This window comes from Nansenia antarctica, assembly GCF_963989245.1.
Source record: "Nansenia antarctica genome assembly, chromosome: 3".
In the NCBI taxonomy this organism is placed as follows: Eukaryota; Metazoa; Chordata; class Actinopteri; order Argentiniformes; family Microstomatidae; genus Nansenia; species Nansenia antarctica.
The window spans coordinates 34,826,098-34,898,186 of record NC_137688.1 but is presented as its reverse complement, the minus strand read 5'-3'; the positions used below and the strand labels follow the sequence as shown (position 1 = coordinate 34,898,186).

The window sequence follows — 72,089 nt, the reverse complement described above, 5'->3', positions numbered from 1 at the left end:
ACCCTAGTCGTCTATCTGTACAGTATAGTATAGTGGATAGTGTACATAGCCTTTATTTATGTAAACCAGCTCCTTCCCTTCTTGTGATTTTTTTAAAAGTTTCTTTTTTTCTTTTTTTCTTTTTCTTTCCTAACACCAGGGGAGCCACCCCTCCTAAATGTCGTTGTTTGGTACCTGTACTGTAGCAATGACAATAAAGACCATTCATTCATTCAGGTAAATACCCTTTCCTTTGCACTGTATCTATCAAACAGCAGCACATACTGTATGTCCTGAACAAATTCCTCCCAGAGGACCACAAAGTAAATTTTATCTTTCTCTTAGCAGCCAACCTCAGCACAGGAAATGCCTGCCAAAGAGTCAAGACAACGTTTGGGAGCTTCTGGACACTCGCGTTGGTTGGTTGCAAAACATAGTCAATTGTAGAAGATCACATGAAAAAGCTGACAATTTGACAACACATTTTTGTTGTGGTCCCCTGCAGGTGCAGCACATAATGTCCAGAGCCCCACAGCAGATGCCACAGTGGAGGTGCAGTGGAACCCGAGTGGCCCCTACCTCCCCAGAGGGGAGGACCCACTGAAGTACTGGGCCACACATGGAACTGTATATGTGAACTTTTATGAGCTAGCCAAGAAATACCTCCATATGCCAGCAACCTCTGTGTCCTGCGTAAGGGTTTTCTCCAAAGCAGGGGACATTGTGAGCAAGAAGAGGAGCTGTCTCAGTCCCAGCACAGTGGAGCTAAGTCTTTTCCTGAATAGAAATCTGTAATCTGCCGCACACAACCATGTCCCTCCCATACCTTGCCTGTTCATGTACACAAGCAATCAGTGGTGTGCCGTCAGGGCCAGCAAGGCCTTCTCTGCTGGCCTAAACATCATCAGAATATACATTTTATTTTAATATATTTTTTCCACAAATATGTATTAATGATTCCCCATAGTCTATTCTCTTCATTTCATAGCTTTCCTCTTGGTTGCGCTGCTTCCAGTCTCCGATTGAGATTTGGAGGGCTGGCCTTTATGTTAGAGCTTTTATCCAATCAAAATGTGTTGCTAGGGGGCTCCAAAATCTGCCTGCCTGCACAATAATCGGTGCCGCGAATTCGACCTGTAACTTAACGTTGGAACGAGAAAACCTGTGGCGTACCTAGTAAACCTACGTAGATGCGAGCAAAAGCAACAACGGCGCCTGCTGTAAGGCTCAATGATGTCAGCACCCAGCACGTCTTTTGATTGGATACGCACTATTGATACGCACTATTGATATTCACTATTGAGATGCGTAACTATGCCGGTAGATGTGAAACTTTTGAAAGTGCGCAGGGAAACGGAGCTCCACAACGAAAGCTTTCGTTGACTGATCGATAATACTGATCGATTGTGTCCTGTTTTTGGGTAAACAATAACTTTCATTTAGGGGACACGATGAAAGCACCGAGTCCACAAACAGAGGAAACTACGTTGAGCTTCTTTCTTTTCTGGCTGAAAACAACCCAGATTTACATTACCACCTGTCCACAAACAAAGTGTTTACTGGGACGTCAGGCAAAATACAAAACGACCTGATTTTTGCTATTGCTGAAGTGATGGGAGAAGAGATCAAAATGGAGATTAAAAAGGCACCCTTTGTCGCTATTATGGTGGACGAGACGACAGACGTGGGTAATGTAGCGATCTTAAAGATGTTAGTTTAACACTCTTCATTGTAAATGCGGATTTATTGATTAAAAATGCTTCGGAAATATTAATATAACTCTGTTGTACTTGTCTGACTATGTTAAGGTGATGCAACGCCCGGTTATACTGTGTTTCTGTCTAGTTTCTAGAGCCATGGCGTCATAACGATGGTATTAAGAGGTAGAATAATTCAGGTAGGAATGTGTCGGACATCACTGAAGGCCTAGGTGTGAAATGCACCGCCCGCCACTGCAAGCAATCAATATTTTATTGTTCACATAAGCACATCTCTGTCCAGTTCCCACAATATAGCCTTGTTTTGCACTATTTCCATTTTCCACGAGCAAATCCCAACACTGTGGCCCCTGTTATGACATGTTGACCATTTATATCTGCCCCAATTGTCACACAGCCATGTCCCACACATGCCTAAATGTCGTTCAGATTTGTATCTTTACCTATCAGAAAAGTACACAACATTTGTAAGTATTCGTTGTCATTCATGCCAATCAGAATTACCTCATATTGACTACAGACACATTTATGACAGGTCATCAATTCAAACGAGCTAAACTTTCTACTAGGCTATAGTGTACTAGACAAACCGATATTTAAGACCGCATATATGGCCACATACACATCTACACAGTTTGTCACAGCACCTTTATTGAACAAGACATGAAAGATGACAGTGGGCTTATTGTATTTTACCCCAAATTCCTGACTTGTGTGCGGCCGTACCACCTTGTCAAGCCTGATCTCGTCAGATCTCAGAAGCTAAGCAGGGCTGGGCCTGGTTAGTAACCTGGATGGGAGTCCAAAAAAAGGGTGAAAGGCTGGTTGCCGTGGCACATATATGTGGCTTGGGGTTGGCATGTTCCCCCCATGTCCACTAGGGTCTCCTTCACCCCACATGGAAAGACATGCCAAAGTGAACACCCGTCCCTGACCACGACGGTGAAGAACGCTACTTGGTCCCCGGGGCGCCGGGCGTCGGTTCAAGCCGCGCCAAAAGGGCGACCGCTGCCCCTGGCTGCCAGTGGAGGAATGGCAGCCCGGATGGGTTACAAAGGCAGAGGACAATTTCCACCTGGCGACCCGCCGAAGATAGTGCATGTGCTTGTGTTTGTGTGTGTGTTCACCTAAAACTTGCATGTGTGTGATCAGAGTGTAAAACTGCCGTGTGTGGCCATTAAAAGACCATCAAGGTCCGATTTCTCTTCTTGTCAATCAGTCGATACAGCCGCCATACCACGAATCACCAGCAGATGTCAGTATTGGAGCTGCTGTATCGACTGCATCGATAGAGCGACACTTTTTCCGACACAATGTGTTGAATGTGTCAATGCGTCGGAAAGCTTTGTTTCCCCCATCACTAGTAATCCGTAGTGTGAGTGTGTGTATGTGTGAATGCAGGATGTTGGAGTGTGTAAAATGATAAAGAACTGCCACAACATAACAAAAGGTCCGTGTGGAGAGAGGTCTCCCAGATGAATGAGGAGTGCATGGTCTTATAACCAGCAGGTGTGGGCCATCATGCTTCTCCTGCGACATAAAGCAGACCCACAGCCAACAGCCCGTATAGACCATCACACCCGACCCCATAAGGGACCCAAAACCAGTCCCCAAAACAACCAAAATATAAAAAATAAATGAACAACAAATGGAACAAAACAAATATCCAGTGCACTACATATTGTAGTGACCCCACAGAGTACCGGGTATATTGATTGACCATGCACAGCTGCCCCGCATTCCCCTATCAGGCGGATGGCCCAGGGAAGCGAACTGCAGGCTCGTTAGACCCACATGCCACACCTGTGCCTCCTCCAAGGGACTCACAGATAAGGAGGAGCCACTTCTCTGTTTCACTGAACAGAATAAAAAGGACAGGAGAGACCAGACATTTTAGGAACTAATCGAGACATCTTCTGGATCAACAAAGCTACAGTACAGCTGCCATTCAGTAGAACTGACAAGGTAGGTTCTCTAACATGACAGCCATTTTGTCCATTAATGCCATACAATTGCAATTGAAGAGAAATCATTCAAGGAGAATGCAAACCCATTTATAGTGTATGCATGCACATTGAAACCCTATTGTAATATTTGTTGTGAACAATGCTGTTCTTGTGTTGTGAACAGATGGAGAGACTCTTTGTGGTGCTGGTCATGTTCGCCATGTGCTGGGCCGAGCCTCAAGGTGAGACATCTGACCATCCTGTTGATTTACTTTGAACATGAACGCTCATTTGACATACAATCAGTATTCATATGGCAATGCACACATACCTGGAAGAACATATCATTTACATTTGTGTGTGCACTTGAAATCTCTTCAGACAGTACTAACATTACAATGCCAAATGTACTTTGAATGGTTTGTTTTGATTTGATGGACTAAATCCTGTTTGTCTGACCAGACCTCACAGGTAAAATGTTTACATTTACACAAGCGACGAACACTGCAAACGTGAAGCTGACACCAATAGGAGAGACCCCTGGCTCTGTGACATTATGTCTCAGGTAATGTAGTGTTCAATACTACTTTCGTCAAGTTAAGACAACTCAAAACACTTTGACTGACGTTGACCATGCGTCTGTATGGTGAATCCATGGTTATATTGAATATTTCTGGTTCTAACTCTATATTTATGAACCTCTTCCTGAAGGTATTTCACAGACCTGCGACGAGACTCTGGTCTGTTCTCCATGTCCTCCACAACATACTTCAACAACCTGCTGCTGTTCAAGGGAGCTGAGGTTGGGGACCTGCGACTGGCGGTCATGGATAAAATTGTCAAATTTAACGGGGTGCAAGATGAGCTCAACGTGTGGATGTCAGTGTGTGGGACCTGGGACTCCACCAATGGGCTCAATCAGCTGTGGACCAATGGGAAGCCCAGCACGCGGAAGCAGGGCTACACAGGGGGTAGGAAGTTTGATGGTGTTCCCATCATCATTCTGGGTCAGGCCCAAGACTCTTATGGGGAAGGCTTTCATAAGGACCAGTCATTTGTTGGGCAGATCACTGATGTGCATGTGTGGAACTACCTCCTGTCTCCTTGTGAGATTCAGCACTTCACAGACAATGTTAACTACAGCCCAGGCAATGTGATTAACTGGAGGGCACTGACTTACACTGTGACTGGGAAGGAGGTGTTTGTAGACGACAAGCAGGAGACAACAGGGTGTTAGGTGAGAACTGTTTCTACTACTTCTGTGGTGTTTAATCTACTGATCACTCAAATCGCTGAATGTGACAATACCTCATGACTTTTTCCCCCCACAACTTGTTGAATGTATTCTAGCTGAAATTGATACAGTACGTATGCCAATGTTTTATTCCCCATGGAATCTAATAAAAGTAGTTAAGCACTACACTGTTATTTCTTTATTGGAGCAAAGAATTGTTTACCTTTTATTTGTTAACCTTTTATTAGTCTCATAGAATCCTGATTCAGTGAGTGCCATGCTTGCTCATATTGAACACACTGCATGTTAGATAGCCTACACTTTGGGAGCACAGTAGTTAATGCAGCTTATTTTACGAAACGCCTTACAGTCGAGGCTGTCCATAGTTTCAACCAACTCATAGCAAAACATACAAAGATTTTTTGGGAAAAACACAACATAATACAGGATTCAACTGGGTTTCAGAACCTCTGACCAGCTGCTCCTCCTCTACAGCAGATCCACCCCCTCTTTACCTGTGTGCCCTGGAGTTAATGTTACTCATGTTACTCTCTTGTATGTATAACAATAAACTTGAAAATTCTTTCAGGACATGACGAACTGCGTCTCTATTAAACCTCTTCTTTAACCACAGGAACAACCTTTAAACCTCTTCTTTAACCACAGGAACAACCATTACACTTTTTTCTTTTTTTAAAAATTTATTTTTCAGATTTTATCCCTTTCTTCACCCAATTTGGTAGCCAATTGAACCCAACCTAGCATCCAATTATCCCCTGCCTATTGCATAGGATCCGCCGCACGACCCCGTGGCCGGCAGTCCCAGAGGAGGCCGCCAGGCAGACTAGCTGACTGGCTCCTCGAGCCCAGCACCGTTATTCCGGCACCTAGGGGGCGGTGTTGCGCGACGGATCCTTGTCCGGAAATACTCCTATACCCGCCCTCGGGAGCGGCCGCCCAATATGTCGCTCCCCGTGTGTGCCCCAGCCATATCCGGATCTGGCTAGCTGGGATTCGAACCCAGTCCCCGGTGGGCAGCATGCACTAGTGGCCAGTGCTTAGACCGCTACACCACTATAACTGCTCCAGTTTGGTATTCTTCTGATAGACAGACAAGCAACCCACGATTCTAATACTGATGTTCTTTATTTTGTGTGCACACCGTACACACAAACACCGTGAAAAACTGTGAAGTGAAACAAACACCAATTACACATTGAAACCAGCCAGCACGGCGTTCCGACATCACATACATGTGAGAAATTACTTCAAATCAAAATGCACAGTAAAACAGTGACAAACAAAACAACAACATACCGTGTGCGCCTTCTATTCAGAACCTCTGGTGTAGCTAGAATAGTTAAATACCGTCTTAAACATCAAACTTCTCTTCATGAGTGACGGAAAACCCTTACACGTTCAGCCTCCGTCAATATATATACATCCCGTCTCATCGCGAGACCACGGTACGTGAACAGCGAGGTGACGTCAACACGTACACGTTTAGATAAACAAAATAAACACATACGTCAACACGTACAAGTTTAGATAAACAACATAAACAATAATTGTACAACAATAACATATACATTTATATAAAGAATCTTTTTACAGTAAGAAAATAAGAACATTATAATTACATCTTTACTATGACAGTTACACTGCCACCAAAATTACAAAGATTTTCTTAACCAAAATGTTTTACCTTATCAATAAATCCTGTAATTTTCCTATAAAATGGAAATTAACTTTCAAATAACCAACCCATTATTTCTAAATGTTTACGGCTTCCGTTTTGTTACTATTTCAATGATAGTTTAGGAACTCTCCACTAGTACCACTAATTTTTGAACTGGACGCTCAAGAAAAGATGGTTGCGTCAAGCGTTCACCTTTCTTTCCTAAGTTACTTTGGCCTACTTTTTAACCTTTCGCACCAGACCATCTTCATCTTCACTTGTCTTAACAATTCTGGCTAGCTTCCACTAATTTCTGGGAACATTGTTAACACAGTGTTAAGAGAATCATGAAGCACTGTGATATATTTTCTTATGTGCAGTCACATTTTGGACATAATTCAGTTGGCAGGAAGTTCTCTTATTAAGCACGTCTGATTGTGTCCTTTCACCCGCTCCTTCACTGCTTGCTCTTTTGCTTCTCTGCTTTGTTTTATTTTTATTTTTTATTTAATTTTTTCGTTTCTGCCTGCCTAGCTGTCTGAAGTGCAGCCTCTTGGGGTTTAGTCCGTAGGCCGTCAGCCTCTGTCCTCTGAACTCTCGGCCCCCCATCTTCACCCTGAAGGGCCCTGGCATGAGGCGTCCTCCGGACTGCCTGTGTTTCTTCTTGGGCCATTTTGGCCTTTCAGTCCTAGGCTTGGCCGTTGCTGTTGTCTCCTTGACGACGGTTTCGGCTGTCTCCTTGACGACGGTTTCTGCTGTCTCCTTGACGACGGTCACCGTCTTCTTCTCCTCCTCCAGTTTCATCTTCTTCTTGGGGACCAGGAAGTCATCCTCGCCCTCCTCTCCGGCCTGTCTCAGGGCCTGGACCACAGGGCCTTCAGCAGAGTCTAATGAGGTGGCCAGGCTGGGTCCAGCCTCACTGTTCTTGCCTTCTGCCTGGTCTTTGTCCTCCTCGGAATAAAAGGAGCTCAAGATTTCTTTCTTTTTGCTTTGATTTCTGGCTATAACGACCTGCTTGTTGTTCGGAAGCTGAGGACGCTCTCTGAAGGGTAGGGGCATTTCCAAATCCCTTGAGCTTGTGCGAGGTGTTTTTGATCCTACTATGCTCCAGCCTAAATCCGTCTTGACTGCGTATGGATCGTAGTCTTCCCCTGATATCACTTGTTTTGGTTTCAGGGCCCTTGCACAGTCATAGCCAATTAGGAGTCCTACAGGACAGTTCAACAGATCTGGCATATCTTCTGCTATGCTGAGAAGGTGCGTCCACTCTTTCGCACTTTCACGAGTGGGTATACTATTTTGCTCCACTGGTATGTATTCTTGAGTGTATGCGGGTGGTAGCTTGATGCACTCTTGTGACATGTACCCTCTCACTTTCAGCCCAACCACTCTTTGACAGTTCACTATTGAACCCCTGTCAGTCATTGTTGACAACTTCAATTTGATTGGTTCTGTGTCTGCTTGTATCTTTTCACAGACCTCTTGGTCAATAAATGTATTACTGCTCTGTGTGTCCAGTAATGCATACACTAAGGTTTCAGGGCTGTTTTTGCCGCACAAGAGAGCCACACCGGAACAATCATTGAAGTGCGATCACTGTTGTCCACTCCCACGCTGCATAAGGCAGTGGAAGTACTTTCCTTTGGTGGACGTGCTTCTGGTCTTTCTCCTTGTACATGTTCTTCATGAAGCGGAGAGGGATGGCTCCGCTTGCAAATATTGCAAGTAGCTCTTTTTCTACAGTTTTTGGAGACATGGCCAACTCTGAGACATCCGAAGCACATATTGTTGTCGAGGATAAACCTTTTCTTTTCCTCCAGAGGCATTGCTGCAAACGTTTCACATTTATATATGAAGTGGTTTTCTTGACAGCAAATGCATTCTAATCGCCCATTGCTTTCAGTGGCCGAAGGGCTGGTTTTGAAACCTGTGTTACTTTCTGCTCCACTTGAGTACCTTGAAGTGGCATTTGGTTTTTGTGACACCTTTGTTGACGTCGCCATGGAGCTGGCTTTGTGACGCTTCTGTTCCCTCTGTTCTGGTTTTTCATCTGCCTGCTTTAATGCATGAAGGGAGGAAACTGGATTGCATGCAATGCGTGCCTCATCTGCCACAAAGTCCGAAAACTCCTTGAAACCTGGATATGGCTTTCCTTCATCCAGTGCTCTAGTGACGTAACGGTTCCAGCGGCTTGTTGCCCAGTCAGGAAGTTTCAGTAGTAACTTCTGGTTTTCTTCACAGTCGTCTAAAACCTTTAGACCTTGTACATGGGGCATTGCATTCTTGCAGGAGATGAGGAAGTCACTAAACTCCCTTAGTTTAAGCGAGTCTCTTGGACCAATCTTTGGCCAACTACTCAGCTTTCCCCGGAATGCTCTTTGGACCACGAAGGAGTGGCCATAGCGCTTGTTCAAGGCATCCCAAGCCTGTGGGTATGCTTCCGCATCAGTTCTATAGAATGTTCCTTCTAACACACTAAGTGCTTCCCCACCTATGTATTTTTTCAAATAGAACATCCTATATGCTGGGTTTGTACAGCTTGTTTCGATTAAAGCCTTGAAGCCATTACTCCATTCAATGAATTTAAGTGGGTCTCCTGTGAACATGAACGGCTCTGGTGCTGGAAGTCTAGTCATTGCCAGGGATTCTTTTAATGCATGAAGCATCGAGGCTTCATTCTCCTTTGGCTCTGGGTTGCTTTCATAGCAAGGAGGGACTGAAGCACTTTGGGAAACTTGAGCACATGGAGTGCTGTCATGCTGTATTGGAAGCTGACTTGTTGGAGGCCAAGTGGTTATTACTTTAATATTTCCTATTTCAGCATTACCTTTTGATTCCTCTTCAGCATACACATTGTATTCAGCCTCCATGGCTTCAAGGTCCCTTTGATCTTCCAGCATCTTCAACCTCACTTGCTGGGCTAGCACCTCCTTCTTTGACCTCTCTTGCTGGGCTAGCACCTCCATCTTTGACCTCTCTTGCAGGGCTAGCACCTCCATCTTTGACCTCTCTTGCAGGGCTAGCACCTCCATCTTCTGAGTGGAGACGTCTCTTTCCCTGTTTATTTCAGCGCGTTTTGCTGCCAAACGTGCCGCTACATCTGTCTTCTTCTCTGAGACATGACTTCCTTGATGACTACTCTGCCTATCTCTTGACACAGTTGATCCATAAATTGACCTAGCATCTTCTCTTTGTAGTAACTGTTGTAGAGCCTTTTTTGCATCCACTGCATCAAACTTCTTAATATCAGCTTCTGTATAACGCTTTTCAAGGTGTGCAGTTATTTCAGTAGTAACTGAGGTGCAGCTATCTATTTTCCTTTTTATATCTTGAGTTGGAATGGCCAGAGCACGTAAAATCTCATATACTTGTTTTAGTTCTGACTCATATTTGACTACGGCTGTGATCATTTCACTTAACTCAATTTTAGAGCGTTCTTCCTTTAGTTTAGATCTCACGAGTTGAACCTCTGCTTTGAAGTTTACATATGAGCGCATAAACTTTCTTTCTTTGTTTGCTATCTCATTCTTTTTTAACTCAAGCATTTTCTCTGTTGGGCGTCTTTCCCTTTCTGATCGCCTCAGCTCTGATTCAGATTCAGATGATAGCTCCTGGAGCCCTTCTTTATTTGTTTCTAAATCTGCATCAATTTCCCTTATGCGATCTTTAATTGGTTGTATTTCTGAGTCGTCGATTTCGGTATCTAATCTCTCCTCTAATTGTGCCTTTTCAATTTCTAGAGACAGCATTATTTGCTCTAGTGTACACATTTCTGATATACTCTGGTCCATTTTAGCTTAACTACTTTGAAACTATATTATTTCAATCCCAAATGACAAGGCAAACTATAGAACCATTAGGGAAATGCACAATATCAATTATCAAACAAGTTACACATTTCTCTGATCAACTTACAGAATTATCAATATGCAATAATTACATTTTCTACATGTATTATTAGTATGACATCAAATATAGAAGAGACTTTGTTTCCAAACTCAAAGATACATTCTTTCTGACCTGGTATCCCAAAGGTGTAATGAATTGTCCCAGGGTATTGAAATGTCCAAGGGAAATGTCCAAGGGTGTTGAAATACTGCCACCTTGTGGCTGTCCTCGGCAATGGCAGTCTTTTATTCTTCAAATGACGCAAACAGTCACGTCAACGAACGCTGGGAACCCTGGGATATGTATGCAGGTCTTCCACGTGGAATGCGGCGATGGAGTCTTTCATGGCGCAGGTGTTGCTCTATCCTGGCAGGAACGCTGGCGAGCCTCGGTGCTCAGTCCATGGCTGTTGAGATGATTCTTTCACTCTTCCTAGGTTTGGCCACGTTTTCACTCCATGCCATATACGACGTTACGTTTTTCACTATAACTGCTCCAGTTTGGTATTCTTCTGATAGACAGACAAGCAACCCACGATTCTAATACTGATGTTCTTTATTTTGTGTGCACACCGTACACACAAACACCGTGAAAAACTGTGAAGTGAAACAAACACCAATTACACATTGAAACCAGCCAGCACGGCGTTCCGACATCACATACATGTGAGAAATTACTTCAAATCAAAATGCACAGTAAAACAGTGACAAACAAAACAACAACATACCGTGTGCGCCTTCTATTCAGAACCTCTGGTGTAGCTAGAATAGTTAAATACCGTCTTAAACATCAAACTTCTCTTCATGAGTGACGGAAAACCCTTACACGTTCAGCCTCCGTCAATATATATACATCCCGTCTCATCGCGAGACCACGGTACGTGAACAGCGAGGTGACGTCAACACGTACACGTTTAGATAAACAAAATAAACACATACATCAACACGTACAAGTTTAGATAAACAACATAAACAATAATTGTACAACAATAACATATACATTTATATAAAGAATATTTTTACAGTAAGAAAATAAGAACATTATAATTACATCTTTACTATGACAGTTACAACCACCGTGGGGCCCATTACACTTTTTAACCACAAACAACCATTAAACCTCTTCTTTAACCACAGGAACGACCGTTAAACCTCTTCTTTAACCACAGGATCAACCTTTAAACCTTTTCTTTAACCACAGAAGACCACTGTAGCTGTAGTGTTGTCTGCTGTGATCTGACAGCTATTCCTGTACTGGGCGCCTGTCAAACGACAACCGAACTACCGGTGTGGGACTAAATTTTCCGTTGTTTAATTGATTAAAAATGAATTATATGTAAAAACATATGAATTTCATTGGCTCTTCCGACTGTCAGTCGTTGTGTGGTGGCGGGCCTGTTGGATCAGAGGTTGTAGTTTTCCTGTTCTCATCACAGCATAGTTACCGTTACTATTTTAGATGGCAGTGACCATGGTCGGGAACCAGTCCCATGCACAGGAGGCAGTCAAGAGGCTGACAGCTGAGTGTGCAACAGCAATTCAAAGCACACAGAACGCACCTTCAACCTCACAGTTGACCTCGCGGTGTACATAACATCTGTTTACATTGCGCCTAGCGCGGATGGTAGCCTAGCATTGGCGCGGCTATATGACGTCATCAGTGGTCAACAAAGCACAGATCCACAGGCAATTCACATTATAGCAGGAGATTTCAATCATGTCGAACTGAAGGCAGTACTACCCAAGTTCTATCAGCATGTGAAATGTGCAACAAGAGGAGAAAAAACACTGGACAAGGTATACACCAACATCAAACGTGCTTACAAGGCTAGTCCGCTAGCTCATCTAGGCATGTCTGACCATGTGTCAATCCTCCTGATCCCAGCATACACTACCATGGGGAAAAGTGCTCCCATCACCACTAAGACTGTCAGAACCTGGCCAGAAGGGTCCGCTCCACTGCAGATCTGCCTAAATGACACCCCATGGCAGGAATATGAGCATGAGGACCTGGAACAGTACACGTCGTCAGTTCTGAACCACATAGTGAACTGCACCAACTCAGTCACCGTGGACAAACGGGTCCGGGTCTACCCCAACACGAAGCCATGGATGACTGGGAAGGTCCAAAAACTGATCAACGAGAGGGACAACGCCTTCTTCGCAGGGAAGAGCACACCGCTGTACAGCACCACCAGGGCTAACCTAAAGCGCGGAATCAAAGCGGCCAAGGCAGACCACAGAGAGAAGATTGAGGAATGCCTCCTGAGCAACGACTCCAGGCGGATGTGGCAGGGGGTTCAGCACATGACAAACTTCAGAGCCAACAGGCTCACAGCCGCAGAGGACGACCCCCTGCTGGCGGGAAAGCTGAACACCTTCTACGCCCGGTTCGACGAGGGGCGAACGGAGGTAACCACAACACAAACACCACTCTCTCCAGCTCTCAGCAGCCTCACCCTCACAGAGCATGAAGTGAGACACGTGCTGAAGGCGGTGGACCCCAGGAAAGCCTCGGGGCCGGATGGCGTCCTGGGACGGGTGCTGAGGGACTGCGCCGTCCAGCTGGCCGGGGTTTTCACCAACATCTTCAACCAGTCCCTGTCCCAGGCCACCATCCCACCCTGCCTGAAAACCTCAACTATCATCCCAGTCCCGAAGAAAAGCACGGTGAGCTGCCTAAACGACTACCGCCCGGTGGCACTCACACCAATCATCATGAAGTGCTTCGAGAAACTAGTCCGGGCCCACATACTCACACGCCTCCCGCCCAACCTGGATCCATACCAGTTCGCCTACAGAGCCCACAGGTCCACAGAGGACGCCATCGCGACGACTCTCCATGCCACTCTATCCCACCTGGAGAGGGGAGGGGTTTTTTAAGCTACTATTTTGGAGAGGGGGGGGGGGGTTTAAGCTACTATTTTGACCCTGTCTTGGCCAGGTCTCTCTTGTAAAAGAGGTTTTAATCTCAATGTGACTTCCTGGTAAAATAAAGGTTAAAAAAAATAAAAAAACAGCTACGCGAGACTGCTCTTTGTGGACTTCAGCTCCGCCTTCAACACCATCCTTCCAGACAGGCTAGTGACCAAACTACTAGACCTGGGTCTATCACACTCTATATGTGCATGGATCAAGGACTTCCTGACCGACCGCCCCCAGAGGGTGCGGGTGGGCCCCCACACCTCCACAGCCCTCAGACTCAGCACTGGGTCCCCCCAGGGCTGCGTGCTAAGCCCCATCCTCTACAACCTCTACACCTACGACTTCACCCCCGTCCACCCCAGCAACTCCATCGTAAAGTTTGCAGACGACACCACCGTGGTGGGATGCATCTCGGGGGGGGACGAGGCGGCGTACAGGGATGAGGTAGAGCAACTGAGCAAGCTGTGCAAGGTTAACAACCTGCTGCTGAACAAGTCAAAGACCCAGGAAATCATCGTAGACTTCATGAGGAAAAAGTCCGAGATCCAGCCCCTGCTCATCGACGGAGAGAGCGTGGAGAGAGTCTCAACCCTCCGATTCCTGGGGATGCACATGCGGGATGACCTGACCTGGAAGGACAACACAAAAGCCACCATCAAGAAGGCACAACAGCGGCTATACACCCTGAGAGTCCTCAGGAAGGAACACAGCAAGCAGGAGATACTGGTGACCTTCTACCGCGGCGCAGTGGAGAGCATCCTCACCTACGGTGAGGACAGGATGGTTGACTGCTGCACTGACTATTTGACATGGTGCAGGGACATGATTGTTCCGACGAGGACGGTGCGTTGCTTTCCAAACAATAAACCATGGATTACCTCTAACATCAAGCTACTACTGAACCAAAAAAAGGCTGCCTATAGAGAGGGGGACAGAGACAAGCGCAGGCTGATACAACAAGAGCTGAAGAGGAGTATGAAACAGGCCAAGGTGGACTATAAGAACAAGGTGGAGAGGAAGCTGCAACACAGCAACACCAGAGAGGTGTGGAAGGGGATGAAGACCATCACCGGCTACAAACGGAAGAACAGTCAGGCAGCGGTCCCAGACTTGGCTAAGGCCAATGAGCTCAACCACTTTTTTAACAGGTTTGACTCAGCGGCCGGTGCCTACTCTGTCCCTGCTGCCCCTCCCACTACCTCTCCCGCTTCATCAGCCTCCCCCACATCCCACAGCTACAGGCTCGGCAGCACGGCTGGGCCTCCTTCCCCTCCCCTCCCCCCTCCCTCCCCCCCCCCCTCCCCTCCCCTCCCCTTCCCCTCCTCTCCCCCCCTCTCCCACCAAGCCCCCCCCCCTTGTCCCTCACAGTGGAGGAGGTAAGGGCGGAGCTGAAGAGGCTGCACCCTGGAAAGGCGGCGGGTCCTGATGGGGTGTGCTCGCGGCTGCTGAAGGTCTGTGCAGACCAACTGGCTGAGCCCCTCCAGAAGCTCTTCAACCTGAGTTTACAGTCAGGGACGGTGCCGGTTCTGTGGAAAACATCATGTCTCGTGCCAGTACCCAAAACTGGGCGCCCGGCCGAGCTCAACGACTACAGACCGGTTGCCCTCACTTCACATAGTATGAAGACACTGGAGCGGCTGTTTCTGAGACATCTGAGACCACAGACTGAACATGCACGTGATCCCCTGCAGTTCGGGTACCAGGAAAAAGTTGGTGTGGATGACGCTGTCCTCTACCTCCTCCATCGTGCTTACTCCTACCTGGATGAGCCGGGAAGTCAGGTGAGGATAATGTTCTTTGACTTTTCAAGTGCCTTTAACACCATCCAGCCTCTTCTACTCCGAGAGAAGCTCTCAGGTATGGGGGTTGATCCCTCCACTACATCCTGGATCATGGACTACCTCACTGGACGGCCACAGTCAGTCAGGCTGGGGAACTGTGTCTCGGACACAGTAGTGAGCAACACCGGGGCTCCGCAGGGAACTGTGCTGGCTCCCTTCCTGTTCACCCTGTACACATCAGACTTCAAACACAACTCTGAGTCCTGCCACGTACAGAAGTACTCTGACGATACAGCCATAGTGGCGTGCGTGAGGGATGGACGGGAGGGGGAGTACAGGGATCTGATAGGAGCCTTCAGCGTCTGGAGCGAGAGGAATGGTCTGCTCCTCAACCAAACCAAGACCAAGGAGCTAGTTATAGACTTCCGTAGGTCTAAGCCACCTCGGTTGCCCATTAACATCCGGGGCGAGGATATCGAGGTGGTGAAGACCTACAAGTACCTGGGGGTGCATCTGGACGACAAACTGGACTGGTCCACCAACACAGAGGCACTTTATAAGAAGGGTCAGAGCAGGCTGTACTTCTTAAGAAGACTTAGGTCTTTTGAAGTGTGTGGAGAGATGCTGGCCATGTTTTACCAGTCTGTCATGGCCAGCATTCTCTTCTACGCTGCAGTCTGCTGGGGGGGAAACATCACCAAGAGGGATACCGGACGGCTGGACAAGCTCGTAAAAAAGGCGGGTTCAGTGGTGGGAAGGAGCCTGGACTCTCTGGGGACGGTGGTGGAGAGAAGGACTAGGAGTAAGCTGCTGTCCATCAGGGACAACCCCAACCACCCCCTCCATCATGTCCTCGCTGGGCAAACCAGCAGCCGCCGCAGAGGGCGGTTCATTACGATCCGCTCCCGGACGGAGCGATATAAAAAATCATTTATCCCGGCTGCACTAAGACTGTTCAATGGCAACTAAAGTAGCAGTCGGGGTCAAGGCTCCTGAATCTGTATTTATTATTTATTTTAATCACCATCATCACTTTTTTAGTATTTTAATATAAATAACTATAGCCATCCTTTTAATCCACTTTTATATCAGATCTCACTGTTTTTTATATACTGTACATGGCTGGCCCAGTGTTGTTGTCTGTCCTTTATGTTGTGTTGTGTTGTTATGTGTGGTTTTTAGTGGAGTGGCGCGGCAAAATGAATTTCCCCACGGGGATAAATAAAGTATTTATCTATCTATCTACGGCATCTGCAACTGGTTCACCAGCTGCACAACCGCGGAGAGAAATGCGCTACAGAGAGTCGTGAGAACAGCACAGAAGATCACCGGCGCCCCCCTCCCCTCTCTGGAAGAGCTGTACAACACACGCTGTCTCAGGAAGGCCTCCAAGATCTCCAGGGACCCGACCCACCCTGGGTACGAACACTTTACCAGGCTGCCCTCGAAAAGGCGGTTCAGGACCTTGGCCGCAAGGACAAACAGACTGAAGAACAGCTTCTACCACAGGGCCGTCCAGGCCCTGAACACAGCAAAGACCTAGGTTCTGGGCCCTGGACAGTCTGGACGGATTGATGGCAGCTGCTGGACTGAAAAAATCAGGTGTAGTGCAGAGGCACAAATATGTACATTTCAAGCCTGCAAACTGCGACACTTTAAATAAATGTGCAATAACACTATTGTGCAATATGACAACCCTAGTCGTCTATCTGTACTGTATAGTATAGTGGATAGTGTACATAGCCTTTATTTATGTAAACCAGCTCCTTCCCTTCTTGTGATTTTTTTAAAAGTTTCTTTTTTTCTTTTTCTTTCCTAACACCAGGGGAGCCACCCCTCCTAAATGTCGTTGTTTGGTACCTGTACTGTAGCAATGACAATAAAGACCATTCATTCATTCAGGTAAATACCCTTTCCTTTGCACTGTATCTATTAAACAGCAGCACATACTGTATGTCCTGAACAAATTCCTCCCAGAGGACCACAAAGTTAATTTTATCTTTCTCTTAGCAGCCAACCTCAGCACAGGAAATGCCTGCCAAAGAGTCAAGACAACGTTTGGGAGCTTCTGGACACTCGCGTTGGTTGGTTGCAAAACATAGTCAATTGTAGAAGATCACATGAAAAAGCTGACAATTTGACAACACATTTTTGTTGTGGTCCCCTGCAGGTGCAGCACATAATGTCCAGAGCCCCACAGCAGATGCCACAGTGGAGGTGCAGTGGAACCCGAGTGGCCCCTACCTCCCCAGAGGGGAGGACCCACTGAAGTACTGGGCCACACATGGAACTGTATATGTGAACTTTTATGAGCTAGCCAAGAAATACCTCCATATGCCAGCAACCTCTGTGTCCTGCGTAAGGGTTTTCTCCAAAGCAGGGGACATTGTGAGCAAGAAGAGGAGCTGTCTCAGTCCCAGCACAAGTCTTTTCCTGAATAGAAATCTGTAATCTGCCCCACACAACCATGTCCCTCCCATACCTTGCCTGTTCATGTACACAAGCAATCAGTGGTGTGCCGTCAGGGCCAGCAAGGCCTTCTCTGCTGGCCTAAACATCATCAGAATATACATTTTATTTTAATATATTTTTTCCACAAATATGTATTAATGATTCCCCATAGTCTATTCTCTTCATTTCATAGCTTTCCTCTTGGTTGCGCTGCTTCCAGTCTCCGATTGAGATTTGGAGGGCTGGCCTTGATGTTAGAGCTTTTATCCAATCAAAATGTGTTGCTAGGGGGCTCCAAAATCTGCCTGCCTGCACAATAATCGGTGCCGCGAATTCGACCTGTAACTTAACGTTGGAATGAGAAAACCTGTGGCATACCTAGTAAACCTACGTAGATGCGAGCAAAAGCAACAACGGCGCCTGCTGTAAGGCTCAATGATGTCAGCACCCAGCACGTCTTTTGATTGGATACGCACTATTGATACGCACTATTGATATTCACTATTGAGATGCGTAACTATGCCGGTAGATGTGAAACTTTTGAAAGTGCGCAGGGAAACGGAGCTCCACAACGAAAGCTTTCGTTGACTGATCGATAATACTGATCGATTGTGTCCTGTTTTTGGGTAAACAATAACTTTCATTTAGGGGACACGATGAAAGCACCGAGTCCACAAACAGAGGAAACTACGTTGAGCTTCTTTCTTTTCTGGCTGAAAACAACCCAGATTTACATTACCACCTGTCCACAAACAAAGTGTTTACTGGGACGTCAGGCAAAATACAAAACGACCTGATTTTTGCTATTGCTGAAGTGATGGGAGAAGAGATCAAAATGGAGATTAAAAAGGCACCCTTTGTCGCTATTATGGTGGACGAGACGACAGACGTGGGTAATGTAGCGATCTTAAAGATGTTAGTTTAACACTCTTCATTGTAAATGCGGATTTATTGATTAAAAATGCTTCGGAAATATTAATATAACTCTGTTGTACTTGTCTGACTATGTTAAGGTGATGCAACGCCCGGTTATACTGTGTTTCTGTCTAGTTTCTAGAGCCATGGCGTCATAACGATGGTATTAAGAGGTAGAATAATTCAGGTAGGAATGTGTCGGACATCACTGAAGGCCTAGGTGTGAAATGCACCGCCCGCCACTGCAAGCAATCAATATTTTATTGTTCACATAAGCACATCTCTGTCCAGTTCCCACAATATAGCCTTGTTTTGCACTATTTCCATTTTCCACGAGCAAATCCCAACACTGTGGCCCCTGTTATGACATGTTGACCATTTATATCTGCCCCAATTGTCACACAGCCATGTCCCACACATGCCTAAATGTCGTTCAGATTTGTATCTTTACCTATCAGAAAAGTACACAACATTTGTAATTATTCGTTGTCATTCATGCCAATCAGAATTACCTCATATTGACTACAGACACATTTATGACAGGTCATCAATTCAAACGAGCTAAACTTTCTACTAGGCTTTAGTGTACTAGACAAACCGATATTTAAGACCGCATATATGGCCACATACACATCTACACAGTTTGTCACAGCACCTTTATTGAACAAGACATGAAAGATGACAGTGGGCTTATTGTATTTTACCCCAAATTCCTGACTTGTGTGCGGCCGTACCACCTTGTCAAGCCTGATCTCGTCAGATCTCAGAAGCTAAGCAGGGCTGGGCCTGGTTAGTAACCTGGATGGGAGTCCAAAAAAAGGGTGAAAGCCTGGTTGCCGTGGCACATATATGTGGCTTGGGGTTGGCATGTTCCCCCCATGTCCACTAGGGTCTCCTTCACCCCACATGGAAAGACATGCCAAAGTGAACACCCGTCCCTGACCACGACGGTGAAGAACGCTACTTGGTCCCCGGGGCGCCGGGCGTCGGTTCAAGCCGCGCCAAAAGGGCGACCGCTGCCCCTGGCTGCCAGTGGAGGAATGGCAGCCCGGATGGGTTACAAAGGCAGAGGACAATTTCCACCTGGCGACCCGCCGAAGATAGTGCATGTGTGTGTGTTCACCTAAAACTTGCATGTGTGTGATCAGAGTGTAAAACTGCCGTGTGTGGCCATTAAAAGACCATCAAGGTCCGATTTCTCTTCTTGTCAATCAGTCGATTCAGCCGCCATACCACGAATCACCAGCAGATGTCAGTATTGGAGCTGCTGTATCGACTGCATCGATAGAGCGACACTTTTTCCGACACAATGTGTTGAATGTGTCAATGCGTCGGAAAGCTTTGTTTCCCCCATCACTAGTAATCCGTAGTGTGAGTGTGTGTATGTGTGAATGCAGGATGTTGGAGTGTGTAAAATGATAAAGAACTGCCACAACATAACAAAAGGTCCGTGTGGAGAGAGGTCTCCCAGATGAATGAGGAGTGCATGGTCTTATAACCAGCAGGTGTGGGCCATCATGCTTCTCCTGCGACATAAAGCAGACCCACAGCCAACAGCCCGTATAGACCATCACACTCGACCCCATAAGGGACCCAAAACCAGTCCCCAAAACAACCAAAATATAAAAAATAAATGAACAACAAATGGAACAAAACAAATATCCAGTGCACTACATATTGTAGTGACCCCACAGAGTACCGGGTATATTGATTGACCATGCACAGCTGCCCCGCATTCCCCTATCAGGCGGATGGCCCAGGGAAGCGAACTGCAGGCTCGTTAGACCCACATGCCACACCTGTGCCTCCTCCAAGGGACTCACAGATAAGGAGGAGCCACTTCTCTGTTTCACTGAACAGAATAAAAAGGACAGGAGAGACCAGACATTTTAGGAACTAATCGAGACATCTTCTGGATCAACAAAGCTACAGTACAGCTGCCATTCAGTAGAACTGACAAGGTAGGTTCTCTAACATGACAGCCATTTTGTCCATTAATGCCATACAATTGCAATTGAAGAGAAATCATTCAAGGAGAATGCAAACCCATTTATAGTGTATGCATGCACATTGAAACCCTATTGTAATATTTGTTGTGAACAATGCTGTTCTTGTGTTGTGAACAGATGGAGAGACTCTTTGTGGTGCTGGTCATGTTCGCCATGTGCTGGGCCGAGCCTCAAGGTGAGACATCTGACCATCCTGTTGATTTACTTTGAACATGAACGCTCATTTGACATACAATCAGTATTCATATGGCAATGCACACATACCTGGAAGAACATATCATTTACATTTGTGTGTGCACTTGAAATCTCTTCAGACAGTACTAACATTACAATGCCAAATGTACTTTGAATGGTTTGTTTTGATTTGATGGACTAAATCCTGTTTGTCTGACCAGACCTCACAGGTAAAATGTTTACATTTACACAAGCGACGAACACTGCAAACGTGAAGCTGACACCAATAGGAGAGACCCCTGGCTCTGTGACATTATGTCTCAGGTAATGTAGTGTTCAATACTACTTTCGTCAAGTTAAGACAACTCAAAACACTTTGACTGACGTTGACCATGCGTCTGTATGGTGAATCCATGGTTATATTGAATATTTCTGGTTCTAACTCTATATTTATGAACCTCTTCCTGAAGGTATTTCACAGACCTGCGACGAGACTCTGGTCTGTTCTCCATGTCCTCCACAACATGGTTCGACAACCTGCTGCTGTTCAAGGGAGCTGAGGTTGGGGACCTGCGACTGGCGGTCATGGATAAAATTGTCAAATTTAACGGGGTGCAAGATGAGCTCAACGTGTGGATGTCAGTGTGTGGGACCTGGGACTCCACCAATGGGCTCAATCAGCTGTGGACCAATGGGAAGCCCAGCACGCGGAAGCAGGGCTACACAGGGGGTAGGAAGTTTGATGGTGTTCCCATCATCATTCTGGGTCAGGCCCAAGACTCTTATGGGGAAGGCTTTCATAAGGACCAGTCATTTGTTGGGCAGATCACTGATGTGCATGTGTGGAACTACCTCCTGTCTCCTTGTGAGATTCAGCACTTCACAGATAATGTTAACTACAGCCCAGGCAATGTGATTAACTGGAGGGCACTGACTTACACTGTGACTGGGAAGGAGGTGGTTGTAGACAACAAGCAGGTATCCTGTCAGGAGACAACAGAGTGTTAGGTGAGAACTGTTTCTACTACTTCTGTGGTGTTTAATCTACTGATCACTCAAATCGCTGAATGTGACAATACCTCATGGTTTTCCCCCCCACAACTTGTTGAATGTATTCTAGCTGAAATTGAGTCAATTGATGCAGTACTTACGCCAATGTTTTATTCCCCACTGAATCTAATAAAAGTAGTTAAGCAGAACACTGTTATTTCTTTATTGGAGTACAAAATTGTTTACCTTTTATTTGTTAACCTTTTATTAGTCTGAGTCTCATAGAATCCTGATTCAGTGAGTGCCATGCTTGCTCATATTGAACACACTGCATGTTAGATAGCCTCTACACTTTGGGAGCACAGTAGTTAATGCAGCTTATTTTACGAAACGCCTTACAGTCGAGGCTGTCCATAGTTTCAACCAACTCAAATAGCAAAACATACAAAGATTTTTTTTTGAAAAACACAACATAATAAAGGATTCAACTGGGTTTCAGAACCTCTATGACCAGCTGCTCCTCCTCTACAGCAGATCCACCCCCTCTTTACCTGTGTGCCCTGGAGTTAATGTTACTCATGTTACACTCTTGTATGTATAATGGCATATAACAAACTTAATTCTTTCAGCACATGATGAACTGCGTCTCTATTAAATCTCTTTAACCACAGGAACAACCGTTAAACCTTTTAGTTAACCACATAAACAACCATTAAACCACAGGAACAACCATTAAACCTCTTTAACCACAGGAACAACCTTTAAACCTTTTCTTTAACCACAGAAGACCACCGTAGCTGTAGTGTTGTCTGCTGTGATCTGACAGCTATTCCTGTACTGGGTGCCTGTCAAACGACAACCGAACTACCGGTGTGGGACTAAGTTTTCCGTTGTTTAATTGATTAAAAATGAATTATGTGTAAAAACATATGAATTTCATTGGCTCTTCCGACTGTCAGTCGTTGTGTGGTGGCGGGCCTGTTGGATCAGAGGTTGTAGTTTTCCTGTTCTCACGTGATTCATCACAGCATAGTTACCGTTACTATTTCAGATGGCAGTGACCATGGTCGGGAACCAGTCCCATGCACAGGAGGCAGTCAAGAGGCTGACAGCTGAGTGTGCAACAGCAATTCAAAGCACACAGAATGCACCTTCAACCTCACAGGTAAATACCCTTTCCTTTGCACTGTATCTATTTAAACAGCAGCACATACTGTATGTCCTGAACAAATTCCTCCCAGAGGACCACAAAGTTAATGCCGAAGAGTCAAGACAACTTTTGGGAGCTTCTGGACACTCGCGTTGGTTGGTTGCAAAACATAGTCAATTGTAGAAGATCACATGAAAAAGCTCACAATTTGACAACACATTTTTGTTGTGGTCCCCTGCAGGTGCAGCACATAATGTCCAGAGCCCCACAGCAGATGCCACAGTGGAGGTGCAGTGGTACCTGTGTGGCCCCTACCTCCCCAGACGGGAGGACCCACTGAAGTACTGGGCCACACATGGAACTGTATATGTGAACTTTTATGAGCTAGCCAAGAAATACCTCCATATGCCAGCAACCTCTGTGTCCTGCGAAAGGGTTTTCTCCAAAGCAGGGGACATTGTGAGCAAGAAGAGGAGCTGTCTCAGTCCCAGCACAGTGGAGCTAAGTATTTTCCTGAATAGAAATCTATAATCTGCCCCACACAACCATGTCCCTCCCAGGATTTTAGGAGGAAGAGAAGGACCCCAGCCCCCATCACCATCAAGGGGGTGGAAGTCGAGAGGGTGGACTCCTACAGGTACCTGGGAGTACAAATTAATAACAAACTGGACTGGACCGACAACACCGAGGCTCTTCTCAGGAAAGGGCAGAGCAGACTGTTTTTCCTGAGAAGGCTGAGGTCTTTCGGCGTCTGCAACAAGCTGCTCCGAATGTTTTACCAGTCGGTGGTCGCCAGCGTTCTGTTCTTCGCCGTGGCCTGCTGGGGTGGAAACATCTGTGCCAGGGATGCTGCGAAGCTGAACAAACTGGTGAAGAAGGCCAGCTCTGTGGTGGGGACCGGGCTGGACAGCCTAGAGGTGGTGGCAGAACAGAGGATGGGGAAAAAACTGGCGGCCATGCTGGCCAATCCCTCCCACCCGATGTACTGCGAGCTGGCGGGGATGAGGAGCAAGTTCAGCCACAGATTTGTTCTCCCCCGTCAAAGTACAAAAAGATTTGGACAGTCCTTTATTCCAGCTGCACTCCGACTCTACAACCAGGCCCTGCAGGGTGGGGGAGACCTGGAGCTGAGAGGCCGTTAAGACTGCTACTTGGACTATACATGCACTTGAGCACTTTATCTTGCACTGTTTACTTATTGAGCCTGCACTGTTTTGTTTATTTATTTATTGAATGTTTTCTGTCTGCCCTACTAAGCTGTTTGTCAACAAAATTTCCCCATTGGGGACAATAAAGGTTTTCATTCATTCATACCTTGCTTGTTCATGTACACAAGCAATCAATATTTTATTGTTCACATAAGCACATCTCTGTCCAGTTTCCACAATATAGCCTTGTTTTGCACTCTTTCCCTTTTCCACGAGCACATCCCAACACTGTGGCCCCTGTTATTACATGTTGACCATTTATATCTGCCCCAATTGTCACACAGCCATGTCCCACACATGCCTAAATGTCGTTCAGATTTTTATCTTTACATATCAGAAAAGTACACAACATTTGCAATTATTCCTTGTCATTCATGCCAATCATAATTACGTCATATTGACTACAGACACATTTATGACAGGTCATCAATTCAAACGAGCTAAACTTTCTACTAGGCTATAGTGTACTAGACAAACCGCTATTTAAGACCGCATATATGGCCACATACACATCTACACAGTTTGTCACAGCACCTTTATTGAACAAGACATGAAAGATGACAGTGGGCTTATTGTATTTTACCCCAAATTCCTGACTTATCAATCAGTCGATACAGCCGCCATACCACGAATTACCAGCAGATGTCAGTATTGGATACCTCATGACTTTTCCCCCCCACAACTTGTTGAATGTATTCTAGCTGAAATTGAGTCAATTGTGGTTGTAGACAACAAGCAGGTATCCTGTCAGGAGACAACAGAGTGTTAGGTGAGAACTGTTTCTACTACTTCTGTGGTGTTTAATCTACTGATCACTCAAATCGCTGAATGTGACAATACCTCATGGTTTTCCCCCCCACAACTTGTTGAATGTATTCTAGCTGAAATTGAGTCAATTGATGCAGTACTTATGCCAATGTTTTATTCCCCACTGACTCTAATAAAAGTAGTTAAGCAGAACACTGTTGTTTCTTTATTGGAGCAAAGAATTGTTTACCTTTTATTTGTTAACCTTTTATTAGTCTCATAGAATCCTGATTCAGTGAGTGCCATGCTTGCTCATATTGAACACACTGCATGTTAGATAGCCTCTACACTTTGGGAGCACAGTAGTTAATGCAGCTTATTTTACGAAACGCCTTACAGTCGAGGCTGTCCATAGTTTCAACCAACTCATAGCAAAACATACAAAGATTTTTTTGGAAAAACACAACATAATACAGGATTTTACTGGGTTTCAGAACCTCTGACCAGCTGCTCCTCCTCTACAGCAGATCCACCCCCTCTTTACCTGTGTGCCCTGGAGTTAATGTTACTCATGTTACTCTCTTATATATAATGGCTTATAAGTTATACGTTATAACAATAAACTTAATTCTTTCAGCACATGACGAACTGCGTCTCTATTAAATCTCTTTAACCACAGGAACAACCTTTAAACCTCTTCAACCACAGGAACAACCTTTAAACTTTTTCTTTAACCACAGAAGCCCGCTGTAGTGTTGTCTGCTGTTGCTGTACTGTCATGTCTGTCAAACGACAACTGATCGACCGATGTGGAACTGAACGGTGGAACTGAACCAGGTCTACAAACATCAGCATCAAATCTGGTGATTCTCTCCTTACAGACAAGCTGGATGTGGCTAAGTGCTTAAACACTTTCTTTACAACCATAGCCACTAAATTAGTTAACAATCTACCACCCCACTCAGGGCGTTATGGTGTAGAGCACATCCGTGAGTTCTACAATAAACTGGGTGTACGCAATGATGATTTTAAACTCTCCATGGTGTCAAACGATGAGGTGTTTAAAAAGCTAGGCGCTCTACACTCAGAAAAGGCCACGGGCCATGACAATATTCCAGCCAGATTTCTAAAAGACTCAGCTGCCTCCATTACCCCAATCATCACCCACATAATAAACCTCTCCATCAAACAGGGACACGTCCCCCTTGACTTTAAAATAGCAAGGGTAACCCCACTGTATAAAAAAGGAAGCAAATTAGACCCAGGCAACTACCGACCTGTTTCTATTCTTAATTCCATCTCGAAACTTATGGAAAAAATAGTTTATGAACAGGTCGATAGGTACCTTACCGAAAAAAAGCTGATGTATGAATTTCAATCAGGATTCAGAACATCCCATTCCACTGACACATGCCTTCTCTATTTGAACGACCACATCAACCATGAGGTGGACTCGGGCAAGTACTGCGGCATGGTCATGCTGGACCTCCAGAAGGCCTTCGACACAGTAGATCACCACATATTGTTAGATAAACTGAAAGCAATTGGGTTCGATAGAACATCGGTGAGCTGGATGCAATCCTACTTAGAGGGGAGGGAACAGGTGGTTAGTGTGAACGGAACACTGTCCCCCCCCCTCCCAGTGACCTGCGGCGTTCCACAAGGAAGCATTTTGGGACCTTTACTGTTCCTAATATATGTGAATGACATGTCATCAGCATGTGATTGCAATTTGTTCCTGTTCGCGGATGACTCGGCTCTGCTGGTCTCTGACAGGGACATATTGCAGGTGGAAAAAGCGCTAAGCACTGAACTGAGTAGAATCTGCATCTGGCTAGCTGACAATAAACTATCAATACACCTAGGTAAAACTGAAACCATCCTATACGGATCCCCATCTAAACTCAGAAAGGCTGAAAATTTTAAAATAAAAGTGGGTAACATTAATATCACAAGAAAAGAGGATATTACATACCTGGGCTCCATCTTAGAGGCAAATCTTTCCGGAGATAAAATGGCAGCAAAAGTAATCAAAAAAGTGAACCATAGAACTAGATTCTTGTACAGGATATCCTCACTTGTCAGTAAAAACACACTGAGGACCCTATCAGGAGCTCTCATTCAATGTCACTTCGACTATGCCGTAACATCATGGTACTATAGAACCACAAAGGCCCATAAAACAAGACTCCAGACAGCCCAAAATAAACTGGTTAGGCTTCTGCTAGGCCTCAACCCTAGGACACATCTAACCGCTGCTCATTTTTTGAGCCTTGATTGGCTACGAGTAGTTGACAGAGTGCAGCAGCTTGCACTGGGCCTGGTCTTCAAGATACGCTACACCACAAAGACACCCAAGTACCTGTCAACATACTTCCAAAAAGTGAACAACGTCCACACATACAACACCAGAGGAAGCTCCACGAACCACGTTCAACCGCGTTGCACCACAAACAAGGGGTTAAACTCGTTTGCAAACTATGCAGTAAAAATGTGGAACGCCCTTCCTATAATCTTAAAGGAGTGCAAAACACTGCCCACCTTCAAAACCACTCTCAAAAAACATTTACAGGAGGCTGCAATCCGTAACTGGACCCTCTAAATCAAAAATCAGATTAAAAGACCCGAACTACCCATTGTACATACTTTGTGTTTTGTCCCCCGCCCCCACCTGTGGTGTATGTCCCCACCTGTCCTACCCGCTGTACATACCTTATGTTTTGTTGTATTGTTCTTCCCATGATGGATGTGTGTTTATCTTGTAGATAGTAATAGTTATTTGTCTGTATTATCTTGTAGATAGTACTAGCTTTTTTGTCTGTCTTACATGTAACGATGAATTGAGAATCAAGGACCCCAATTGAAATAAGCCAGTGGCTTTCTTGGGTTTTTATCCTGTTAGTTGACCTTGTATGTAATATGTACTTTCATGTACCTGGGTCAATGACGTGACGCCTACTTTTTCTGTCCAACTGATTTTTTTACCTTAAAAAAAACATAAAAATACATAAAAAGATAACATGTATGTCTAATACCTTCCCCATATACATAACCACTCTAACTTCTCCAAACATTTTAGTTATTGGTAATTTTTCTGCTATCTGAAGTGTCAAAACATCATGTGGGGCGACCGTCCAGCCTTGACTTCTATTTAGACAACCGGTTTAAAATCACTTTAAATCGATTTAAATATATCCCTTGCTCTATTTGGCATAATTTCAAACATGTTTTACATTAATTGACAAAATTATTAAGCATTTGCACTTATATTTCCATCAGAAAATACAAACGAATGTTGTCCGAATATGTTAATTTTATGAAATATCATCTCGGGCGACCATCAAGAAAACACAATTGTGGGACTTTTATTTTGAAACCACCTCAAGGACAGATGTTGCATCCGCCAGTCACATGTGAGGGACCCAGAGAAACAACTGGCATGTTAGTAAGTCTCTCTCATATTTGCAAATAAATCTCTTTTTTAACTGCTGTCATGTACTTGCCACTTTTGGATATCATGTGGGACGACCCCCACAAAACTGTGAATAATACGTTTTATCTGCAAATCTATATTTTGATGATAAATTTGATAGTGACATGTGGTAAGAAGTAGCTAGTTTGGTTTCTGTAGCTAACTGTTAGCCTGTAATATTTGACTGAACTTGAAAACATCATCTGGGGTGACCTAGTATCATGTGGGGCGACCACTGCTGAGTGTCTTACATGATAGATATACGTCCTGTATTTGTAGTTTCTGTATATTTATATTTTATTAATGATTTATATACATACAGTTCTTTGTTTTAGCATAACTCTTTGTATACTTTAACACATATTTGTCTACATTTCAGTCATTTTCCATTCCTATTTAGGAATTAACGTTTCTTTTTGATTATTGTGCAATCTTATGAAAGAAATGTAAAAAATTGTATAGCATGACATTCCATTTAGGTAATTGTAGATGTATTAGTTATGTTTAACTAGTTTAACCTATGTTCTAGATGGCACCACAAACAAGCAAACAGAAGACTGCTCGATACAGGCAGCGGGTCAACGCAGACCCTGCAGCAAGAGCCGACTATCTTGCCAGGAAAAAGGAAAGGTAAAAAACTATAGGTAACATGCAGTAGGCTATATCTTTCTCTGGTGTATTTGGAACTGTCATGTTAGTAGGATTAGGAATGACCTTTTCTGTAATATCTTGAACTTAAGTTTGTATGTAAGTTAGGCCACCAGAATGCTTCTCGCGTCTCGAAGCTGACTTGCCAAGACTGGGTAAAGTTCAGAAATGCCTGGGGGCTCATTTATAAAAATTTACTTGAACGTCATCTTTAACTTGCACGTAAGCACATTTTTCTAAATGGACGTAAGCATTATTTATAAAACGGGCTGTGCTTGTTTAAAATTGCGTACGTCTGTCGTACGTACTTCCGTCTATAAATAACAAATATACTTGAAATTGAACGCAGGTGAATGAGCTTTGTATTTACGCCCTGTGATAGCGGCTCAATTATAGCAGCTGAATTAAGCCAAGTGCTATAAATAGGCTTGATTGAGGTGTTGAGCAGCACCTTTGACGAGTTCACATGATGGTAGACAAACAAAAGAAGAGAAACTTTACTGAGGAGGAGATCGACTGTCTTATCAGAAATAGACGCGCGGTCGCAAACGCTCGCCCCCGAATTCCCCCGATCACATCAGGCAGGATGCGGCTGAAGGAGGGCTGGGATATACCCGACTGCCTTTATCACGCCTCAATTTAGAATGATTACACCATACAATAGCCTAATGGCATATAAAGGAAGACTGAAATACAATCATAAACATCAGTTCCCTTTAAATCTTGAATTAAACTAATTTTCTCGGCTGATAACAACATTGTTAATTTTATTACGAGCCACTTTCACTTCGCATGAATTACAGTTAAGTAGGCATTAACGTGTTCGAGTGCGGCTCACATGCCTGTAATAACTTTGCATAACTAGTAGGTAATGTGCGTACGTCAAGTCAAGACCTGACGTAGAGCTACGATCGTTTCCACTGTCAAATTGACTCACGTTGACATTTTATGATTCACTATTTTGACATGGTTTTCTACGTACGCCAAGGGTAAGATCACATTTTATCCAGATTCTATAAATGAGGCCCCTGGTGTTAAAGAAATGCCTGCAGTTTACCATGAGTCTGGTCACAATGATTAGATGGTCATTGGTCACAATGCAATGAGTAAGGAAAATGAAATGGCAATAAAATGGGGAAATAAAGGAACGAAAAGAAAATGGAAGTGACAAATGAGAATGAAATGACAATAGCAAAGACAATGAAATTACAGTAACAATGAAATAGAAATAGCCTAGTTTGTTACATGCTGATGTTCCTAAACATCGTTTTAATGTAACAAATGATCCACTGCTCCAACCAGCCTGTGTTGTAGGTCATATACAGGGAACTGATACAACTGTGTTGTAGGTGTTTAGTGTTGATTTCATCCATGCAACTATGTTGGTGTTTATTGTTTATTGACTCTATAGAACTGTGTTGGTGTTTAGTTTTTATTCCATATACAACTGTTTACTTTTTATTGACTGAAATTGTTGATCCCTGTGCAATGTGACTACCAGGGTACACAAAAGTGATGCTACTTAACCCTCCTTCTCTCTCATAGATTGACAAAACCAAAGATGAGATGACAAGGATGTGAAAATTTACATTTGTGAAATATTTGTTCTTGAAGAAGTTCCTGAAACATATAATGTGCATTGCACTTTAACTTTTTAAATGTTTAATGTTTTTAAAATGTGTGATATTTGAATGTTCCTGACGAAACTTGTAACCTACGCGTTTTACGTTTGACATTTTTTTTGTTCTGTGATATTTTAATGAATTTAAGAATATTTTTGACTTGACCACTTGAAAAGATTGTAATAAAAACTTTGTTCCGTTTTCTTTAGTCTGAACTGTATTGTGTACATTTTAAATAGACTTTTAACTACTTGCGGTTTTTTCATCATTTGGGGCGACCATCTGTCATGTGGGGTAACCAACTATTGGCAATTACTGTACTAAATTCAAAATCGAATATCCATCAGTTTTGGCTCAAATATTAATCAATTGTATACTATGCTTAAGTGGATATTATCTGTACACATTTTAAATCAGTTTTATGGGTTTTAGAACAAAAATGGGTATTGTAACTGCATTACGAGGGAGACACTGCCATTATAGAATAAACTTGTGAAGACATGGTTTACAAAAAATGAAAGGGCACACAAGCCTGTCTTTCTTAAACAGTTTATTTAATTACTGATACTTGTTAAAATATTAGTAATGTTAAGGAAATATATGAATTTTTAGATAAATTACGGTCGCCCCAAATGACTTTTTTTAAGGGCGTGTCCTATTAATTCAACTTTAAAAACACTAAAATCTCTTAATTTGGGTTTTTTGCATAAATGCATGTGTACACTACATTCCAAATGTTTGAATAATGGCCAAATATATTGTTATTGTTAGTATTTTAAAATTGGCCCATTCAAAAGTCTTATCCGTCAATGACCCACCTACTTCTGCAAATCTTCTAATAAAGTTTTCAATCAATCAATCAACGTTTTCCGTTTAATTGATTAAAAATGAATTACATGTAAAAACGTATGAATTTCATTGGCTCTTCCGACTTTCAGTCGTTTTGTGAGGTGGCGGGCCGGTTGGATCAGCGGTTGTAGTTTTCCTGTTCTCACGTGATTCATCACATTATAGTTACCGTTACTTTTTTAGACGTCAGTGACCATGGTCGGGATCAAATATAAAACGTTACGGTATATTTTAATATGAAAACAAAGAAACGTCGCATCGAGGTTCACCTGAAGGAACTACAACTCCTTGAAGTCAAGTTCAAACGCCTCGATGCGATTTTTTTTTATTTTGTGGACGATCTCTGATTTCTTTGCATTATTCGAGGTCTAAAAACACAGCATTTTTTGTTATTTTGACCAGTTGTCATTTCCAGCAAATAAATGCTCTAAATGACAATCTTTTTATTCGGAATTTGGTAGAAATGTTGTCAGTAGTTTATACAATAAAACAAACATTGTCATTTTACTCAAACACATACCTTTAAATAGTAAAACCAGAGAAACTTATCATTTTTGCAGTGGTCTCTTAATATTTTCTGTTTTTTAAATATTTATAGCCTAGGTGTTTGAGTAAAATTAACATTGACAACTGGTCATAATAACAAAAAATGCAGTGTTTTCAGACCTCGAATAATGCAACAAAAAAATTCCCAGATCCTCCATCAAATTTCCCATAATTTGAATGTGAAAACCAAGAAACGTCGCATCGTGCGACGACTTACCCGAAGGAACTACAACTCCTAGAAGTCTGCGCGCCGGTTCAATTCAGGACAGCACGAGCCCCCTTTAGCCCCGCCCACAAACACTTGGCCGTCCTCCTCCATCAGCTGCGTGTTTACAACTGCGCCTCACACACGTCGTCGTCCAGGGATGTCCACAGCCCGGTAAGGCTTGTTCTGTCGGGGACAGAGGCAGCAGAAGACATGGGGGACAGAAGCGACAGAGGCGTGGGTTCCCGCCGGAGGAGGACCACCAGCTCTGGGGCCGAGCAGAACTCCAAACAGGCGAACGGGAGCAGACAGAAGAGCGGAACCGGGGACAGACCACCGCGGGAACGAGCCGCACACAGCAACGGGAAGGTGCCGGAGGAGGAGAAGGGTCGTCGCCAGGCAGCAGCCGCGTCACCGCGGGGGGACAGGAGGCATGAAGAAGACAGACTCAGGTGAGGGTGACTACCACGGGGGGACAGGAGGCATGAAGAAGACAGACTCAGGTGAGGGGGACTACCACGGGGGGACAGGAGGCATGAAGAAGACAGACTCAGGAGGGACGGGGGGACAGGAGGCATGAAGGAGACAGACTCAGGAGGGACGGGGGGACAGGAGGCATGAAGAAGACAGACTCAGGTGAGCAGGACTAGCAGCTCACCTGGCGGCAGTAGCGGGCTGTTCATCTGGACCACCGGAAGAATTCACACACACTCTGACAACATTATTATCACGACATGATCACAACATTGACATCACATCTACATTTAACATTGAAGTCATTTAGCTTGTATTAATCTCATATCTCAGCATGACATCTTGACTGAGCGACAGACCCTCTTTCTACAGGGTTGACCCTGATCCTGACCCTAACCCTAACCCTGATCCTAACCCTTACCCTAATCCTAACCATAACCATTTCTACAGGGTCACCCTATCACAGTAACATGAAACATTAAGTATAAAACACAGTCGGAGACAGATATCAATATGAACAACATCAGGGACAGGGTTAACACGCACGCACGCACATACTAGGGTGAGGCTATCTGTGTTTCATCATCCTGGAGTTGAATGTAACTTTACCCAGGATGCCCTGGGGTTAACCCTAACCCTGGACCTAACCCTGCCAACTAGGCAACGTGTCAACAATGTCTATCTGCCTGACTGCCTATCTGTCTGTCTGTCTGTCTGTCTGTCGGTCGGTATCTGCCTGTTTGCCTGTCTGTCTGTCTGTCTGTCTGTATCTGCCTGTCTGTCTATCTGCCTGTGTACCTGTCTGTCTGCCTGTCTGTCTGCCTGCCTGTCTGCCTCTGCCTGTCTGCCTGCCTGTCTATATGCCTGCCTGTCTGCCTGCCTGCCTCTCTGTCTGTCTGTCTGTCTGGCTGCCTGCCTGCCTGCCTGCCTGCCTGTCTGCCTGCCTGCCTGCCTGCCTGCCTGCCTGTCTGTCTGCATGCCTGCCTGCCTGCGTGTGTCTGTCTGTCTGTGTTTCTCAAGTCGCAGTAAAGTTCACAGGTTGTTCAACCGCACAATAATATAATAATAATATACAGCTCTGGAACAAAGAATTAAGACCACTTCAAAATGATCCGTTTCTCTGGTTTTAATATTTATAGGTAGGCCTATGTGATTGAGTAAAATGAACATTTTTGTTTTATTCTATCAACTACTGACAACATTTGTACCAAATTCCAAATAAAAATATTGTCATGACTCATTTAGAGCATTTATTTGCAGAAAATGACATGCAGTGTTTTCAGACCTCTACTAATGCAAAGAAATTATCGATCCTCCACCAAATTTCACAGTCATGCGAGACACTGTGGCTTAGGCCTCTCCAGGTCTCTGTCTAACCATTAGGCAAAGCTGAAAATTGGACTCATCAGAGAAGATGACCTTACTCCAGTCCTCCACAGTCCAATCCTCATGGTCTTTTGCAAACCTCAGTCTGGCTCTTCTTTGCTTCTCATTGATGAAGGGCGTTTTCTTAGCTTTGAACGACTTCAGCCCTGCCCCAAGGAACCTGTTTGGAGCCGCCCTCGCTGTGCACTTCACCCCAGCTGCTGTTTGCCATTTTTTTCGGCTACGTTCACATTGCAGTGAAATGTGACCCAAATCCGATTTCTTTTGCCGACACGCGACTCAGGTCTGATTTATGCATGACCGTGTGAACAGCGCAAGTCACATGAAATCTGACTTTTTTAAATCCGACCTGTGTCGCGTTCAGAGGTGGTATTATATCGGATACATATCTGATATTTAGCAACGCGCCCGCCGTCTGAATTGTCAAGTCGCGTTTAATGCGACCTTTACGTCACTCTAGCAGGGTTGCCAGATGGGATTGACAATTTAAAGCCTAACCAGCCCATAACCGCTAAATCCAGTAGCCCATTCGGCGGTAACCCGCCCCATCTGGCAACCCTGCACTCTAGACGCAACTGCTCATATTATATCTTGCTCATATCTTTACCGGCTTCCACTGCACAAAAACTTGAAAATGAAACCGGTTGTAACATGTTATCCTATATATGTTATCCTATATATTATATATCATAAATCTAGATATACTTGCAATATACAGAGTAGACCTGTATCCTACAAAGAGACTTAAGGCCAATGCACACGGCGTGCGATTTTGTCGCACCGCGATTCCATTGTTTTGAATGAGACAATGCACACGGCATGCAATGCGATATTGTCGCACGACAACATTCGATTCTCAATTCACACCACCGAAGTCGGACCAGGCAGGCTGAGAATCGAATGTTGTCGTGCGACAAAATCGCACGCCGTGTGCATTGGCCTTTAGATTTAGTAATCTAAAAACTAATTAGACCCCTATACTTTATTTTATTTTATTTTTTGTTTCTTTTTATTTTACTACTCGATCTTTTCAGTTTGTAAAGCGTCTTTGAGTGTCTAGAAAAACACTATATAAGTCTAATGTATTATTATTATTATTATTATTATTATCATTATTATTATTATTATTATCATTATTATTATTATCATTATTATCCTTGGTGACTTCTGTAAACAGTGCGCTGCGCGTGACATCCTGACGTCATTGTTATTGTCCTTCTGCGCATGCCGGTCTGTTCAGGGCCGTGGAATATTCACACTAGTCAATGTAGGTCAAATAAAGGTCACATTTTAAAAGTCATGTGAACTGCCAAACAAAAAAATTGGATCTGTGTAAAAATTCTGAATTGAGCATCAAGACCTGCCGTGTGAACGAAGCCTTTGATTCTTTTTGACTTGATGTCATCTTACGGTTGTTGAGTGACATTCAAATGAGTTGGCGGTCATCCCGGTCAGTGGAGAGTCGTTTTCAAACTCTGCCGGTCTGTTAGCTTTGTTGTCCCCAAAGTCTGCTGCTTGACCTTGTTCTTATAAACTGCCATCTTTGAAAATGTAAGGATGGAAGCTAAAGACAGAATTGAACCCTTCTTTTCATTCTTTTTTTACAAGAGGATACTGATGACCACAGCAGTGTTTTTTCTACTTTTCCTTGTTAAATAAGATTTGGTTCAGATGATCACCTAATCAGTACCATAAAGCAGAATGAGGTGTGACTGTGTTTCAACAGACACTGCAATGGAATGGCTGCCATACATGTAGAGATGCTGATTTAAGAAATATTTGGAGTGGTCTCTTAATATTTTTCAGAGCTCTATATAATAATAATAATAATAATAATAAAAATACATAATAATCCTGAGGGAAGTTCAGCCTGAGATACAGAAGACATGACTAACTAACGCTCTGCCTGTCTCCCTCCTGTCTCCCTGTCTCTCCCCTGTCTCCCCTCATCGCTCCCCTCATCGCCCCCCTGTCTCCTCCCTGTCTCCCCCGTCTTTCAACCCCCTGTCTCCCGGTCTCCCCCCTTACCCCCTGTCTCCCCCCTTACCCCCTGTCTACCCCCTGTCTCCCCCCTTACCCCCTGTCTCCCCGTCTCCCCCCCTACACCCTGTCTCCCCCCCAGATGTCACACTAGACAGGAGTCTCTCCTCAGCTCCGCCAGCGGCTACAGCAACTACAGAGGTGTCCTCAACTGGTGTGTCGTCATGCTGGTGAGACTCTCTCTGTCTCTCACTCTCTCTCTCTCACTCTCTCTCTCACTCTCTCTCTCTCTCTGTCTCTCACTCTCTCTCACTCTCTCTCTCTCACTCTCTCTCTCACTCTCTCTCTCTCTCACTCACTCTCTCTGTCTCTCTCTCTGTCTCTATCTCTCTCTCTCACTCTCTCTCTCTCTGTCTCTCACTCTCTCTCTCTGTCTCTCACTCTCTCTCTCACTCTCTCACTCTCTCTCTCTGTCTCTTTATCTCTCTCTCTGTCTGTCTCTCTCTCTCTCTCTCTGTCTCTCTGTCTCTCTGTCTCTGTCTGTCTCTCTCTCACTCTCTCACTCTCACTCTCTCTCTCTCTCTCTCTCTCTCTCTCTCTCTCTCTCTCTCTCTCTCTCTCTCTCTCTCTCTCTCTCTCTCTCTCTCTCTCTCTCTCTCACTTGTGTTTAGGGTACTTAGGGTGTGGTGGTGTTGGTGGACTTCAGCCAGAGAACCATGTCCCAGTAACCTTTGCTCTGCTCTGGCCAACACACACACACACACACACACACACACACACACACAGTCTACCCCCAACAGTGTACAAGTCTACAACAGTCTACAACAGTCTACTCTCAACAGTCAACATTCTGCCGTTGTTTCAGAATGGAACTGCAGTTAGAATACCATGTGACCAGCCTGCAGTTGGGCCAGATATCTGTGTGTGTGTGTGTGTGTGTGTGTGTGTGTGTGTGTGTGTGTGTGTGTGTGTGTGTGTGTGTGTGTGTGTGTGTGTGTGTGTGTGTGTGTGTGTGTGTGTGTGTGTGTGTGTGTGTGTGTGTGTGTGTGTGTGTGTGTGTGTGTGTGTGGTGGGGCGGGGGGGGGGCAAGCCAAGGCAAGTTTATTTGTATAGCACATTTCATACAACAGGAGCAATTCAAAGTGCTTTAAATACATTATTAATACAGCAAGAGGAGCATAGTAAGAAAATAAAAATGACTACAATAGTTAATGGATAAAAGACATTGATATAAGTGTTTGTGTTTAATCATAACTGCTGCAAAACATGAAGATTTTTAGCTTAGATTTAAATATAGAAAATAGAATTTGGGCCTGCTGCACCATGTTTTGTTTTTACTCTTGGAATGATTAGCTGATTAGTCTCAGCTGACCTTAGGGGCCTTGCTGGAATATAGGGTGGGAGGAGATCTGATATGTATTTTGGTCCAAGACCATTTTGGGATTTGTATGCAATTAGGAGTACTTTGAATTCAATTCTCTGAGAGACTGGTAGGGATCTCAGGATTGGTGTAATGTGTTCAAACGTCTTAGTTTTTGTTAAGACCCTAGCAGCGGCGTTTTGGATGAGCTGCAGCTTCGATAGGCCTGTTAGTAGACCATTACAATAATCAAGTCTACTCGAGACAAATGCATGGATGAGTTTTACAAAGTTGCCAATGGAGACATAATAGCTTCTGTCCAGGAGGTAAAATCTAAACCAGTTTAAGGCAGTGCCTGAAAGTCCAGGTTTTTAGTCTATCTATTAGAATGTTGTGGTCTACAGTGTCAAAGGCCGTGCTAAGGTCTAGTAGTACCAAAATGGAGATTTTTCCGGAGTCGGTGTTCGCACAAATGTTATTAAGGACCTTAATAAGAGCCGTTTCAGTGCTATGTAGGGGGCCTGGTTGAAAGCCATCAAAGAGATAATTCAGGGTCAAATAATTGCTAAGTTGTTCGTGGGCAGCTATTTAAATTATTTTTCCTATACTGAAAAGGTTTGATATGGGTCTGTAGTTATTCAGTACAATGGGTCTAGGCTGTTCTTTTTTTAGTGAAGGCTTTATAACTGCAGTTTTCAGGGTTTCAGGGAAAACTCCTGATGAAAGGGAAGTGTTCATAATTTGTATTAGTTCACCTGGCTGACACACAGCTAGATATGTTTTTTAAAAAGCTTGTTGGCAGGATATCAAGGGCACAGGTGGATGGTTTAAGATGATTGTGATATGTGATATGATTGTGTGTTATCTATAGTGCAGTAGGTTGTTGATAATAGCCCTGCTAGACTTTGACCTGAAGGTAGGAGAGCAGTGTGTGTGTTTGTGTGTGTGTGTGTGTGTGTGTGTGTGTGTGTGTGTGTGTGTGTGTCGTACAGTTCCTCTACTGTTAACAGCATTGTGATCGCTAGTCCAGCAGAGACATGTTCTTATGATGACTGATGTTAGGGTTATGACGTGTTCTTATGATTCTCTTACTTTAAACAAATGTATGTTGGAAGTCGCTTTGGATAAAGGCGTCTGCTAAATGTCTAAAAATTAAATGTCCTCTCCTCTTCTGACCTCTCCTGAACCCTCCTCTCCTCTCCTCTCTTGACCTCTCCTCTCCTGAACCCTCCTCTCCTCTCCTCTCCTCTCCTGACCTCTCCTCTCCTCTCCTCTCCTGACCTCTCCTCTCCTCTGCTCTCCTCTCCTCTCCTGACCTCTCCTCACCCTCTCCTCTCCTCTCCTGACCTCTCCTCTCCTGACCTCTCCTCTCCTGACCTCTCCTCCCCCTCTCCTCTCCTCTCCTGACCTCTCCTCTCCTGACCTCTCCTCTCCTGACCTCTCCTCTCCTGACCTCTCCTCCCCCTCTCCTCTCCTCCCCCTCTCCTCTCCTGACCTCTCCTCTCCTGACCTCTCCCCCTCTCCTCTCCTCTCCTGACCTCTCCTCTCCTCCCCCTCTCTTCTCCTGACCTCTCCTCTCCTGACCTCTCCTCTCCCTCTCCTCTCCTGACTTCTACCCTCCTCTCCTGACCTCTCCTCTCCACCCCTCCCCCTTTCCTCTTCGCCTCCTCTCCTCTACTCTAATCTCTCCTCTCCACTCCTCCCCCTCTCCTCTCCTCCTCTCCTCTCATCTCCTCTCCTCTCCACTCCCCCCCCTCTCCTCTCCTCTCCTCTCCTCTCATCTCCTCTCCTCTCCTGACCTCTCATCTCATCTCCTCTCCTCTCCTCTCCTCTCCTGACCTCTCATCTCCTCTCCTCTCCTCTCCTCTCCTGACCTCTCATCTCCTCTCATCTCCTCTCATCTCCTCTCCTCTCCTCTCCTCTCCTCTCCTCTCCTCTCCTCTCCTCTCCTGACCTCTCCTCTCATCTCCTCTCCTCTCCTCTCCTCTTCTGCAGGTGTTGAGTAATGCACGGCTCTTCCTGGAGAATCTTATTAAGTAAGAACCAGCCTCACACTAACCAGCTGACATGGAGGACTGGACTAACCCTAACCAGCTGACCTGGAGGACTGACTGGTTCACTGACTGACTGACTGACTGGTTGACTGACTGACTGGTTCACTGACTGACTGACTGACTGGTTCACTGACTGACTGACTGGCTGACTGGTTCACTGACTGACTGGTTCACTGACTGACTGACTGACTGACTGACTGACTGGTTCACTGACTGACTGACTGACTGACTGACTGGTTCACTGACTGACTGACTGACTGACTGACTGACTGGTTGACTGACTGACTGACTGACTGGTTTACTGAGTGATTGGTTGACTGACTGACTGACTGACTGACTGACTGACTGACTAACTGATTGACTGACTGACTGGTTGACTGACTGGTTGACTGACTGACTGACTGTTGACTGACTGGTTGACTGACTGGTTGATTGATTGCATGGTGCATCATGTTCCTGAAGAGGAATGTCTCTCCACTAGTTGCTGAACACCCTCCCCCTCTCCCACTCCCTCCTCCCTCCCCCTCTCCCTCCCCCTCTCCCTCCCCCTCTCCCTCCCCCTCTCCCTCCCCCTCTCCCTCCCCCTCTCCCACTCCCTCCTCCCTCCCCCTCTCCCTCCCCCTCTCCCTCCCCCTCTCCCTCCCCCTCTCCCTCCCCCTCTCCCTCCCCCTCTCCCTCCCCCTCTCCCTCCCCCTCTCCCACTCCCTCCTCCCTCCCCCTCTCCCTCCCCCTCTCCCTCCCCCTCTCCCTCCCCCTCTCCCTCCCCCTCTCCCTCCCCCTCTCCCTCCCCCTCTCCCTCCCCCTCTCCCTCCCCCTCTCCCACTCCCTCCTCCCTCCCCCTCTCCCTCCCCCTCTCCCTCCCCCTCTCCCTCCCCCTCTCCCTCCCCCTCTCCCTCCCCCTCTCCCTCCCCCTCTCCCTCCCCCTCTCCCACTCCCTCCTCCCTCCCCCTCTCCCTCCCCCTCTCCCTCCCCCTCTCCCTCCCCCTCTCCCTCCCCCTCTCCCACTCCCTCCTCCCTCCCCCTCTCCCTCCCCCTCTCCCTCCCACTCCCTCCTCCCTCCTTCCTCTCCCCCATCCTTTATCCTAACCCTGTACCTCTTTAACCTCTTTAACAGGTATGGAATACTGGTGGACCCCATCCAGGTGGTGTCTCTGTTCCTGAAGGACCCCTATAGCTGGCCTGGCCCCTGCCTGATCATAGGTAGGACCCCTATAGCTGGCCTGGCCCCTGCCTGGTCATAGGTAGGACCCCTATCTGTGGAACCAGGAGACATCACCTGCCTCCCCCAGCCTCCCCATGTGTTCTACCTCCCACAGCCTCCCCTGGTGTTCTACCACCACCAGCCTCCCCTGGTGTTCTACCTCCCCCAGCCTCCCCTGGTGTTCTACATCCCCCAGCCTCCCCTGGTGTTCTACCTCCCCCAGCCTCCCCTGGTGTTCTACCTCCACCAGCCTCCCCTGGTGTTTGTCAGTTTGTGTCAGACTGTAACGATGTTGTATAAATATGACACATAACGTGTGTGTTTGTGTGTGTGTGTGTGTGTGTGTGTGTGTGTGTGTGTGTGTGTGTTACAGTCTCCAACATGTTTGTGATAGTGGCACTATACACAGAGAGGAAACTGGCTGTGGTGAGTCTGATTCGTTAAGAGCTGAGAGAATATGATGTGTGTGTGTGTGTTGTGTTAGAGTGCATTTGTGTGTGTGTGTGTGTGTGTGTGTGTGTGTGTGTGTGTGTGTGTTGTGTTAGTGTGTGTGTTAGTGTGTGTGCTAGTGGGTGTGTGTGTGTGTATGTGTGTTGTGTTAGAATGTGTGTGTGTGTGTGTGTGTGTTAGGGTTAACTCTGACGGTAGTTTAACGTCTCCTCAGGGCTCCATCTCAGAAACCACCGGAACCTTCCTCCACGTCTTCAACCTGGCGGCCATCTTGTGTTTCCCAGCAGCCACTGTGCTTATGTTGACCTCCATGACCCCATGTAAGAGATGATGATGACGAAGATATGTGAAGACACACACACACACACACCCCGAGTTAACAGATGTAATGAGTTCTCAGTTGAGAACTTAATAACAAGGTGTGTGTGATGGTGTTGTCCCTGTGTTGACCAAGGTCAGGGTTAGGGTCGGGGTCAGCTGTATGTAGCTAATACTACACAGCTCTATCTGGGACAATATGCCTATCACAGGGTCAGGGTCAGGGTCAGGGTTTGACGGTGTGGTTCCTGTGTTGGCCAGTTGGGGGCGTGTTTTCCCTGGCCGTCTACACCATCCTCTTCCTCAAGGTCATCTCCTACAAAGACGTGAACCGCTGGAGCCGAGAGATACGCCACGCTCAGGCCAGCACGCTGCCACGCTCACACTCCTGTACGTACACACACACACACACACACACAAAGATGTGTTAATGGCTCATACAAGTGTTATCACAGACGTTTAGATGTGCGCCACCACCGGCACCTGCTGGCTGGACAGAGCCACTGCAGTCTAAAATCTGACTTCATTTTCCTCCTCCTCCTCCACCAATTCCTCCTCCTCCCCTTCCTTCTACCCCCCCCCCCCCCTCTCCCTCAGGTCCAGATATCTCCAGGGCCAATGGGAGCATGGTGCATGCCCACGTGACCTACCCAGGGAACCTCACACACCGAGGTGAGAGGTCACCAGAATAATCACCTGTCACTATGACAACCAGACCAGAATCTATCTACTTATCTATATACTATATATAAATAAACTAGGTACTATATATAGTATATCTATCTATCTATGTACTGTATCTATATATGTGTGGTGGCCTGGGAAAACCCTTCACATGGTGGCATTTTGACATTTCCATTTTTTAATATTTCCATAAATTAGAAGTTCTCAGCTATTCATAACTGGTTGAATGACTGAGATAGCCCTTTATTTTAAAAGTTAGAGAAATGCTGCCCCCGACCCCTTTCTCCTCCGGGTCGGGGGAGGAGCCTATGCAGATCGGCCGGTCTCGTTTGTCTGCTTGTGATGCGATGTTAGTCTGCTCGCCTCGTCGGTATGCGAGGGACAGATCCATTTGTGTGTCTTCTAGTTAAGATGTTATTACTTTATGCTTATTGTGAGCATCAGTAAACTGGCAATAACACAGGTGGAAGTATCGTCTCTCCTTTCGCTCATGTGTGCGTGCGTTGCTTAACTGAGAATGAGACACGTTCGTTGTTTCGCTAGCAAACTACCCACCACAAAAACATAAAAATAAGTACTTTCTCTTTTGTTTTCTTAAAATGTTTATTCACCATAATGTAGTATGGAGTTCAAAGTACTAGAATACCACATAATATCAAAATCGCCAAAATCGCGATTTCCATCTATTTTTGGTCTTTGCCACAAACGAACGCCAGCGACATCCGACGGGTTTTCCCAGGCCACCACACATATAGTATATGTATCTATGTACTACATCTATATATACTACAGTGTTTCCTCTATATGCATTAATTTGTGGCGGGCCGTTACAATATGTTACAATTTTGCAATTAACCTCGTTGTTTGTATTCGCACTGCAATCGAGACTGAATCGCTCTCAACAGGCACGCGGCGCGAGGCGACGCGCTTGCAAAACAGTTTTGTGATTTCGCGGGACATTTGGATTTCAGGAAATCACTCTCCTTTCTCTCTCTCTTCTCCCATCGCCGGTGTCTTTAATCCCGTATCCTAATCGAAAATGCAACATCATCAGCGACGATTGTGGGTTATTGCATTTACTGCTGTTCTCTGGTTCATGTTCTTATACCAGTGCTCAGTATACAAGTATTTTAATGAACATTCGTAATGTAGTCTCTGATGTTCATGGTTAACTAAATCAGCTTATTTTGTGAAACAAATAATGTTCCCGCTAATGGGTTAACCAAGCAGCCTCGCACCTAACGCTAGCTTCGAACTATTCATAGCATAAACGTTGATAAATGTCATAAACGACACAGTATTGGCAGGGGGAAAGAAGGGGAGTCACATTTTGATTGACAACGGATTTACATGCTGGAAAAACATGCAGCTAAAATTCAGGGAACATTTGGACAATAAGAGACACAAGGTGTGGTCGCATGGTCTAATTACAGGGCAAAATGCGCGGGGCAAAAATAATCTATTGCCTCTCAAATCATCACGAACAGAACGGCGGAGGTACATGGGTACATGTCGCTGTCATCAAAGGTAAGAATTGGTTTTCTTTAACTCAGCTGATGCATTACCTTGCTGCTGGTTGTTTACCGAATCTGTCACACTGTGATTTTACTTGTGTAAACAGTTTGTGAGTAACGTTAGTCGGTTTTGTGCGTGTACTCTCATGTAGGCCTACTTCGTATTGATGAGCTGATGATCTTTCATTGTGTGTGTGTGTGTGTGTGTGTGTGTGTATGTATGTATGTGACTGTCAGTCACAAGTTTATATTCTACGGATGTTGTTCAGTGCTGTATGCGCGTTCCATGTGTACTCTACTCTTGTGTACTTCATATTCGATGAGCTGATTATCTCTCGTGTACTTCATATTCGGTGAGCTGATGATCTTTCTGTATGTGTCAGTGTCTTGGGCGTATCGGTCAGTCACATGTATATTATACGGTAACCAATGTTCAGTGCTGTATGCGCATGTTCTGCTGCAGCTGTAGGAGATAATTTGGTATTTGATCACCTTCTATATAAAATCACCTGCTCGGCTTTAATGACTTAACCTCTATTTAAAAAAAAAATAATGTTGCCACCCTCTAGTTTTTGGTGAAATTACGTCTTTGTTTTGAGCGCCTGTGCGCGTTTCATGCGCGTGCACGCGCTCTATCTATCTATTTACTATATCTATCTATCTATAATATATACAGACTTCATATTATGTCACTGTCACTAGACTAGACTATGTCACAATGTGCTGGTTTTATTCTCCTCACCTCCCCTCCCCTCCTCCCCTCCCCTCCCCTCCTCTCCTCCCCTCCCCTCCCCTCCTCTCCTCTCCTCCCCTCCGCTCCTCTCCTCTCCCCCCCTCCTCTCCTCTCCTCTTCTCTCCTCTCCTCTCCCCTCCTCTCCTCCCCTCCTCTCCTCCCCTCCCCTCCTCTCCTCTCCTCTCCTCTCCCCTCCTCTCTCCTCCCCTCCTCTCCTCTCCCCTCCTCTCTCCTCCTCTCCCCTCCTCCTCTCCTCTCCCCTCCTGTCCTCTCCTCTCTTCTTCAGATATCTACTACTTCATCTTCGCTCCAACTCTCTGCTATGAGCTGAACTTCCCCCGGTCGCCACGGATACGGAAGAGCTTCCTGCTCAGACGACTGTTTGAAATGGTGAGACACACACACACACACACACACATACATACATACACTCACTGAGACTCACCTGTTTGAAATGGTGAGACACACACACACACACACACACACACACACACACACATACATACATACACTCACTGAGACTCACCTGTTTGAAATGGTGAGACACACACACACACACACCCTCTCCTCTAACTGTTGTTGTTGATGTTCCAGCTGTTCTTCATGCAGCTGCTGGTGGGGCTGATACAGCAGGTATGTCATCATCACCCATCACCATGACAACCGCACCATGACAACCAACATCAGACTAAGCCTGTATTGCAGCTGTGTGTCTGACACACCCCTCTGTCTGTTGCAGTGGATGGTTCCAACCATCCAGAACTCCATGAAGCCCCTCCAGGTAACCCCGCCCCCTTTCTGGACTGACCCATTTAACTCTACTGGGGGGAGACTGTGTCTCCTGGTCTAACCCATTTAACTCTACTGGGGGGACACTGTGGATGCGTTCGTAAATATGCTCTCTGAGAGCGCCGGAGCGCACCCAGGGTGCCTCGGAAATTCAGAGTGCGCAGTGCGCCCCCATGCGAAAATTCAGAGCACTGCGCTCTGAAATGTTTGTCTGAGTGTCTGAACATTCCAATCTAAAAATGCCGGAGCAAGTTGTTGCAAAATGTTATGGTTGCGGCTTGATTGGTACTCTAGAGAGTATTATTCAACACGCATCTACGTGTAACAAAACAGGTAATAATCATGTTTATACATGGGATGTATGTGTGTGCGTGTGTGTGTGTGGTAGGACATGGATTTTTCCAGGATGATGGAGCGACTGCTGAAACTGGCTGTGAGTACAACACACACACACACAATACCATGTTCATGTTACTCCACACTGCCCTCATAGTACAAGGTTCTCCCCTCCTCTCCTCTCTCTTCCCATCCCGTCCCCTCTTCTCCTCTCCTCCCCATTCAGGTCCCTAACCACCTGATCTGGTTGGGCTTCTTCTATTGGTTCTTTCACTCTTCCATGAACTTTGTAGCCGAGCTGATGCAGTTTGGAGACCGAGAATTCTACAAAGACTGGTGGTGAGTGTGTGTGTGTGTGTGTGTGTGTGTGTGTGTGTGTGTGTGTGTGTGTGTGTGTGTGTGTATGTGTGTGTATGTGTGTGTGTGAGTGTGTGTGTGTGTGTGTGGGGGGGGGTGGTGGTGTCTGAGGCATGTGCGTGTATGTGTGCGTGCGTCTGTGTCTGTCTGTGTCTCTCTAACTTTCTCTCTTTTAGGAACTCTGAGACCATCACCTACTTCTGGGCCAACTGGAACATCCCTGTTCACAAGTGGTGTCTGAGGTGAGTCACTGTTAGCCTAGCCTAGCCTACCCTATCCTATCCTAGCCTAGCCTAGCCTAGCGGTTCACAAATGGTGTCTGAGATGAGTTACTGTTAGCCTAGCCTCCTAGCTTAGCAGTTCACAAGTTAAGCTCTAGTTGATTGTCTAATTACAGGGTTGTTGTTGATGTTGTTGTGTCCTCCAGACACTTCTACAAGCCCATCCTGAGGAGGGGCGTGAACAAGATCATCGCTCAGACCGCCGTCTTCCTGGTCTCTGCCTTCTTTCACGAGGTTGGCGTGGAACCATGATGTCATACAACACACGCAATTAAACTCTGACTTTATTGAAGAGGAAAACTTTTTGAATATTAGATTCAACATCACAACCTGTGTGTGTGTGTGTGTGTGTGTGTGTGTGTGTGTGTGAGAGAGAGAGAGAGAGAGAGAGAGAGAGATACACCCTAACAGCCTGTCTCTCTGTGGTTCAGTACCTGGTCAGCATTCCTCTGAAGATGTTCCGTCTGTGGGCGTTTGGAGGCATGATGGCTCAGGTCAGATCTCCTCTCCACTCTTCTATCAGCCTGACCCCTGACCCTAACACACACTACTATCAGCCTGACCCCTGACCCTAACACACTCTTCTATCAGTGTAACCCCTGACCTTAACACACTCTTCTATCAGCGTAACCCCTGACCCTAACACACTCTTCTATCAGCGTAACCCCTGACCCTAACACACTCTTCTATCAGCGTAACCCCTGACCCTAACACACTCTTCTATCAGCGTAACCCCTGACTCTAACACACTCTTCTATCAGCGTAACCCCTGACCCTAACACACTCTTCTATCAGCGTAACCCCTGACCCTAACACACTCTTCTATCAGCGTAACCCCTGACCCTAACACACTCTTCTATCAGCCTAACCCCTGACCCTAACACACTCTTCTATCAGCCTAACCCCTGACCCTAACACACTCTTCTATCAGCCTAACCCCTGACCCTAACACACTCTTCTATCAGCCTGACCCCTGACCCTAACACACTCTTCTATCAGCCTGACCCCTGACCCTAACACACTCTTCTATCAGTGTAACCCCTGACCCTAACACACTCTTCTATCAGTGTAACCCCTGACCCTAACACACTCTTCTATCAGCGTAACCCCTGACCCTAACACACTCTTCTATCAGTGTAACCCCTGACCCTAACACACTCTTCTATCAGCGTAACCCCTGACCCTAACACACTCTTCTATCAGTGTAACCCCTGACCCTAACACACTCTTCTATCAGTGTAACCCCTGACCCTAACACACTCTTCTATCAGCGTAACCCCTGACCCTAACACACTCTTCTATCAGTGTAACCCCTGACCCTAACACACTCTTCTATCAGTGTAACCCCTGACCCTAACACACTCTTCTATCAGCCTAACCCCTGACCCTAACACACTCTTCTATCACCCTGACCCCTGACCCTAACACACTCTTCTATCAGCCTGACTCCTGACCCTAACACACTCTTCTATCAGTGTAACCCCTGACCCTAACACACTCTTCTATCAGCCTAACCCCTGACCCTAACACACTCTTCTATCAGTGTAACCCCTGACCCTAACACACTCTTCTATCAGCCTAACCCCTGACCCTAACACACTCTTCTATCACCCTGACTCCTGACCCTAACACACTCTTCTATCAGCGTAACCCCTGACCCTAACACACTCTTCTATCAGCGTAACCCCTGACCCTAACACACTCTTCTATCAGCGTAACCCCTGACCCTAACACACTCTTCTATCAGTGTAACCCCTGACCCTAACACACTCTTCTATCAGTGTAACCCCTGACCCTAACACACTCTTCTATCAGCGTAACCCCTGACCCTAACACACTCTTCTATCAGTGTAACCCCTGACCCTAACACACTCTTCTATCAGTGTAACCCCTGACCCTAACACACTCTTCTATCAGCCTAACACACTCTTCTATCACCCTGACCCCTGACCCTAACACACTCTTCTATCAGCCTGACTCCTGACCCTAACACACTCTTCTATCAGTGTAACCCCTGACCCTAACACACTCTTCTATCAGTGTAACCCCTGACCCTAACACACTCTTCTATCAGCCTAACCCCTGACCCTAACACACTCTTCTATCAGTGTAACCCCTGACCCTAACACACTCTTCTATCAGCCTAACCCCTGACCCTAACACACTCTTCTATCACCCTGACTCCTGACCCTAACACACTCTTCTATCAGCGTAACCCCTGACCCTAACACACTCTTCTATCAGCGTAACCCCTGACCCTAACACACTCTTCTATCAGCCTCTATTCTAGAACTGTCTTCTTTCTTTTCTTTCAACGTTGTTCTTCCTGCTTCCTGTCTTCTGCCCTCAGATTCCCCTGGCCATCTTCGTGGGCCGCTACCTGAGAGGTAACTATGGCAACGCCGCCGTGTGGATCTCGCTGATCATTGGCCAGCCGATTGCCGTGCTGATGTACGTCCACGACTACTACGTCCTCCACTACGAGTCTTCAACGTGATGTGATATCAAACGTGAGCCACTGGGCCTCTGTGATGTCATCAACGTGAGCCACTGGGGCCGTAGCCGAGGAGAGAGACTCTAAACGACAGGAGGTTTTGTGAGCGACCATTAGGATGTTTATTTTGAAAGGGAAACGTGGAAGAGAGAGACAGTGTTATTGTTGATGAGTCACTGGCCAGCCAATGCTACAGAAACACTTCTCGGTCTTTCTTACTTGAATAGTTGACCTACTATTATGATGAGTGCTGTTGTCATGCCTTCATGCCTCTGATGCCTTCTGAGTCTCACAGCCAGATATGTTGTGTACTGTGGTTACTATGATGATGTACTGTGGTTACTATGGTGATGTACTGTGTGTCTTTTAGTTTTTTATGTTGCACTTTTTATTTTATTTTTATAAATCAGTTTATTGAAATTTTCCAAACAGAATAAATAAACAATACAATAACATTTGGTAAATACAAGTGACAAAGCAATAGTGCAAGTTTGCACTTATGATTTAAACCAAATCTGTTGTATGTAGATAGATTTATTATTTCATTGTGTAATCAGTTTGGCATGCTGTTTCCCAGGCAACCACAGGATGAGACAGATCCTCTGAACGTCTGAATCAGAGCAGGAAAATGATGTCAGTTTGGCGTCATTAATATTTCTGTTAGTGGTTTGAGACGACCATCCCAGCAATAATTACTATGAACCATATTGATTGTATTGATTACCTTGATTGTATTTCTTACTCTGATTGCATTGATTACTTTGATTGTATTGTCTGTGTTGTGGTACAAATAGAGACATCTGACAGAGAAGCTCCCGCCTCTTTCATTCACTGTCCAATAACAGGTGGTTTAGGGGGCGTGTCCTCTAGCGGTGTAAGGACACTCGACAGGCCTCCTCTGTGTTATTACAACCTTTCTCTGTGTGTTATAACAACCTTTCTCTGTGTGTTATAACAACCTTTCTCTGTGTGTTATAATAACCCTCCTCTGTGTGTTATAACAACCCTCCTCTGTGTGTTATAATAACCCTCCTCTGTGTGTTATAACAACCCTCCTCTGTGTGTTATAATAACCCTCCTCTGTGTTATAACAACCTTTCTCTGTGTGTTATAATAACCCTCCTCTGTGTGTTATAACAACCCTCCTCTGTGTGTTATAATAACCCTCCTCTGTGTGTTATAACAACCCTCCTCTGTGTGTTATAACAACCCTCCTCTGTGTGTTATAACAACCCTCCTCTGTGTGTTATAATAACCCTCCTCTGTGTTATAACAACCTTTCTCTGTGTGTTATAACAACCCTCCTCTGTGTGTTATAATAACCCTCCTCTGTGTGTTATAACAACCCTCCTCTGTGTGTTATAACAACCCTCTGTGTTATAACAACCCTCCTCTGTGTGTTATAACAACCCTCTTTCATGGAACACAATGAGGAATGATATCAAACATGGGTGTTCCATTCCATGTATTACAATGAGTCCTCCCATTTCTACCTCCAGCAGCCTTGCCTGGAGTCACCTCTGATGGCCATATAGAACACACAGGTCACTACCACACACACACACAGCCATGTTGAATGGTGCGTAGAAAAGGTTTATTGTGCAGAGAAAACAATCACATGGTTCCAAAATAACATCAAAGCAAAAAGAAACAAAAACAAGCAGAAGAAGGTCTCTGGAACGGGGGAGGAGTCTTCTCTACTGCTGCTAGGAGACAGGAGACACACATCAGTAACAACTCTGCTGATAGGACGTCTAAAGCCCAGTTTAGATCTAGGATTCGCAATGCAATGGATCAGTTTTCACGTTTTCAGATCACGTTGCAGAGGGGCGCTTGGTGGTGTAACGCACTAAGCGTCAACCATGTAACCTCAGGGTTCCCGGTTTGATTCCGGCCACGGACATATCCTGCATGTCATCCCTTATCTCTCTCTCTCACCCATCCTTCCTGTCGAATCTCTATTGTCTCTATCACAATAAAACGACAAATATAAGTGGGACTGCCCCACTCTGAATTTTTTTTATAAAAAAAGTCGCAGAGAAAAACTCTGCAACCACTTGGTAGAACTGGGTACAAACAAAAGATCTGCGATGTCGGTTGCAAGTGGTTGCCGAGTTGTTCTCTGTGACGTTTTAAAACTGTCGCATTGCAAATCCTAGATCTGAACTGGGCTTTAGAGTTAAGGTAAGAGTTCAACCCACCATAGCCTTGTTCTGGACGGGGAGGTAGAGTTTAACCCACCTTAGCCTTGTTCTGGACGAGGATGTAGAGTTTAACCCACCTTAGCCTTGTTCTGGACGGGGAGGTAGAGTTTAACCCACCTTAGCCTTGTTCTGGACGAGGAGGTAGAGTTTAACCCACCTTAGCCTTGTTCTGGACAGGGAGGTAGAGTTTAACCCACCTTAGCCTTGTTCTGGACGGGGAGGTAGAGTTTAACCCACCTTAGCCTTGTTCTGGACGGGGAGGTAGAGTTTAACCCACCTTAGCCTTGTTCTGGACGGGGAGGTAGAGTTTAACCCACCTTAGCCTTGTTCTGGACAGGGAGGTAGAGTTTAACCCACCTTAGCCTTGTTCTGGACGGGGAGGTAGAGTTTAACCCACCTTAGCCTTGTTCTGGACGGGGAGGTAGAGTTTAACCCACCTTAGCCTTGTTCTGGACGGGGAGGTAGAGTTTAACCCACCTTAGCCTTGTTCTGGACGAGGAGGTAGAGTTTAACCCACCTTAGCCTTGTTCTGGACGGGGAGGTAGAGTTTAACCCACCTTAGCCTTGTTCTGGACGGGGAGGTTGAGTTTAACCCACCTTAGCCTTGTTCTGGACGGGGAGGTAGAGTTTAAACTCCGCCGGCAGCTCATCCTCTGAGTACAGGCGGTCAGAGAAGTAGACTCTTCTAATCCGGCAGTTTGCGTGAATCTGAAAGAATGTTAATGTGAGTTAATGAGGCTGCAGATATGAGACACTTCAAACTACCACTTTATATACGTATATATATATATATATATATATATATATATATATATATATATATATATATATATATATATATATACACACACACAGGTGGTGATGATGATGATGATGATGATGATGACACAGGTCACTGGGCCTACAGTGGTTGAAGGCAGCAGAACTGCAGGTTAACCCCTGACCTCCGGACTGACCTGGACACGGAGTGTCTCGATGTAGTTGGTCCCATAGGCGCGGCGGGTGAAGTCAGACAGGTTGAACTGGATCTGGTTCCATCCGTCGTCCAGCCTCATGGGCATGGTGCAGATGAAGGGTTTGACTCGCGTCGTGCTCTGGTAGTTACTGGCCCGGAACCGTCTACGGACATTCTTATCATCCAGAACCTGGAGGAGAGGAGAAGGTGGGATGGGGTGTGGTGGTGGGGGGGGGAGTGGTGGAGAGGGGAGGAGTTACGTCTAGTAACAGAGATCACCTCTGGTTGTCATTATGAGGATTAGGGATCTCTACCTGGACTTCGAAGGTGAAGTACTTCTTCAGGTTCTTGATGATCATCACCAGGAACGGCAGCTTGATGCCCAGCGTTTTCTTAGGGTCGGCTGGACATGTGATGTAGGTGGTGCTGTTGGAGGGTTAAGAGGAAATGGTTGGATGAGTTTGACTGGTCTGGTCTTCAAACATGGGACAGGCGCACCTGACGTTAGTTAGTTCAGACATACAGGTTTATCTGACATTAGTTAGTTCAGACATGCAGGTTTACATGACGTTAGTTAGTTCAGACATGCAGGTTTACCTGACATTAGTTCCTTCCACTTCCAGCACCAGAGATTGGATGTCGTTGTCTGTGATGCGCTTGATGTGGCCGTTCCTGACCTGAACAATACAACAACAATGATATTTGAGGTTAAGGTTGATGTGACCGTTCCTGACCTGATGATGATGTATGAGGTTAGGGTCAGGTTGGGTTAGAGGTATGAAGTTAGCAACGTCGCCTTGGACAAGATAAGTAGCTAGCTACCATCATTAGTTAGCTATGTTGCTAGCAACAAGGACTGTCATGTTGGTAGTGTGAGGAAAACGTTTTACAATATGAATTGCTAATTTCAATGTACTTGTTCTATTCATGTGTTCTGCACATGTTTCAATGTATTACGAGTATTCTCATTTCTAAGAGGGCTGTAGCGTCTTACTTGAATAACAGGAAACCCACAAGTCTGGGTCAAAGATGTCAACTATTCTAATGGTTTCAATTTCATAGATGTAAATGTGTTCGTGTTGATAGACCAAGCAGAAACGATAACATGAGATGTCAGAGATACAATCTAAGAGCTCTTAATCAACTGGGGAAACGTTGCTTCAACACATTGTCGTGTACCCTTGGTATTTAGCTTTACAGAATAGTTAGTAGAACTGCCAAGACAGTAGCTAAGACAACCTCGAGCTGGAAACATGAAATGTCACAAGTGTGACAGCTAGCTAGCGTAATAACACTCGCCTTGCGACGGTTGGTGCAAATCGTTGCTTACCTTTTTATCCCATATCTGTAGCGGTTTGCTCCCAATGCTGTACAGGATCGATAAGAATCCACTTTGAAAGGTGTTTTTAAACATCTTCTGCTTGTTTATTAAGCCGCTTTATCCACACATGAGTCGGGGTGTGTACTACTCCCGTTGCTAACGTTACGTTTGTTTACTTGGTTGAGGTTTTTTTGTGTTTGTTTTTTGTTTCAGTCCTGAATTCCGGGTGATACAAACGTCTGGCTCTTCGTTCCGCTCCTCACGACGATAAATTGACCAAACAAAGTTGAGTTTACCTACGGACAAAAATAATTTCAGAGCGAAACAAATGTTTTGTATTGTGGTGTGTTTCATTGACTGCAGTAGCAGCTGTCTGGCCGTGTGTATTTCTGAGTTGCTATGAAACGCAGTTCGGGTTCTTATCATGTCGGACTCCATTGTTGACGCATATCAGTTACCATGGTAACATTAACCTTTTTTTTCTGGCCCTTGCAGTTGTTTGTTATGACATTTATATTAATTAACAATAGTACAGGACATAAGTGACAAATAAGATTATTTACAATTAGCAGTATCTTGCAATTTGTAGAGAATAACGCACTAGGCATAATTCAATAGTAGTAGTAAAGTGACTGAGCTTAACAAATAAAAGGTAAACAAAACTGTGTGCATACAGCCTCTGTTCTGTAATCCAATAAATAATTAACAATGTACTGCTTAATTACCTTTATTAGATTCAGACAGGAACATTGGCATAAGTACTGTAACCCTGCGCCCTGAGCTTCACCCAGAAGCAGAAGTACTGTAATTCTGCGCCCCGGGCCGATGTAAAAGTTGGATGGGGGGCGCATTATAAATAAAATTAACATTAACATTAACATTAACCCAACAAATGACTGGCTCTTAACAAACCATTCAAAGCACATTTGGAATTGTAATGAATGTCTGAAGAGATTTCCAGTGCATACACAAATGTAGTCCCACACCGGTAGTTCGGTTGTCCCTGTGGTTAAAGAAGACATTTAATGGAGACACAGTTCACCATGTGCGGAAAGAATTTACGTTTGTTATATGCCGTTATACATATAACAGTAACATGAGTAACATTAACTCCAGCCAGGGCACACAGGTAAAGAGGGGGTGGATCTGCTGTAGAGGAGCAGCTGGTCAGAGGTTCTGAAACCCAGTTGAAGCTGTATTATGTTGTGTTTTTCCCCAAAAAGTATTTGTATGTTTTGCTATTTGAGTTGGTTGAAACTGTGGACAGCCTCGACTAAGGCGTTTCGTAAAATAAGCTGCATTAACTACTGTGCTCCCAAAATGTAGAGGCTATCTAACATGCAGTGTGTTCAATAACATGCCCAGGTATGCCCATATTCAATTCATGGAGTTGTCAGTGGAGCCATGGATGCATAGCAGGAGTTCAGCTTCTGGTTTTCAATTTATATTGAGTAATTGCATTTGCTGATCTGTTTTAGTGATTCCATGAATTAATTTATAGGTCTCTAAGTACTGTCTAAAAAATAGACATTTGCAAAGCCAGTGTTTGTTTCTTCTTGTTGAACGTGGCAGAAGCTGTCTCCTCATTCACAGTCTCTGGGAGATGCAGGTGTAGATGATACAGATCTGCCACTTCCAATATGACATCAACCTACAGAAAAACATGTACAGTACTGTCAGACCCACAAGATATGCACATATTAACCAATTATATACAATGGGAAGAACAGTTAGACAGATTCGGTTTTACATTTACATTTTTGGCATTTAGCACATAGCTTTATCCAAAGCGACTGACAACAAATACATTTGTCTAAGTAAGTGAATCATCTATCCATCAGTCATCGCAAGAAAAGTAATTTCTACTCAGGCCAGGGGCCATTGGCAGTCATAATGCTAGAAGATTATTATTTTAATTTTTTTAAATGTTCATACAGTAGAGAAACAAACAGGTTTATGGTTTATCTGTACCAGACCTGGGTTCAGATATTATTTGAAATCATGTCTTTCAAATGAGCAATGCTTGATTCAGTTTGTCTGGCACAATTGAAGCAATGGGATAGTTATAAAAGTGTAAACCATGCCCATCTGGTACGCAGGCTCAAGCAAACACAACAGTCACAATACATTTCACCTCTGATTGGAAACAGAGTGAGCCCTACCTGGGAGATGCTGAGCTGGCATTCAGAGGTGGAGCAAACCCCCGGTAGCTGCACAGTCAGCTGCATGCTCCGAGAGAGGCCACTGGGATGAGAGTTCACTGTGAGCTGGTACTGTGGCTGCTGGGGCTGGGACGTTACTGTACTGGAGATCACCTGAATCAAGTTCTTGTTCTGGTCCCCTTGCTTAAGGGTGAGCTGCACAGGTGTGCTTAGTTGCTCAGGTGTGTTATCTTCACTCTCACCCATACGCATAGAGGCGATCTGCTGGAGGAGACCAGCTGGGGTCTGTAAGGCTGTGTGAAATGAATATGAAATAAAGGTCAACACATTTCTGAACAATCTTCAGCTACAGTAAGCAATCCCTTTAGAAACCTTACTGAACTGAATGATATCATTTCAATGGTTCATCTTGATAATAATAAAATAAAAAAATAAAAATAAGAAACACAGCACAGTTTAAATAGCTTTACCTACCTGTGTCCAGGTGTGTGGTGTTGGTGTTGGTGTCATGTCTGAGTTGATGCTGTGCTGAGCCTAGGCGGCGCTGCATGTCCTTCAGGCTGCCTCGTAAGCAGCTGCTGGTGACGTTGTACTGTTGGTCCAGACAGAGGCCATACTGCTTCTGGGTGAAGCTCAGGGCCAGAAGGTGGACCTGTTCCTTCTCTCGCCTGTCCTTCTGAGCCTCCCGCAGCACATCGGGGCTAAAGGCCACATCCACCACGCTGTAATCATCTGAGCACAGGAAGGGAACACACAACTCTAAGCCTAGAGACTGGGGCAGGACAACAGTGATGAGTGAACAGGGTAGTACCTTCTCCATCAGTATCTGTCTCCAATCTTCCTCCATACACAGGCACTGGCTTGCTCGGGTCGAGAGGGGCAGGGACACGTTTCCAACCACACACGTTAATGTACAGCAACACTTTCTTAGGACCCTGTAATGCGAACAACTGTTCAGCCTCCAGTCCATATCTCCACAATAATTAGTACAAACAAAGATTCACCACACGAACAACCAGCCAGAGCTCTATAGATACACCCATGCATTTTCTGTCAATGTTCAGTTTGAGCATGAGTTCAAATAATAGGAAAATAATTGATTAATCTGTAGTGTGTAATGCAATAATCAATCAGGTACAGTAGGCCTACCAGTATTTCAGTACACAGGCAGGAATCAGGCTGAGGTGGTGTATAGTATTCAGCCCCCTCCTTCATCTTGCTCTCAATGAACTTCTGGTAGTTGTTAGGGTCATTCTGAGAGAGGTCATCCAACATGGACCAAAACTGGTCGACCTGTTGCAAAACAGCATTGGGACACCCAAGGGACGACATAGCTAGTACTCCTGTTGTTGAGGAGGGAAATTGTTTAGTATTTGAACTGAGATAAAGTAAGTTATTGAAAGATAAATAGTAAAAACTAGCTTAGCTAGCAAAAATAGTTACAACAGCTTAATCACCGATATTTCAGATGCCATGTCACTGTCTGGCACATCGCGACAGTGGCGCACTGCAAGTGTTGCTGTCTCGGTAGCTAATTGGTCGCTAGTTCACTATTGAACTACTGACTACTGACTCGGTAAATGATTAGATTGCTAATTCCCTTGCTAACATCTTTAGAAGACAGTAACCAACACAGAAATAACTCACAGAAATCGCTCAAGGAAGTTCTTTCGTGCGATTCTTCAGCTATTAGCTATTAGCTGTAAACAATATACTTTGTTGAGTGTGGCGACTTGTTACTATGGAAACAAGATGAGTAGATACAAGACAGTGCCCCTGGTGGAGAGAACAGGACTGACGCGACCGAAGGACAGGTGCTCACCTCCTGGTGATTTGGCTCTCAATTTGGTGCTTGGTATAAGCTCTCTATTGAGTGCAAGAACGCATTTTGTAACACAGCCTATATCTCTAAGCAATATAATTAAGCAATAAGGCACTTGAGTCCATGCTTTGTCTTGAATAAAGTTACAGCTGAAGGATTGACTAATAACGCCCCTCAGCTGTGACTTTATTCATGATAAAGCATGGCCTCTTGTGTTTGATTGTTTAATTACCTACAAACATGCTTATATTTTGACAGTTTAACTCATTGAGGCATTTCCCATGCATGTCAATGGATTATTATTGTCAATGGATTAATATTGGATCAAATATATTTTGAAGTAAAGCTACAATGATCATGTAGTAACATCATTTAACTTGAGTCATACATGTTATTGAGAATGCCTTTACTGAAGAACTGATTGCATAAAAAAGTGAAAAAGTAAATAAAAATAAACAGCAGACACACAATTTGTGTTAATCCATAAAAGGTATGTCAATATGAAAACCATATGCCCAGGTATGCCCATATCCAATTCATGGAGTTGTGTACTTCAGTGGAGCCATGGATGCATAGCAGGAGTTCAGCTTCTGGTTTTCAATTTATATTGAGTAATTGCATTTGCTGATCTGTTTTAGTGATTCCATGAATTAATTTATAGGTCTCACTGGCTTTGCAAATAGACATTTGCAAAGCCAGTGTTTGTTTCTTCTTGTTGAACGTGGCAGAAGCTGTCTCCTCATTCACAGTCTCTGGGAGATGCAGGTGTAGATTATACAGATCTGCCACTTCCAATATGACATCAACCTACAGAAAAACATGTACAGTACTGTCAGACCCACAAGATATGCACATATTAACCAATTATATACAATGGGAAGAACAGTTAGACAGATTCGGTTTTACATTTACATTTTTGGCATTTAGCACATAGCTTTATCCAAAGTGATTGACAACAAATACATTTGTCTAAGTAAGTGAATCATCTATCCATCAGTCATCGCAAGAAAGTAATTTCTACTCAGGCCAGGGGCCTTCATACAGTAGAGAAACAAACAGGTTTATGGTTTATCTGTACCAGACCTGGGTTCAGATATTATTTGAAATCATGTCTTTCAAATTAGCAATGCTTGATTCAGTTTGTCTGGCACAATTGAAGCAATGGGATATGCAACCTTTCTAGCCAGATGCAAGTGCAATAGTGTAAAAGCCATAAAGATATATGTACAGATATAACACTTTAGTTAGGCCTATTATTTTTCACTATTCCAGTGAATATAAATCCGATATATGAAAAGAGTTTGGCATCTCTCAGTTCTAATATTAACTCAATCAAGCACCGAGCATGGGTTTATTGAAGTTATTTTTTGTGGGATTTGATTTTTTTTTCTTTTTTTTTTTCTAACTGTATTTTTATAAAAACTGAAAAGCATTGCAGCCATATAAGGCAGATATCCCAAATTAACTGACAGAACAATTCTGCCGTTTGAACAAAGGCTGGAGTCTAATCACTGTTTCAGTAGAGGTTCAATGACTATCTGAGGATTTATATGAATTTATATTATTTCTCTCCCGGAAAGCGCACCCTTTACTACGCTATTATTTATTTTGGCTAATGAAAACTTGTTGTAAGCTAAGCATACGCTTGTGCGCTCCCTAGCGCCCACTCTGGCCATCTTGCAGTAGGGCCCAGTGCAGACTCGTTACGCCACTGTCTCCACCTCAGTAATAACCCCAACCCTTCAGTCATTCTACTGTCCACCTCCCCAGGAAGGCCTTCCTTCAGTCATGGGGAGGTTGTGGAGTATAGAATCAGAATCAGAATCAGAATCGCTTTTATTACAAATCTTCCTGTACAAGTACACAAGAGTAAAATGATTTGGCTTTGGTTCCTCAACATTGACATTGCCGTATGCAATACACAAAAAATACAAAAAAGTACAATAATAATAAGTAAGGTAAGTCAGTAAAATAAGTGGTTTCAATAGTGTAGTGTAGATAGGGCCTGGAAAACCCCACGCAGGAAATACAATGACTAAGAAAGAAGGGAAGTGCCAGGGGGAATTTACCCAGCTCAAACAGGGAGGGAATACCCTCTTCTCTGTCATTGTGTTTCTTGCTGGACATGTGTGGATGATTTGGGAGGGAATTTTTCAGTCACTGTTATATGGATCCATGGATCCAACCAGTCATTCATAGATACAAATCTATATATTTTATATTACATGTAGAGATGATGGGTCAACAACAAACATTTTGGTCTTGTACCTTTCATGAATCAATTTGGATGGTTTTCGGTGACGATTAGACAGAGTAGACAGGACAAAGTACAGTTACACATCTCAGTAAATGTTGACCTTGTGATCTGAAAAAGTCAATGAAGCTGAATTACATCGCTCCTCTGTAGCCTCAGTAGTGGGAGATGATTGTGGCTTCAAAAAAGAAAAGTTGACCTAACGTGTTCTATAAGAGATGATATTTTTGAGTGCCTAAAGAGTTGCTTCGCGAACTAATTCAGGCCCTGCATGGTCTGTAACATTTGACTGTACATTCCAGGACAAGAAAGGTACTTTCCAGTATTTTAATTTCCTTTTGTTTTCTCTTTGCTCTCGAAAGAGAAAGCGAAAGGAAAGAGAAATACTGGAAAGTTTCTCCTGGAATGTAGTCAAATGTTGTGATAGACTTTACTCTAATACAATTCAATCTGAATCTAGTCTAGGCTGTCAGAAGCAGTCTTTAACTCTAAACGGCTCTAACATTTCATTCAACCTTCTTGACTGAAATAATCAGATCTCAAGGTAGGTCTCTGCATGTGTACTCAACTACATGTCCTCTATTGGAACATTCTGATTTGACCAAATACTAGCTTTATGTTTATTTTGTCAAAAGGCTAATCAAAACGTATCTGCACTCTATATTTGTATATGCAATCTACATTTGTGTGAATTATTACAGATTATGAAGTCAACGTAGTAATTGGGTTTGGAACCTCTATTGAAGTACTGGTTATGAAATGTTGCATGTGTATACGATCTAACTAACTAACTTGTTTGTAGTTATCAGTAGTCAGATCTGTCTTGTAGTCATGTGTTTGTGGTGATTTTGCTGACTAGGGTAATGACAGATTCGACAGTGATGATGGAGGAACCAATGTGTCTGATTGAGAACGATCCAGACGGAAACCTCAGAGTCGTGTCTGAATCTGTGACGATCCTGCAGCAGATTGAGCAGCCTGTTGTGGTCGTGGCGGTGGTCGGGCTGTATCGCACCGGCAAATCCTACCTCATGAACAAACTTGCTTCGAGGCAAACATGTAAGATCGTCTACTAGACATTATCGGCCAACTGTTAAAAAAAGACAAATCTAGATTTTCTTAGACTTACTTTCTAATAACTTATTTGTCTCTGTTTAGGTTTTGAACTAGGATGCACCATAGAGTCTAAGACTAAAGGTGTCTGGATGTGGTGTGTGCCTCACCCCTCTAAACCTGGACACACTCTGGTGCTGCTGGACACTGAGGGACTGGGGGATGTTATGAAGGTAGGGTCAGCACACTGCAAAACATCCTATAAAACCTCCAGAAACACAACCAAGGCATTCTCAAAACCACCCAATAGCAACATGTACGCTGATGAGCCAAAACATTATGACCACTGACAGGTGAAGTGACATTAACATTATTATCTGGTTATAATGGCAAATTGTTACGGCCAGACGACTAACGATTAATTCTAACACAAAATAACTATAAGATGTAAATATACTGGAACATGATTTTAATAAATATGCAAGATAACTACAGTATTTGGTATTAGTGCCATTGAGCACATGCATTATAACTGCTATGTTAACGGACTACTAAGGATTTATAAACAAATAATACATTGTTTATAAAGTAGTTATAAACCATTGGATACATTTCATAAATTAATTACAATAAAAACAACAGTATACATATATAATTCCTTCCCAAACACATTGGTGTGTGTTTCAGGGAGATGAGAAGCATGACACCTGGATCTTCTGCCTGGCCGTGTTACTGAGTAGCGTCCTGGTGTACAACAGTATGGGGACTATTGACAACAAGGCCTTAGAAAACATAAAGTATCCTTTGGTGTGTGTGTGTGTGTGTGTGTGTGTGTGTGTGTGTCTGTCTAGTTGTGTATGTGTGTTCGTGTATAAGGCAAGCATGAACCCTTGTGTGATGTTCACTTTTTGGACCCTTTCGTACTGTTCGGGTCCAGTTGACCCGGGACATCATTGGGGTTTTAAAAGCACTTGTCTTGACACGGTGCTCCTAGTCCCAAGGGTGACCCGTACAAGGGGGTATACTCGGGGCGCAAGAAAGCCCCAAAATAGCCCATTATATTAAAGGGCGCCTCCTGTGGGCACAAACAGGTACTGTACCCAATAATGCACAATAGGTACTGTGTACACATTCATATCTTTTGTTCTGGTGGATCTAGGGGGCTGCCCTTTGGAGAGGCTGGAGCAGAGGATGCTTAGTAACAACCCACTAAGTGTCAGACCCCTGGGAATAGGTGGGGCCGAACGACAGCATGATTAGTAGAAGCGTTTTTACGCACATGATGCCCCTAACTTTGAAAATGCAAAATCCACTATAATAAAGACCTGGGTGTCATAAATCATACTTATCTAGGAAAAATGTTAATGAAACAATGTTTTTATTGCTGTTTATTATTTTGAATTTATATTCTCAATTGAATTTCACATTTATCTAATTATAATCAAAGCTGTAAAGAAAATACAGGTGATGAACAAGAATAGAAATGAAAGAACCAAACTAAGATTGTTTTTGCCAATAGCTATGAAATACATCTCTCAAAAATGTCTGCAAATGCTGAATCACAAAACATGAACGGAATGTACACTGTTTTCACTGTCACTGTCGAAATACAGTATTATGTCTGAAAAATCCCAAATAATTCTGAAATACCACTGGCTACAATGTACTAGTGGATTAATTGTATGAAATATCAAGAAGACACAAATGTTTTGAGACAGCCCTAGTGAATTCTACCTCCAGTGTGTGTACAGTACATCTGTGTGTGTGCTTTATTTAATTTGGGGACAGTTTAAATCCTGAACAGCGCCCCCCTACAGCTATGTGACTGAATTGACGGAGCACATCAAGGTGAAGTGTAAGGCAGAGGGAGAGGAGGCCAAATCTAATGAGTTCATGAAGGCATTCCCTTCCTTCGTCTGGACCATCAGAGATTTCTACCTGGATCTAGAGATTGACGGAAAATCCATCACGGCGGATGAGTACCTGGAGAACTCACTCCAACTGGAGAAAGGTCAGAACCAGAGGCTGGATCATGACTTGCAGACAGGGCTGAAAGTAGTTCTGATTCAACAGCCCAGCCCACTCCTCTTCTAGATCAGCAAAGTGATGAACAAATTTCATTTGCAGAGAAGATTGACCTGCATTGATTTTACAATTGTAATGATCTCTGCTTTGCAGCTAGGGGTCATACTTTAGGGAAACTGACTACTGTTCAAAACTCCAAAGCTACCTGTTAGTGTTTCACCACTCTAATTTGTTCATGTTCAGAAGGTAAAACACGACACACCAAAGAGGGTGAATAGTAATGTCAGGATTACAGCAACCATAATTAATTATTAAACTCTGTTGTTTGATCAATCGCAAATAGTTTACATGAATAAAATAGCAGTTATTTCATAGTCAGCTTAACTTTATTGTAGGACATTTAACAAAAATCACTCTTTTCTCTATTGCTTACCCAAATTACAAAATCACACATTTGGTTATCTACCCTAGAAAGACTATGGACAACGACAGATTTCAATCCGCACTTTGGTTTTGTTCATTTGGGCGCTGTCTCTGACCACTAACAGTGAGCAAGTGTTTACCAAAAACCAATGGTACCTCAATTAGCATGTTTGAAATGTCATGCCTGAATCATCTCAAATCATTGAAATCAAGTCATTGAGTCTATTTGGCTCAATTGATTGATTGAGTTTTAAACATGCCAATTTAGGTACCATCGACTTCTGCTGTTCTTCTTTCAGGTTAAGGAACCAAGTATATGACTTTATAATTTGGGTGAACTATTTCTTTACTTTGCTGATTTCAAAAGGAACGTCACCAAAGACTGAGGAACACAACCGCCCTCGGTTGTGTCTGAGGAGATTCTTCCCGGTAAGGAAGTGCTTCGTGTTCGAGCGTCCAGGCAACACAAAGACGTTGAAAAAGATGGAGGAGATGACCGATGCTGACCTGGATCCCAGTTTTGTGGAGCAGGCCAAGGAGTTCTGTGATTACATCTACACCAACGCTGAGACCAAGACCATGATAGGAGGCCTGAAGGTCACTGGCAGCAGTGAGTAACCTGCATCTACAGCCTTTACTATAGTACTATACCACTACACAATATATTCAAGCCAGTCACTTATAGGATACATGAGCCTGCACACAATAGTAGTTACTAAGTAGTAGCTAATACCTTCCTCATACCACTTACCATCACCTTAACCACTCTAAGTAAATGCCTGACTCTTCTCCTAACCCTAACCACTCTAAGTTAATGCATGACCCTAACCTGAACCTAACCCTTACCTTAAAGGGATAGTTCAGCCATATTACAAAAGTCACATACGGTTCCTTACCCTGAAAGAAGTCTATGGACAAGGACGGACTTCAATCAACACTTTGGTTCTGCTACTGTCACTAACAACCAATTGTCCAAATATTTTTTTAACTAAACCCAGTGCAAGTCAATGGACCTTAAATCAGTTTGCATGTTATGCTTAAGTAATTTAAATCAGGCAATTTAGTCTTTTCAGAGAAATATTTATTTATTATTATTTATATATGATTTGGACATGAAATTGCTGAACATGCTAATTTGTGACAGGGCATGGTTAAAACGTCCACAAGTAGGGCAAATTAATTTTTCGGTTTTTCCAGATTATGAAAGGGTAGATTGTAAGCTTTAAAATGATGTTTCATACATTGAAATCTGCAACAAGTTGAAGAAGCCATGGATATTTTAATGGTGATACCCTCCAAATGACCATTTTGAGAAAATCAGGCTCAAAGTCTTCACAGAGTTTTTTCACAGAGGTAATGGTTGGGAACAATAGCTGGTTAACTCCATCCTAATCACTCCCTCAAGACAACCACACCCTCAAGACAACCACTCCCCCATTACACTACCTGTCATCATCTACCTGTCATCTGTCAGTGGGGTTGTCAGCTAACCCTCAGGTAACAAAATTGCAGGGCTGACATGTTTAAATTGCTTAATAATAATAATAATAATTGTTTGGCTAATCCATGGGAGGGTTCATTTGGGGGTTATTTTATTTGTTGATTGTGATTGGTTAAAAGTATGCATGAGTGGAGTGATTGGTTAGATAGAAATGGGGGCGGGCTTAATGAGTGTGATCTGAGAGACAGGGGAGAAGGGAGATCAGTTGTATAGAGAGATGGGAGTTGGTAAGTTGAGTTCTGTATGATTGTGTAGTTTGTTAAATCTTTTCTGTTAGTTTGTTCACTGTTAATTATTTACATGTACTAATATCAATGTGTTGTGTTCAGTTTTACAATCTGTTTAATAGAGGAAGAAGGAAATCAAACCGAATTGTGTCAGATCTCATCATTTCACCCGTACTGCCGGAGCAAGCAGAAAATTCACCATTCAGCTAACTAGAGGGAGAGCTGAACAATTGTAAAACACCCGCTGACGACCGCAGGAGGACGGACCGTCAGTTAGCTAAGGAATACAAGCCCGGTTGGACGCAACAGAAGCTCCGGGAGGACAAGGATCCATTCACCGGAGATAAGAGCAAAGCAAAGCCTGTCAGAAATGTTTGGGCATGCACGGCGCCGACGGAGAGTGTAGTAACCGGTACCTGTGCAGAATGTGCAAGCAGAATGAAGGAGGGGCGAGTCATCACTACCTTCTGTGCCCCAAATGGAGTGAGGGGAAGAGGACAGGGCCAGGGTTCTCTGACAAGCAACGAGAATTCCTGGATTCTTTGGGACTCAACCCTGAACAGGAGAGGAGGGCGAAGGCATTCACCAGTAAGGCTTCGATGACGCTGAGCACGGGGGCAGAAGGCGGAAGTCTCTTCGCAGAGAATGGGCCAGAGGAACATCCAGTACTAATGATGATATTGACAGTCAAAACAGAAGCAGGATATGCCCTGGGAACTCTCATAGACCTCGCCTCCGACACAAATTATATCACCAACCGGGCCGCCGATCGGCTCCAACTGGAGCGGAAGCAAGTAACACTGACTGTGCATGGAGTCGGTGGAATGAAGGTCAAGGTCAAGACTAATAAGTACCTGCTAAAGGTCAGGGCGTGGAGCAACAACAAATGGAGTCCCCACGAGATGGTATGCTACGGGCTCGACCCAATCGCTCGTGCAGACAAGGTCATCAGTCCAGAGCGACTCTGTAAGTTTTTCCCTGGGGTCGAGAAGAAAGAGCTGGTCCGACCTGAGGAAATCGAGCTCTTGATCAGCCACCGAGAGGGACGACTTGCTCCGCAGTGGATAAGAAGGACGGGAAATTTAGTGCTGTGGGACGGGCCTCTGGGGAAGACCGTGGGAGGAACGCACCCAGACCTGTTTGAAAGTTGGGAAAAATCCGCACACAACTCCCAGACGCACTTTGCGCGTTCTCTGAGAACGGAGGCAGTACGATTTGAGGAGATCCCCTGCAAGACGCTCAGCGCCAAAGAAGAGGATGGAGACCAGAAGCCGCAAGGTCATGAAAGGACCGGGAGAACAGCTGCAAGCAGCAAAGAGGTCCTCGAGTGGTGGAGCTGGGATAGCATCGGCGCCGCGTGCGAGCCAAAATGCGGAGGGTGTCGTTGCGGAAATTGTCAACCAGGCGGGAAAGAGATGACTCTCGCAGAGGAAAAGGAGGTCGAAATCATCAAAAGGGGCTTGACGTACGTAATGTCTGATGACCACAGCGACCTGCCGCACTGGGACACAGAATACCCGTGGACTGAGGACCCCAGCTCGCTCCCGAACAACAGAGGAGCGGTAGAGGCTACATTCCGGAGGACCGAGAAGCGATTGGAGAGGGACCCAGTATGGAAAGCGGCATACGCGGCGCAGGTGCATGAGATGATCCAGAGAGGGGCTGCGGTCGAGTTAAACGAGGAAACGATCAGTAAGTGGGACGGACCTGTGTGGTACGTAAGCCATCAGATCGCTCCAAACCCCCACTCTGCCTCCACACCGGTGCGGCTCGTGTGGAATAGCAGCCAGGAGTTTCGGGGAACCAGCTTAAACAGCATTCTGCTGAAAGGCCCGGACGTTCTGAACCCCATCCGTGCGGTCTTGTTGAGATTCCGGACCGGAGAGCATGCAGCCATCGGGGATATTAGGAAAATGTACAACTCTGTTTGGTTGCGAGAAAGGGAAGTCCACCTCCACCGCTTTCTATGGAGGGACACGGCGGAAGAAAAGATCAAAACCTACGCAATTACCCGCGTCAACATTGGGGACAAGCCAGCCGGATGCATCGCCCAGCTGGCCATGAGGGAGACGGCAAGGCTGCCAGAGTTCGCCCACCTAAAGGAAGAGCGGAGAGCGCTTGAGGAGGACACCTATGTAGTCGACATCCTAACGTCTCATAACGACAGAAGAAAGCTGAAGAGCATCACGGAGGGAATCGAGAGGATACTCAACGCTGGAGGTTTCGCTCTAAAGCCATGGACCCAGTCGGGTCAAAGTGGGAGGAGCAAAGAAAGCCAGCCTGAAGAAACGAAGGCCAATATGGAGCCGGAATCAGAGGTGTTAGTACTGCCTAATCAGCTGAGCGAGGAAGACAACAAAGCGCTTGGAGTCGGGTACCATGCAGAAGGGGATAAGTTATTCCTTATGGTTTCCATCAACTTCTCCAAAAGGAAACTGAAGGTGAGGACAGAAACAAATCTCTCAGAGGAAGAAGTTGAGGAAGGAACGCCGAGCCCCCTAACGAGAAGGGAGCTATTGAGCCAGGTGGCGGGCCTGTATGATCCCGTGGGTTTGGCCACCCCGGTGAAGGAAAAAGGTGCCATCCTGGTCAGAAGGGCCTTTCAGGAGATGGGAAAATCCGGCATCAGACAGAACACATGGGACAACCCACTCCCCCTTGAGCTCCGAGCCGACGCAATCAGGCTCTTCAAAGAGTATGCGAGACTTGGAAAAGTCAGATTCGAGAGGAGCCTAACCCCGCCTGGATGGGAAGGAAGGCCATGGGGCATCACCTTCTCGGACGGGAGTGATAATGCGTTCGGTGCCGTCCTCTACCTGAGGTGGAAAACATCCAGGGGAGTGGCTGTAAGGCTGGTCGAGTCAAAGGCCAAATTGACGCCGATAACTCAGAAAGGGGATGTCGTTAAATCCGAACTGTGTGGGGCCGTAATCGCATCCAGGCTTAAGGGCTTCTGGGAGAAGCAAGGTCGACTGGGTGTGGAGAGATGGTTTCATTTCGTGGACAGCCAGACCGTCCTGGGGGCCATTCAAAGGGAAAGCTACGGCTACCAAACATTCTACGCGAATAGGATCGGAGAGATCCAAAGGGCTGGACCAACTGACGACTGGTGGTGGATCCCCGGAGACCTAAATGTCGCGGATCTCGTCACACGAGGCTGCCCGCCGGAAAGCTTGGGAGAAGGCTCGACCTGGCAGAACGGTCCGGAGTTCCTGGCGTGGGCAGTGGAGAAGTGGCCCGTGAAATCCGCGGCAGACGTGGCTGCAAGTGCTCGAGACAGCGTGATCAAGCTGCAACGGAAAGCGTTCACTGCAGCTGTAACACGCGCTCAGGCGAGGAAGGGGCTGGACCCGAAATGCACCATTGAGGAGGAAGCAAATGCGAAGGGGACATCCACACCGGTTGGGAGTTCCAGGGACCCCGAGCATGAGAGGGAGAGGCTCTGGGGCGCTGCTCTCATGGACCTGATTGAGCCAGAACGCTTCAGCGAAATAGGCAGGCTCATTCGGGTAGTTGGGTGGGTCCGGCGAGCTGTTAGGCAGTGGTTGGTTTGCAGGGGGGCTCCAGAAGACGCAAAGTGGGAGGCTACTCGCCAGAGGGAGACAAGAAGCGGAGTTAGCCTCGGCGTCCAGGAGCTAAACGTAGCTTTCCGCGACCTGTGTCTGGCTGCACAGGATGGAATAGAATTTCCGAAAACGACTTGGGACAGACTGGTAGTTAAGAAGGTCGAAGGGTCGGGGCTGCTGGTGTGTTCCGGAAGAATCCAGGAGGCGAAGGAGGTGGGTATCCCACTTGTCCCCTACACTGCATGGATCAGCACTCTGTTGGCAAGGGAGGCCCATAAGGCGAACCACGAGGGGTTGGCTGGCACCCTATTGAAGATGCGCAAGAAGGCGTGGGTGATTCAGGGTCAGCGGGCTGCGTGGAAGGTAGTCAACGCGTGCGTCCCCTGCAGGAAAGACAGGGCCAAGCGGTGCCAGCAGATGATGAGCGACCTTCCGCGGGAGCGCACCGAACCTGCTGCCCCATTCGAGTACACCTCTGTGGACCTATTCGGCCCCTACGAAGTCATTGACGTCGTCAAGAGAAGGACAAAGTTAAAGGTCTGGGGAGTCGTCTTCTCCTGCATGGCCTCCAGAGCCGTCCACGCTGACGTGGTGGAGAGTCTGTCAACGGAGTGTTTCCTAAAAACGTACTTCCGTTTTACAGCTGTTAGGGGTCACCCGAGGAAGATGTGGTCAGATCAGGGGACAAATTTTGTCGGTGCTCAACCAGCTCTGAAAGCGCTGTATGACCAACTCGGCAAGGTGGACAGGAAGACTGTGGAGGACAGGACCGCTCGACACGGCACGGAATGGGCGTGGGTTTTCCATCCTGCTGACGCACCCCATCGGAATGGAGCGGCGGAGGCGTCAGTTCGACTGCTCAAGCGGGCGCTGAGAAATGTCGGGAGGCTTGGAAACCTCACCTGCTTGGAGTTCCAGACGGCGCTCTTCCTGGCAGCCGATTTAGTGAACGAGAGGCCAATCGGCGCCAAGCTCCAAGTGCGAGATGATGCGGTCGAGGTGGTGACGCCCAACACGCTGCTTCGAGGTAGAGCTGGAGATCCGGGGACTCTTGATCTGGATGAGTACCCGTTTGTGAAGCTGAGGGCCATCCAGGAAGAGGTGGGACGGTTTTGGCGACAGTGGAGTCAACTGGCTGGGCCCGGGCTTTTCATCCGCACCAAGTGGCACAGAGAAGCCCGAAATGTGGCCGTAGGAGACGTGGTCTGGTTGGCTGACCAAAATGCCCTAAGGGGGCAATTCCGCCTGGGGCGGGTTGTGGAAGCGAGGCCAGACGAAAAGGGGCTGGTTCGGGACGTAAGAGTGAGGGTTTGCCTAAGCCAGCCTGCTCTAGGAGTGGGGGCTTCAGGACGAAGAAGGAGCGAAGGCCGCGATCTCTTCCCAACGCTCGACCGAGACGTCAGGCGGGTGGTCGTGCTGCTTCCCGTGGAGGAGCAGTAAAAATGACTGTATTGAAGAGAGGGAAAGTTGTGGTCCATTTAGTTATAAAGGACCAATGGACCAAGTGGGAGGTGTTTGGCTAATCCATGGGAGGGTTCATTTGGGGGTTATTTTATTTGTTGATTGTGATTGGTTAAAAGTATGCATGAGTGGAGTGATTGGTTAGATAGAAATGGGGGCGGGCTTAATGAGTGTGATCTGAGAGACAGGGGAGAAGGGAGATCAGTTGTATAGAGAGATGGGAGTTGGTAAGTTGAGTTCTGTATGATTGTGTAGTTTGTTAAATCTTTTCTGTTAGTTTGTTCACTGTGTCACGGCCAGGCTCATGACCATGACAAAAACGGGAGACACACACACGATCTTAGTAAGTAATGATAAGAAAATGTTTATTGTAAACTAAATGAGGCCAATAATAAGATGAGGTGTGGTAGTCAGTAAATCAGTGGTGTAATGTGAGTGTAGTGGAAAGTGGTGAGGTGAGTGTTGCATGGTGTGAAACAAGGAATAAACAAAGAATAGAAAATAATGGTGCCTAGAAGGGGGCCTCAATACTGAGGCCTGCATAGATCTTTTATGCCCTGGATCCTGGAACCAGGTGGGGCACAATCAGCTGTCCACCAGCTGACCTGCCTTTCACTGATTGGTAACCCTGTCCAGCAGGAGTACTCTCTGCAGACAGGGAAACAGATGTTTATTACAGGCCAGGACACAATATGGGGCCAGGGCCGTCACACCCCCTCCCATAGAAACAGGGTCCCAAAGGGAACACTGAAATAATATATAATCACCTGTATTCAGGACCAACCACCATTACTCCAACCTCGGCAACAGGTACCAATGAAGCCATAATTAAGAGGAGCAGGAACAGTAGAAGGGTAAAAACAGGAAATTAGTTAACACAAAAACAATTTTAACAAGGGGCCCTGGACAATGCATCTGCCACTACATTGTCCTTCCCTTTTATGTGACGTATGTCCAGAGTATATGATTGTAAAAATAATGACCAGCGAATCAGTCTCTGGTTAGGGCACTTTAAAGAATTGAGAAAGATCAACGGATTGTGATCCGTGAAGACTACCAATGGAGCGAGACCGGACATAATGTACACATCAAAATGATGGAGACCCCAGACCAAGGCAAGGGCTTCCTTTTCAATTACTGAATAATTGAGCTGACAAGAGTTGAACTTTTTTGAAAAAAAACTAACAGGTCTGTCAATGCCAAATTCATCGGTCTGTAGAAGCACCGCCCCTGCTCCCACGTGACTGGCATCGACCTGTAACTTGAAGGGTTCATCCATAAGAGGAGCAGCCAACACTGGAGCAGCACAAAGAAGAGCTCTAACATTAACAAAAGCCTGTTGACATTCTGTACTCCAAACATACATTGCGTCACCTCTCAGGAGGTTAGTAAGTGGAGTGACTACCGTTGAAAAATTGCGACAGAAGCTGCGATAATAGCCTACTAGCCCTAAGAAACGCTGCAGCTCTTTCTTAGTGGTAGGTCTGGGGTACTGCTCTATAGCCTGCACCTTAGCCTGGACCAGAGAGACTTTACCATGACCAACCACTCGACCGAGGTACCTCACCGATGCCCTGGCAAACTCACACTTTGCCAGGTTGACGGTGAGGCACGCACCAGCCAAGCGGTCGAACAAGGCACGCACACGCTGAAGATGGGTGGACCACGAGTCAGAATAGATGACGACGTCGTCTAGATATACAGCGCACCCCTCCAAACCACCTACAACCATGTTCATCAGCCGTTGGAATGTGGCTGGAGCATTTCTAAGACCGAAGGGCATGACAGTATACTCATAAAGACCAGAGGGGGTTATAAACGCCGATATTTCACGAGCCCTCTTGGATAAAGGCACCTGCCAAAATCCTTTGAGCAAGTCAAATTTGCTAATAAACTTAGCGGAGGCTACTTGGTCAATACAATCTTCCATCCTGGGAAGAGGATACGAATCTGGCTTTGTCACACTATTCACTTTGCGGAAGTCTGTACAAAACCGCAGTGTGTGATCAGGCTTTGGAACTGTGAGACACGGGGACGCCCAGCTGGACGAGGTAGGCACTGCAATACCAGTCTCAAGCATATACCTGATCTCGGAGTCCACGTGTTTACGTTTGTCAGGACTAACTCTATAAAAACGCTGTCTGATAGGTGAAGCATCCCCTACATCTATATCGTGTTCGATTAAGGGAGTCTGCGTGGGAGTGTCACCAAAAATGGATGGATAATCCTTAACAAGATGCAGCAGTTGGGTACGTTCAACCTCTGTTAAATGCCCCAACGAACTCCCAAGATCACGAAGGGACTCTGAATTTTTCAATCTTCCAGTCAACAACTCCTGGCCGGGACTGGATAGGCCATCCTCCTCAGGCTCTGCCACCACCTGAGGGGAATCCCCTACTGTACTGGCTACACACGCCGGACGAACAGGAACTGACGCCTGCTCCACAGAATCAGACACACGGTCATAATACGGTTTCAATAAATTAATGTGGCAGAGCTGATTAGGCTTCCTACGCAAAGGTGTAGCAATCAGGTAATTAAGATCAGACACTTGCTTTACTACAGTATGT

General features: G+C 45.3%; 4 protein-coding genes across 4 annotated transcripts in view; 2 read left to right on the top strand and 2 right to left on the bottom strand.

Moving 5' to 3' along the window:
- The window catches only part of LOC308154024 (C-reactive protein-like), a gene marked incomplete at both ends in the record, with an annotated part of 7,551 nt that extends 2,671 nt beyond the window's left edge, over positions 1 to 4,880 (top strand). The window contains 3 exons of the mRNA XM_080527204.1: positions 485 to 672; positions 3,828 to 3,885; positions 4,366 to 4,880. Of these exons, the coding sequence (XP_080383330.1) occupies positions 485 to 672; positions 3,828 to 3,885; positions 4,366 to 4,880 (761 nt within the window). The remainder of the gene's footprint in view (positions 1 to 484; positions 673 to 3,827; positions 3,886 to 4,365) is intronic.
- A 27,467-nt stretch (positions 4,881 to 32,347) lies between these two features.
- On the top strand, positions 32,348 to 49,135 carry dgat1a (diacylglycerol O-acyltransferase 1a; the record flags this gene model as incomplete). Its single annotated transcript, XM_080525845.1, has 17 exons — positions 32,348 to 32,586; positions 36,117 to 36,204; positions 39,330 to 39,370; positions 40,503 to 40,588; positions 40,963 to 41,015; positions 41,254 to 41,359; positions 41,619 to 41,747; positions 41,955 to 42,029; positions 44,575 to 44,678; positions 44,883 to 44,921; positions 45,028 to 45,069; positions 45,466 to 45,510; positions 45,640 to 45,752; positions 45,947 to 46,012; positions 46,198 to 46,285; positions 46,483 to 46,545; positions 48,402 to 49,135. The coding sequence occupies 17 exons, from the start codon at positions 32,348 to 32,350 to the stop codon at positions 48,546 to 48,548; spliced, it is 1,524 nt and encodes a 507-aa protein (XP_080381971.1). The 3' UTR covers positions 48,549 to 49,135.
- A 999-nt stretch (positions 49,136 to 50,134) lies between these two features.
- cfap20 (cilia and flagella associated protein 20) lies at positions 50,135 to 53,161 on the bottom strand. The gene is made up of 6 exons (XM_080525844.1): positions 53,035 to 53,161; positions 52,302 to 52,381; positions 52,019 to 52,130; positions 51,706 to 51,894; positions 51,347 to 51,457; positions 50,135 to 50,248 (listed from the first exon to the last, which is right to left on the bottom strand). Exons 1-6 carry the CDS (start codon positions 53,116 to 53,118, stop codon positions 50,243 to 50,245), a joined length of 582 nt encoding a protein of 193 aa, XP_080381970.1. The 5' UTR covers positions 53,119 to 53,161; the 3' UTR covers positions 50,135 to 50,242.
- A 1,380-nt stretch (positions 53,162 to 54,541) lies between these two features.
- On the bottom strand, positions 54,542 to 56,519 carry pih1d2 (PIH1 domain containing 2; the record flags this gene model as incomplete). The annotated part of the gene is made up of 5 exons (XM_080527203.1): positions 54,542 to 54,676; positions 55,188 to 55,480; positions 55,662 to 55,919; positions 55,999 to 56,122; positions 56,337 to 56,519. 5 exons carry the CDS (start codon positions 56,517 to 56,519, stop codon positions 54,542 to 54,544), a joined length of 993 nt encoding a protein of 330 aa, XP_080383329.1.
- Between the last annotated feature and the right edge of the window lie 15,570 nt (positions 56,520 to 72,089).

What these genes read in the sequence shown, in the direction of transcription:
- cfap20 (XM_080525844.1), bottom strand. Translation starts at nt 53,118, where the DNA reads ATGTTTAAAAACACCTTTCAAAGTGGATTCTTATCGATCCTGTACAGC. An exon ending in TACAGATATGGGATAAAAAG is followed by an intron (nt 52,382 to 53,034) that starts GTAAGCAACGAT and finishes TGTATTGTTCAG; the next exon opens with GTCAGGAACGGCCACATCAA. An exon ending in ACTTCACCTTCGAAGTCCAG is followed by an intron (nt 51,895 to 52,018) that starts GTAGAGATCCCT and finishes CCTCTCCTCCAG; the next exon opens with GTTCTGGATGATAAGAATGT.